This window comes from Arachis hypogaea, chromosome 19, assembly GCF_003086295.3.
Source record: "Arachis hypogaea cultivar Tifrunner chromosome 19, arahy.Tifrunner.gnm2.J5K5, whole genome shotgun sequence".
NCBI lineage: Eukaryota > Viridiplantae > Streptophyta > Magnoliopsida > Fabales > Fabaceae > Arachis > Arachis hypogaea.
The window spans coordinates 61,296,341-61,368,429 of NC_092054.1; the positions used below are offsets into that span (position 1 = coordinate 61,296,341).

The window sequence follows — 72,089 nt, forward strand, 5'->3', positions numbered from 1 at the left end:
AACAACCCCCTTAAGCAGGCTCTCCAACCACTTCTGTAGGAAATAAACCTGCAGCAACTAAGGTTGAAGAATACAAAGCCAAGATGCCTTATCCTCAGAAACTCTGCCAAGCGGAATAGGATAAATAATTTGCCCGCTTTGCAGACTATCTCAGAACTCTTGAAATAAAGATCTCGTTTGCAGAGGCACTTGAGCAAATACCCTCTTATGCTAAGTTCATGAAAGAAATCTTAAGTCATAAGAAGGATTAGAGAGAAACTGAAAAAGTTTTCCTCACTGAAGAATGCAGTGCAGTTATTCTGAAAAGCTTACCAGAGAGGCTTAAAGATCCCGGAAGCTTTATGATACCATGCACATTAGAAGATGCTTGTACTAAGACAGCTCTATGTGATCTTGGGACAAGTATCAACCTAATACCTGCATACACTGTCAAAAAGCTTGATTTGACCGATGAGATTAAACCAACCTGGATATGTCTCCAACTTGCTGATGGCTCCATTAAAATCCCATCAGGCATAATTGAGGACATGATTGTCAAGGTTGGACCATTTGCCTTTCCTACTGACTTTGTAGTGCTGGAAATGGAGGAGCACAAGAGTGCAACTCTCATTCTATGAAGACCTTTCCTATCAACTAGACGAACCCTCATTGACGTACAAAGAGGGGAGATAACCCTGAGAGTCAATGAGGATGAGTTTAAGTTGAATGCTGTCAAAGCTATGCAGCATCCAGACACACCAAAAGACTGCCTGAGCGCTAACATCATTGACTCTCTGGTAGAAGAGGTCAATATGACTGAGAGTCTCGAATTAGAGCTAGAGAACATTTTTAAAGATGTTCAACCTGATTTGGAGGAACCAGAGAAAACAGAAGAACCTCTGAAAGCTCCTCAGGAAGAGGAGAACCCTCATAAACCCGAGCTCAAACCACTACCACCATCCCTGAAATATGAATTTCTCTGGGAAGATGACATTTTTCCTGTGATCATAAGCTCTGCTTTAGAGCCAAGGGAAGAGGAAGTACTACTTCAGGTGCTAAGGACACACAAGACAGCTCTTGGGTGGTCCACAAGTGATCTTAAGGGCATTAGTCCAGCCAAATGCATGCACAAGATCCTATTGAAAGATGATGCTAAGCCAGTGGTTCAACCACATAGGTGGCTAAATCCAGCCATGAAGGAGGTGGTAGAGAAAGAGGTCACTAAGTTACTAGAGGCTGGGATTATTTATCCTATTTCTGATAGCCCTTGGGTGAGCCTTGTCCAAGTTGTCCCCAAGAAGGGAGGCATGACAGTAGTTCATAATGAAAAAAATGAACTGGTTCCTACAAGAACAGTTACAGGGTGGCGTATGTGTATTGACTATAGAAGACTCAATACAGCCGCCAGAAAGGACCATTTTCCTTTACCATTCATAGACCAAATGCTAGAGAGACTAGCAGGTCATGAATACTACTGCTTTTTTTATGGCTATTCAGGTTACAACCAAATTGTAGTAGATCCCTAGGACCAAGAGAAAATAGCATTCACATGTCCTTCTGGAGTATTTGCCTACAGAAGGATGCCATTTGGTCTGTGCAATGCACTTGCAATCTTTCAGAGGTACATGCTCTCTATTTTCTCTGATATGGTGGAGAAATTTATGGAAGTCTTCATGGATGACTTCTCAGTATTTAGAGACTCATTCAGCTCCTGTCTTGATCATCTAGCACTTGTTCTGAAAAGGTGCCAAGAGACTAACCTGGTTTTAAACTGGGAAAAATGTCACTTTATGGTGACTGAAGGAATTGTCCTTGGGCACAAAATTTCAAACAAGGGAATAAAGGTAATTGAAAAATTACCACCACCTACCAATGTTAAGGTAATCAAAAGCTTTCTGGGGCATGCAAGATTATATAGGAGGTTTATAAAGGATTTTTCAAAAATTGCAAAACCTCTGAGCAATCTGCTAGCTACTAACATGCCATTAGTCTTTGACACTGAGTGTCTGCAGGCATTTGAAGCTCTGAAAGCTAAGTTGGTCACAGCACCAGTCATTTCTACACCAGACTGGACATTACCATTCGAACTAATGTGTGATGCCAGTGACCATGCCATTGGTGCAGTGTTGGGACAGAGGCATAACAAGCTTCTACATGTCAATTACTATACTAGCCGTGTTTTGAATGACGCACAGAAGAATTAGACAACCACAAAAAAAGAGTTGCTTGCAGTGGTTTATGCCATTGACAAGTTCAGATCTTATTTAGTAGGATCAAAAGTGATTGTGTACACTGACCACGCTGCTCTAAAATATCTCCTCACAAAGCAGGATTCAAAACCCAGACTCATAAGATGGGTGTTGCTTCTGCAAGAGTTTGATATAGAAATAAGAGACAGAAAAGGGACAGAGAACCAGGTAGCAGATCACCTGTCCCAGATAGAACCAGTGGCAGGGGCGTCTGATGAGCGGATAATTTATACACTTTTTAGCACTGTTTTTAGGTAGCTTTTAGTATATTTTAGTTAGTTTTTATTATATTTTTATTAGTTTTTAAATAAAAATCACATTTCTGGACTTTACTATGAGTTTGTGTGTTTTTCTGTAATTTCAGGTATTTTCTGGCTGAAATTGAGGGACCTGAGCAAAAATCTTATTCAGAGGCTGAAAAAGGACTGCAGATGCTGTTGGATTCTGACCTCCCTGCACTCAAGTGGATTTTCTGGAGCTACAGAAGCCCAATTGGCGCGCTCTTAATTACGTTGGAAAGTAGACATTCTGGACTTTCCAGCAATATATAATAGTCTATACTTTTCCCGAGATTTGATGGCCCAAACCGGCATTCCAAGTCAGCATAAAATTCTGGCGTCAAAACACCAGAACTGGCATAAAAGCTGAAGTTAAACGCCCAAACTAGCACAAAAGCTGGCGTTTAACTCCAAGAAAAGTCTCTACGTGTGAAAGCTTCAATGCTCAGTCCAAGTACACACCAAGTTGGCCCGGAAGAAGATTTCTGTATTAATTACTTATTTCTGTAACCCTAGGCTACTAGTTCTCTATAAATAGGACCTTTTACTATTGTATTTTATATCTTTCAATCTATCTTTAATCATGTTTTGATGATTGAACCCTCTTTGGGAGGCTGACCATTCGGCCATGCCTAGACCTTTTGTTCTTATGTATTTTCCACGGTGGAGTTTCTACACACCATAGATTAAGGTGGGAAGCTCTGCTGTTCCTCATGAATTAATGCAAAGTACTATTGTTTTTCTATTCAACTAAAGCCTATTTCTTCTCTCAGATATACACTCATTCTTCAACCTGACGAATGTGATGATCCGTGACACTCATCATCATTCTCACCTATGAACGCGTGCCTGACAACCACTTTCGTTCTACTTGCAATAGCTTGAGTGCATATCTCTTAGCCTCCTAGTTCATGACACATGGTTGCCTCGCCTGACAACCGAGCCTTCCATTTCGTGAGATCAGAGTCTTCGTGGTATAGGCTAGAATTATTGGCAGCATTCCTGAGATCCGAAAAGTCTAAACCTTGTCTGTGGTATTCTGAGTAGGATCTAGGAAGGGATGACTATGACGAGCTTCAAACTCACGAGTGTTAGGCGTAGTGACAGACGCAAAAGGATCAATGGATCCTATTCCAACATGATCGAGAACCGACAGATGATTAGCTGTGCGGTGATAGCGCATTTGGACCATTTTCTATGAGAGGATGGGAGGTAGCCATTGACAACGGTGAAACCCAACATAAGCTTGCCATGGAAAGGAGTATATATGATTGGAAGAAGGCAATAGGAAAACAGAGGTTCAGAAGGAACAAAGCATCTTCATACGCTTATCTGAAATTCTCACCAATGAATTACATAAGTATCTCTATCTTATTTTATGTTTTATTCATATTTCAATTATCTTAAACTCCATAACCATTTGAATCCGCCTGACTGAGATTTACAAGATGACCATAGCTTACTTCAAGCCGACAATCACCGTGGGATCGACCCTTACTCACGTAAGGTTTATTACTTGGACGACCCAGTGCACTTGCTGGTTAGTTGTGCGGAGTTATGACAAAGAGTTGAGAAAACAATTGTGCATACCAAGCTGTTGACGCCATTGATGATCACAATTTCGTGCACCAAGTTTTTGGCGCCGTTGTCGGGGATTGTTCGAGTTTGGACAACTGACGGTTCATCTTGTTGCTCAGATTAGGTAATTTTATTTTATGTTTAAGCTTTTACTTTTTATTTTTGAAAAAGTTCAAAAAAATACAAAAAAAATTTATTATTTTGTTCTTCAGAACTTTTAAGAATGAATTCTAGAGTTTCATGATGATTTGATGAAGTCTGGTTGGCTGTGAAGCCATGTCTAATCTTTTGGACCGAGGTTTCAACTTATCATCACAAGGGCTTGTTGATTTCTATCAATCTTTCTGTTGAACGTAATAATCTGCTAAAGCTTGGCTGGCCATTGGCCGTGTCTAGTGTTTTGGACCGAAGCTTTCACTAAAACCTTGGCTGGCTAGTAAGCCATGTCTAATTCCTGGACCGGAGTTTTAGACTAACATTGCATGATTCCTGGAATTCCCATTAAAAATTTTGAATCTCTTTATTTTCTTTTCCATGTAATTTTCAAAAAATCACAAAAAAAATTATAAAATCGTAAAATCAAAAATATTTTATGTTTCTTGTTTGAGTCTAGGGTCTAATTTTAAGTTTGGTGTCAATTGCATGTCTTTATTCTTCTAATTTTCGAAAATTACATGCATTATGTTCTTCATTGATCTTCAAGTTATTCTTGATGATTTTCTTGCTCTGATCTTTAAATTCTCTTGTTTTGTGTCTTTTGTTGTTTCTCATATGTATTTTCAAATTGTTATAGTTGTTAGTATACAAACTTCTAAGTTTGGTGTCTTGCATGCATTGTTGATTTAATCTTAGTTTTCCATGATTAGTTGCATTTTGATTATTTCTCATCATTAAAAAAATTTAAAAAAATTTTCAAAATTATGTCTTTTCAAGTCAATAATACAGAGAATTGAAGATTCAGAACAGACAATAGAGGAATTACACAAAAAAAGCTGGGAGTTCAAAACGCCCAATGAGAAAGGAAAACTGGCATTTAAACGCCAGTGAGGGTACCTGGCTGGGCGTTAAACGCCCAAAAGGGTAGTATTTTGGGCGTTAAACGCCATAATGGATACCAATTGGCAGCATTCCTGGGATCCGGAAAGTCTAAACCTTGTCTGTGATATTCCGAGTTGGATCCGGGAAGGGATGACTATGACAAGCATCAAACCTGCGAATGTTGGGCGCAGTGACAGTGTGCAAAAGGACAAGGGTCCTATTTCGATGCTAGTGGGAACCGACAGATGATTAGCCGTGCGGTAGCTGTACATGGTATTTTACAGCCGAGATGAGAAATCTGACAGTTGATTAGCCGTGCAGAGATCGTACTTGGTATTTTTCATCCGAGAGGATCATACAGCTTGCCATTGAAGGAAGCCATGCATGTTTGGAGAAGAAGACAGTAGAAAAGCAGAGATTCAGATAACAGAGCATCTCTGGAACCTCAGCCTGTTTCTCATTGCTGAATCTCAAGTACTATTTATTACATGTTATTTATTTTTCATAAATACAATCACTTTTATCATTAATCTCTTGACTAAGATTTACAAAATAACCATAGCTTGCTTCAAGCCGACAATCTCCGTGGGATCGACCCTTACTCACGTAAGGTATTACTTGGACGACCCAGTGCACTTGCTGGTTAGTTGTGCGGAGTTGTAAAAAGTGTGAATCACAATTTTGTGCACCAGCAACATGTGTTATTATACAACTCTAGGCTCAAGATTTTTCCTGGAAAACTCAATTCTAAATGGACTGTTCCTTATCTGATAACTAAGGTTTTCCAACATGGAAGCCTTGAACTTCTGAATGAAGCCACAAAAGACATATACACCGCAATTGGTGACATAGCTAAGCATTATCTGGGAAGATCTTGGAACAAAGATGAGAGTGTTCATGAGCTGGGATGAACAAAGAAGGAGGATGTCAAGCTAATGACGATAAACAAGCGCTTGTTGGGAGGCAACCCAACCAGAGGTAGTTTTCTTTTCCTAGCTATTTCAATAAAAGAGTAAAGTAGAATTCTCTACATTGCAAGGAGCTAAGTTTGGTGTTGCACACCAAAACAATTTAAAGGGTGAATGTATGGTTTTATGTTTGGTGTTCCACCACAGATTTCATCAATAACACATTACAACCCTCTGCAGAATTTATCAGTAACTCCAAACAACCAGAGAAACTACTTAGCACTTGTCTAGTTTCTAGTTCATAATCTGTTTTCTTTAATAAAAGCACAAGGTTTCATGTATGTGATTAATCTGCTGCATAAGAAACATTGGCAAGGAACTAAGTTTGGTGTTCACACACCAAAGTAAGTTCAAAAGCCTACAAACATTCATGCATGTTAACCATTTTTCAAGTGCTTGGAGGACAAGCAACTTCTACTATCATTGTAGAAAATCATTCAACTTTTTGCAAGGATCATACATCAGCAGCAAAAAAAGTACAAAAGCTAAGGAGGATGATGAAGGACTAAGCAAGAAGATGCCAAAAGGTTTTATTGTTACTCAACTGTTTATGTCTTGAAGTGCTTTAGTTGGAAGTCTAATTGTACCCACTTTCTGATTAGTTTACCTTTGTCTACATTCTGTTTGTTTACAGTCATTTTATTCTTCAATTAAGTGATCTAGCCAGAATGTCTGCTTCATCTACATCTATTTGAATTCATGTCTTGTTCCCTTCTGCATAAATAAAAGAAAATATTAAAACAGAAGTAAAATTTCCAATTTGATAGGGATGATAATAAAGTTCAGTGGTGGTATATATGTTTGATTGTTTAAGTAAGCTCACTAATAAAGGATAAGGGTTAGAATGCTCTTTTATAGTAAAAACTAGGCTGCTGTTTGTGAACTCTTAATGAATAAAGATCCTTGGAAAAAGAAAGAGTAAGAAGGACAGGAAGAAAAGCCAAGAATTGGCAACAAAAATAAAAGGAACAAATAATAAGGCTAGACACCAATAGCTTGGAACCTTAGGACATATGCCTGTGGTGCTTTTTGTGCAAGGATCTACTTGGACAATTAGGTTCTAAGGAGTATTTTAAAACTTGGTAACTTGGGTTAATTAGTCCGGGATTATCAACCGAAAGTCCATTATTAAGAGCAACCTAGTTACAAGGCATTTAGTAACCCAAAGTGGTACTGGGCACTAATGTCTTAAGATGAATTGTGAGCTAAGTGTCTGGGGTGAAGATGTGTTGACTGAAAAACAAAGCTAAAAAGCTGCTGCAACACATAACACTTAGCTGTGAATAAAAGTGTAAGCTTCTCAGCAGAAAAAAAAAAAAAGAAAATCAAACATCAAGGATCAATGAATAAAGGTTTCACAGCAGCACCTTGGTTAGCACTTGAAGGACATCTCAAACCTGAAAACTAATAAAAGTAGAGCTTCAATTACAGTATGCATGAAACCCCAAGAACTTAAGCTGAATGCTTTCAAATAAGGATGAATATACTCTTCTATTTTCTTTCATTTTTCTCATGTTTTACTGCTTGCATGGGGACAAGCAAGATTTAAGTTTGGTGTTGTGATGACAAGTCATCTTAGGCTAGTTTTGCTAGCCATTTTTACTTGTTTTCATTAGGTTTCATGCACTTTCTTGCACAATAAGTAAGTGATTGGAGTGAAAATTCATGTTTACCTTGATTCAATCAAACATTATTAATTTTATACAAAATCACGAGATTTATGCAACAATTAGGTGATCATTATGAATGATGCAAAACATTATGATTTTGGTGAGACTTTGATTGCAAGTTTGATTAATTGCAGGTGAAAAGATGAAGAGAAAGAGAGGCAGTGCAGAATAATGCTACATTCAATTGAAGAACGCTAGACTCTCTATCGACACGCACGCGTAAAGGACGCTTACATGTAGGGGAAGAATTTTGGAGGACCCACGCGTACACGTGCATGACGCGTATGCGTGGGTATGATTAGCGCTCGTTTCCAAAAGAGTGCTACGTTCACTTGAGGGAGCGCCTGCGATGATTTCAAATTTTTTGATTGAAGATTTGCGACCGACGCGCACGCATCAAAGGAGCATCTGGAAAGAAGCACGCGAACGCATGGATGGAGCGGAAGCTGGGAATTGCCATTTTGACACCCACGCGCATGCGTAAGGGACGCGCATGCATGGGGAGCGCTCATGGCGCGAACGTAGCGCTCGTTTAAAGAACGCTACTAGGGACACACACACATGATTGGTACGCACAAGAATGATAGAGGCTGAAGATGGCAGTGATGTGCATGCGTATATGACGCGTACGCGTCGATGTGTAAAATGCAAAAGGGACGCATGGCCATGAAGCACGCGTACGCGTGAGGAGTACTCAGTGAGCAAGGACGCGCACGCGCAGGAGACGCATACGCATCGATGAATGAACGCTGCGCTCAATTTGAAAATGCTACGTTCTCCTGAAGCTGCATCCAAGTACCAATCCTGACCTACTTCATCAAAGGCCAAAAAGTCCACTCCAAGTACTTGATGAATGAATTGGAAAGTGTATAAATAGAGGAAAATTTGATTTCATTAGGGGACCTCACATTTTTAGTCTTCTTTTTAGATCTTTTCTTTAGAATTTTAGATCTGATTTTAATTTCCTTTCTGTTCTTCATCTTCTACAAGTTTTCTTTTCTATTTTGGTCCTAGAGCAATGATGAACTAACCCCAATTTCATTAGGGGGAGGAGCTCTATTATAATTCCAATGAATCAATGAAATTATTCTTTTTCTCTATTCTTTTATGTAGCAATTGGGTATCTTCTGTTTTGATTTTGGATTTTTCACTCCGGAAGGGGGTTTAATTCAGTGAATGCTTGTGTGAGCCTCGGAAGGGGAATCACTTTCATTAGAATTGGAGCTCTATCCTTCACTACTCTCTTGATCAACATCATTCGGGAGGAATTGAGATCCTGAGAGATATTGTGGCTTATGGATGAGAGATATGCACTTAACCTCTTCTCATGACAATTAGATCAAGGAATTGACAAGATTGATTGTGATTAGAGAGATTGGATTACCAAGGAATTGGGATCCAATCAATTTCAATCCCCATAGATCTACTCATATGATTGAGAAAATAGTTGAGATCTAATTGGTTCATGAAGGATTGCAATATCTCCAATCCCTGATGAATCACTTTCCTTGAATTTTTTCATTTAGAACTCTCTGATTTACTGCAATCTACATTTCCTTTTCTATTTTGATTTCCCAGCACCCAATTCCCTTTATTATTCATGCAATTTAAGTTTTCTTGCAATTTAGATTCTGCAATTTAAATTTCTTGTACTTTAAGATTCAGTTATTTACCCTTCTTGCAATTTAAGTTTCAGCTCTTTTTAATTTCTTGCACTTTAAGTTTCAATCAATCAATCCTCTTGCCATTTACTTTTCCATCAATTTACTTTCTGCACTCTAGCCTTCCTGCAATTTACTTTCTGTCACTCAATTTCCACCCAAATCATCAAATATTAGCTTAACTAAATTCATCACCATACTAAAGTTGCTTAATTCATCAATTCCTCTGGGATCGACCTCACTTTTGTGAGTTTTACTACTTGATGTGACCCAGCACATGCCGGTTAGTTTATGTGGAATTGTTTTTCCCTCATCATTGGGCAGGAGAAAAGAGTTATAGGCTCTTATATCAACCCAAACCCTGGGAACTGTGGGAGAAGCATCCTAAAACCAGCCATTCATGCTAATAACTTTGAGTTAAAGCTACAACTCATTACCCTTGTTCAAAACAATTGCTTATTTGGAGGAAGTGCCCAAGAAGATCCCAATTAATATCTAACCACATTTTTGAGAATATGTGATACTGTAAATTCCAATGGTGTTCATCCTGACACCTACAGATTGCTTTTGTTGCTCTTTTCTCTCAGTGATAAAGCATCAAAGTTGCTAGAATCCTTTTCAAAGGAGAGTTTGACAACTTGGGAAGATGTGGTAAATAAGTTCTTGGCAAGATTTTACCCTCCCAAAGAGTTAACAGATTGAGGGTTGAGGTACAAACATTTAGACAACAAGATGGTGAAACTCTCTATGAAGGAAGTGCCCTCCAGACATGTTCAATGAATGGGTACAGCTGCACAATTTCTATGAAGGATTGTCACAAGAATCAAAGAAGGCCTTAGATCACTCTTCAGGAGGATCTCTCAACAAGAAAAAGACAATTGAAGAGGCCATCGATGTCATAGAAACTATAGCCAATAATGAATACTTCTATGCCTCTGATAGAAGCACCAATAGAGGGGTGATAGAGCTTAATCACATGGATGCATTACTAGCTTAAAACAAGCTAATCACTAAGCAATTGGAAGACCTCACCAAGCAGATGGAGAGAAATCAAGTTGCAGTAGTCAATACTCAACCAACAGCTCAAGAAGAGTTCAATGCAGAGGAAGGAGGTGATTGGGAGCAAGTTAATTATGTTGGAAACTCATCAAGACAAGCCTATGATCTACACTCCAAAACCTATAACCCTGGTTGGAAGAACCACCCAAATTTTGGGTTGGGAAACCAGCAAACCCAGAATCAAGATCATAGACCTTACAACTCCACATACCAAAAAACTAACTGATATAGAGAATTTTATGTTGGTTCAGAATCGATCAAAAAAGGAATCAATCCATTGGTAGCATAGTCCAAACCAACAATGAATTCTCAAAATCAAATATTAAATCCAATTCAAAATAACCAAGAGTAATTAAACCTCGGGTCGTCTTCCCTAGGAGTTGCAATGAAACATTCAATTATTGGCTATGAGAGAGCATTGGGAATTGGGAATGATTGCAAGAGAGCAAGAGATGTAAATAGAAAGGAATTAAATGAACATGCAAGAAATTAAAGTCAAAACAATAAAGGTCAAAGCAATAAAATGCAAGGAAATAAAACTTCAAATGCAAGAAAATCTCTTGGCAAGTGATTGAGAGCTAAGGTTACCTATCCTAGCCATTGACCACAAACACATGATGATTATGAAGAGTTAATCCTACTTAGTCAACCTTACATCGAAGATAAGTCAAATAGGCATAGTTAATTTCAATCCTTAAGTCCTATGTTAACACTGAGGGTCACATAGAGTCAAGAGAGACCAAATCAACTAACTACTCTAATATATCAAACAAGAATGGACATCAATGCCTCAAGGATCACCAAAGTCATCAATTCCAAGCCAAGAGTGGAGAAAAACTAAGTGAAAACTAAGCCAAGCATTTTATTAAACACTTGGTGTGCATGAAAATAAAATAATATTAAATTACAATAAAATCAATTCTAAAGCTACCAAACCAAGAAAATAACAATAACAACTCACGAAAGCAATAAATGAGCATAAAACATAAGTTACATTGATTAAAATTAAAATTGACAAAGAGTGTTCATCACATGAAAATGACAAAATAAAGGAAACAATAAGAGAAATGAAGAAGAACAAGATAAAAGAACATGAAAGCATAAAGGAAACTACACTAGAACAAGAATTAAAAGCTGAAATTAAAAGGAAATTGACTAAGAAAACCCTAATTCTAGAGAGAGGGGGGAGCTTTTCTCTCTAGAAACTAAGAGAAAACATCATAAAATCTAAACCTAATTGCCCCTCTTCATTCAGCTTTCCTTTGGCCTGATATAGCTTCAGAAATGAGTTGGACTGCCCAAAAATCGCCCCCAGCGATTTGCATTAATGAGCTCACGTGATTCGGGTCACGCATACGCATCGACTAGCAAAAATGCATCCACACGTACGCGTGGGTCACGCGTACGCGTTGCTCGCAAATCCCTCTTGTGTGTACGCACGCATACTTGTGCGTATGCACGGGTGCTGGAACTTCCAAACTCCATTTCTTCATGGTTTCTTCCCTTTTGCATGCCCTTTTCCTCACTTCTTCAATCCATACTTGCCTTGGAAACCTAAAATCACTTAACAAATACATCAAGGCACCAAATGGGATTAAAGTGAATAAAATTGACTAGAATTAAGCACAAAAGAGCATGTTTTCACTTTAAGCACAATTTAGGAAGAAATCTCAAAAGCATGCTACTTAGATGAATAAATGTGGATTTATGTGATGAAATCCACTCAAATGAAACCAAAATATATCGTAAAATATGGAATCATCAATTCCTCCATACTTAGACAATACATTGTCCTCATGCTAAACACAACCAAAGGGGATGAATGAAAGGGTAAATGATTTATTCAATGCAACTACACTAATTGCTATCTATCTATATCTATACTATGATTTCTATTGAGTTTGGCAAAAACAAACAAAAGAATCTCAATCTATCCAACAATTAATCATTAGGGCTAAGACAAGAAAATATAGCAATATAATCAATGTCCAAAGAATCGATTTGAAATTTCCAAAATTCATTTCAACAACTTGCAAGAAGATACAAGATAAACAATGGGAACATAGAATTGAGCAATTGAAACCCTCACCGGGTGTGTTTACACTCAAATCGCTTAGTGTGTAGGGTTTAATCACTCAATCCTCCATCAATCATGAGGACTTTTGAGGGTTGTAATGGGGCTTAGGTAAGGGTAGGATTAATATGGTTAAGTGGGCTATTAGATTGGATCTTTGATTAGCTCAAGTATCCCACCTAATCCTATATATCATCTTATATTCATAACAAAACAATCCTAACTACCCATTTATCCCTTTCTCACATTCACTCATGCATTTTCTTTTCAATTCAACTACATATGCATCTCTTATTTACATTCTTATTATCAATTTTTTTTCATAAACAAAGTATGTACATCAAAATTTTTCTTTTATCATATAAGAGAGATGCATATATTTTAAGTTATAGATGCATGGGTGTTTACCCATTTTTCCAAATATTCTCAATGAACACCGTAGTAACTACCAATGTTTCCCACAAATCCCCCCACACTTGATTAACACACACACTCAAACCCAAGCTAATCAAAGATACAAATCATGGACATAATGGTTTTTCACTTAGGATAGCAAATGGAGTGGGTGGCCTAGGCTATAAATATGAGGCTAAGTTCTCCATTTATTTTTGCACCAGTCAGAAACACTTTAAGCTTGTATCTGATTTTTCTTTTCCTCTGTACTCTTTATTAGAGAGTGTTGTGAGGTGTAGTTAGATATTTGCTTTGAGAGAGTGTGGGTGTACTGGGGTGCCGGTGAGAGAAAGAAGTCTATGTGTTGTAACAATTTTCACATAGTGATATTCTCTGGTTGTCATTTGACAACGGCCGTGGTTTTTTCTCCGGTAATTGGAGTTTCCACGTTAAATTCTTGTGTTGTGATTGTGTCTATTTTATTTCTCTGTCAAAGGTGTTTTCTCAAGGGGGAATGGTGTATTATTCCCAACAATTGCAACTCCCCAGCAACGGCGCTAAATTTGATATAGAGAATTTTATGTCGGTTCAGAATCGATCAAAACAGGCATCAATCCATTGGTAGCATAGTCCAAACCAACAATAAATTCTCAAGATCAAATATTAAATCCAATACAAAATAACCGAGAGTAATTAAACCTCGGGTCATCTTCCCTAGGAGTTGCAATGAAATGTTCAATTATTGGCTATGAGAGAGCATGGGGAATTGGGAATGATTGCAAGAGAGCAAGAGATGTAAATAGCAAGGAATTAAATGAACATGCAAGAAATTAAAGTCAAAACAATAAAGGCCAAAGCAATAAAATGCAAGGAAAGGAAACTTCAAATGCAAGAAAACCTCTTGGCAAGTGATTGAGAGCTAAGGTTACCTATCCTAGCCATTGACCATAAACACATGATGATTATGAAGAGTTAATCCTACTTAGTCACCTTACATCGAAGATAAGTCAAATAGGCATAGTTAATTTCAATCCATAAGTCCTATGTCAACACTAAGGGTCACATAGAGTCAAGGGAGACCAAATCAACTAACTACTCTAATATATCAAATAAGAATGGACATCAATGCCTCAATGATCACCAAAGTCATCAATTCCAAGCCAAGAGTGGAGAAAAACTAAGTGAAAACTAAGCCAAGTATTTTATCAAATACTTGGTGTGCATGAAAATATATCCTGCATAAAATCCCATGAACCAAGATCTATTGCTTCCCAATAAGGACTTATATTCCTCTCTGTTTTCACTCATTCATCTTATGTTTTACTGCTTGCTTGGGGACAAGCAAGATTTAAGTTTGGTGTTGTGATGCCAAGGCATCTTAGGCTAATTTCACAAGCCTTTTTCATCTGTTTTCATTAAGTTTCATGCACTTTCTTGAGCAATAAGTAAGTAATTGGATGAGAATTTCATGCATGTCTTGATTCAATCAAACATGGTTAAATTGATGCATTTTCATGAGATTTATGATAGATTTGCTTGATGATATGAATGATGCAAAAATCTTGTGATTATAGCAAGACTTTGAAGCATTTGTTTGGTTGATGATAGGTGGAAAGAAGAAGAGGAATGGCAAGGAAGAGGCAAGGGAAGCAACATTGGTGGCCAAAGTTGGCTCACCAACGTTGCCTCAAACGTTGGGGAAGAGGGCCATGCAACATTGGTGGCCAAAGTTGGCTCACCAACGTTGCTAGGCAACATTCTAAATGGGCTTAAAGTGCAACGTTGGTGGCCAAAGTTGGCTCACCAATGTTGTTGGCAACATTCTTACCAAAAGGGGTGCAACATTGGAGGGAACGTTGGCTCACCAACGTTACCTCCAACGTCTTCGATGAGACTCAAAGTTGGTGCTGAGAAAATTTCTTTGTGTGCGTATGCACAAGAAGAAAAAGTTCAAGTGTGCGCACACACAAGGCAGTGTGCGTACGCACAAGTCATTAGAGGTAACGTTAGTGAACCAACGTTAGGTCCAACGCCCACGATAAAAATTTCAAATCTGGAGTTGGAAAATCTGCTGTGACGTGTACGCGTGAACATGAATTTTAACCAATCTCGCGAACGCATGAGCAACGCATACGCGCAAAATGCTGTTTTGACGCGTACGCGTGGGCGACACGCACGCGTGGATGAACGAACGTTGGTGCACCAACGTTGAGTCAAACGTTAGTGGCAATGCTCAATCCTTTTTCAAAAGAATGTTTGACTCAACGTTTTCCTGTAAATGTTGATCACCAACGTTGATGCCAGCTCTATTACAATTGGGCACCCATGCAGAGTATGAACGTTAGTCTGCCAACGTCCCTTCTCAACATCATTGAGAGCCACTTTAACTGCTTCAACAAAGGCCAAAGCCCAGTCCAAAGACTTGAAGAATGAAGGAAGAAAATGTATAAATAGCAAAGAGTTTGAGTTAGAAAGGAGATCGAGAACCTGGGGATCCAGGATTGTAAACACTCTCTGTAAATTCAGTTTACTTTTGCAATGCACTTTTCAATTTCAATTTTCATTCCCAGAGCTATGAACAACTAAACCCCTTTTCATTGGGTTAGGGATCTCTGTTGTAATTCAATGGATCAATAATAGTTTTCATTTTTCTTCCTCTTTCTTTTCTCTTTATTTTGCTTGAAAGCTTTTGATCTCCATCCAATTGAAAAATTGTCTCGAAAGAGAAATTGTTCATACTTGGATTTTCTCAGAACCTTTAAAGAGGAATGAGGAAATCATGCTAGAAATTCTTTCTCATGTTGGACTGGGTAGGGGGTTGGATAGATATAGTGACATGTAATCCTACCAATACTTTGATCTAGAAAAACATGTGGTATAATTAGTGATCATACTTCATCTCTTCCCATGAGTAATTAGATCAAGACATTGGGCAATTGTTCAAGCTTAGAGATATTTGATTGCCAAGAGATTGGGATCCAATCACCTAAGATTGCCAAGAAGATCAATGAATGCATTGATTGAGGAAGAGATGATAATGAACTTGATCTGGAGAATACAATATCTCCTAAGCCCAATGAACCTCCCCATTCTGATCTATCCCATTCTTTAATTTATGTTGTTTACATTTATGCTCAATCATCCCCATTCCCATTTAAGTTTCTGCAATTTAATTTATGCTCGTTACATTCTGTAATTTATTTTCAGTTATTTACATTCCTTGCTATTTACATTTCCCGCCATTTAAATTTCTGCAATTCTCAATTCAATTTCGCTTAGTTCAACTAGAACACTCCTCTAATTAAAGTTGCTCAACCAATCCATCCCTGTGGGATTCGACCTCACTCTATTGTGAGTTTTTCTTGACGACTGATGAATCCACATTTCATGGTATTTATTTGCTCTATTTGGGTGGATTTCATCAACTTTTCTTGCATTTATCCATTGAAATAGCATAGTTTCATAATTTCTCCCTAAATTGTTCTTGAAAGTGAAAATATGCTTTTTAAGCTTTATAATTGCTAAATTTTATTCACTTTAATTTCATTTGATGCCTTGATGTGTTTGTTGAGTAATTTCAGGCTTACAAGGCATGTATGGATTGAAGAAGTGGAAGGAAAGCATGCAAAATGGGAGAATTCAAGAAATGAAGGGTTTGTAAAGTTGCCAATCCTTACCTCTCGGTACTAAAGTGATCATAACTTGAGCTAAAGAGGTCCAAATGAGGCAGTTCCAGCGGTATTGGAAAGCTAACGTTCGAGGCTTCAAAATGATATACAATTTGTTATGTTGGATATAAGTCTAAGTGTGCATACGCACACAATTTGTGCGTACGCACAAGTCAGAAAATAGCAAGTGTACGTACGCACACACCTGTGCGTACGCACACGTCCTGGCACGTGAGCTCATTAATTGCAAACCGCTGGGGGAGATTTCTGGGCTCCCAAAACCCAATCCAACTCATTTCTGAAGCTATTTCAAGCCAAATTGAAGAGGGATGAAGGGGGGGCAATTAGGTTTAGCTTTTATGATGTTTTCTCTTAGTTTCTAGAGAGAGAAGCTCACCCTCTCTCTAGAATTAGGGTTTTTAGCTTAGTTTCCTTTAATTTCAGCACTTTAATTCTTGTTTTAGTGTAGTTTCATTTATGTTTCTATGCTTTCTTGTCATTACCTTCTTCATCTCTTTTGTTATTTTCTCTTTTATAGTAATTTTCATGTTATGAACACCTTAGTTATTTTAATTCCAATTAATGCAAATTTATGTTTTCATGTCATTTATTGCTTTCTTTAGTTGTTATTGTCATTTTCTTGCTTTTGTTGTTTTAGATTTTATTTTTAATATAATTTAATATTATTTTATTTTCATGCACACCAAGTATTTGATAAAATGTTTGGCTTAGTTTTCACTTAGTTTTTCTTCACTCTTGGCTTGGAATTGTTGACTATGGTGATCATTGAGTCATTAATGTCCATTCTTGTTTGATATATTAGAGTAGTTAGTTGATTTGGTCTCCCTTGACTCTATGTGACCCTTAGTGTTGACATAGGACTTAGGGATTGAAATTAACTATGCCTATTTGACTTGTCTTCGATGTAAGGTTGACTAAGTAGGATTAACTCTTCATAATCATCATATGTTTGTGGTCAATGGCTAGGATAGGTAGCTTTAGCTCTCAATTACTTGCCAAGAGGTTTCTTGCATTTGAAGTTAATTGCTTTGACTTTTATTACTTTGATGTTTAATTTCTTGCATGTTTAGTTTTCACACTCTTGGTTGAGAAATTGGATGTTTGGGTGGAATTGAGTTATGGATGTCCATTCCGCATTGTGTGAGAATAGTTAATTGGTTTGGTTTCCATTGACGCTAGTCTTTCACTAAGTAATTAGTGAGTTGACTAGGACTTATGGATTGAGATCAATTATGCTTTTGACTAATTCTCAAGGAGGATTGACTAGTTTGGATTGATTCCACACAATTGCCATGTTTGTGGTCCACAACTAGGATAGGAAACCTAGATTACGCACTTCTTGCCAAGAGTCCTTTTTAGCTTTCAATTTCCATTTTTCGTTGCCTTTACTTGCCTCCATTTACATTCCTTGCATGATCATTTAATTTCTTGTTATTTATATCTCTTGCTCTCTTGCTTTCATTCTCAATTCCCCATGCTTTCCTCTCATAGCCAATAATTATACACTTCATTGCAACTCCTAGGGAAGAACGACCCGGGAGTCTAAATACTCTCGGTTTATATTTGGTTTGTATTGTGATAATATTTGATTGATGGTTAATTTGTTGGGTTAGGACTATACTTACAACGCCAATTCCATTTTGATAATCAAATTCCTAATCCATGCTTTTGGCCGTTGTCAAATTTTGGCGCCGTTGTCGGGGATTGCAATGGTGTTACATTGTTGGCTATTGTTTATATGTGAATATGTGAATAGTTTGTTTTTGATTGGTTGCTTGTTTTTGTTTGTAAATTTCTCTTGATTGTTAGCTGGCTTTAATAGATTTTTGTTTTAAAATGTATATGTAATATAGCTAGTAATTTTGTTTTAAATTACCTTTTTGACTTGAGTTGCATGTTTAATTTTTTTAATTACTCTCTAGATAGTTAAATTTAGATAGATTTTTGTTTGTACATATTAAAAGTGCTTTGAATAGTTCATAATTTTGATTTGAAAGATAAAATTTTGGATTAATTTTAAAGTTGAATGTAAATAGTTGCATATTTTTATTAATTTCTTATTTATATGCGTATTAAAATGTTGAGTTAATTTCTGTTTGAAAAATAAAAAAATCGTTGTTTGTGCTGTGCACACGCACACTTGCTATGCGAGCACACACTTCCATACTACCCTTCTATCCGTGGCGTTTGTACAGCAGCATATGCATACGCACTATTGTCCATTTTTCTTTTCGTGCGTTGATGCGTACGCGCTCCCAATTCACCCTCCTCTGTTGGGAGCACCGGCACTGTTGGTGCGTCTGCATTCCCCCCTTAGATGAGAACCGTGTGACTCCTCAGTACCCCTCTCCTCCTTCCCCAACATTCATCCCTATCCTCTCCTTCTCCATTTCAACGCCCACCACCCACCAACGAACCAACCGCCGCCGCTCACTATCACCGGCGACCACCCAGCCGCAACCCTTTCTCTTCCCCTTTCATCTTCTCTGAGCCATCCAACACCCACCATCTTCCTTATCACCACCGCGAAGTTCTCTACTTCTGTTTCAAATCTCCATCATTGTCCATCCGCTCTGCAACCGCGGCTTTCTCCTTCCCTCTTTCTTCTTCTTCTCCTCACCTTCCTTCCGCAAGTCCACAACACCGCCGCGCCCCTTTCTTTTCTTCTTCCCCTCTTCTCACCTTCTCCGCGGGGTCACCACAAAAACCAGACCATCACTCCTTCTTCATCACCCTCTTCGGCCTTCCCTGACCGCCAACCATCACCGTCGACCACGACCCTCTTCCTTCTTCTTCCCTTCGCAGCGCCGCCGTCGCAACCTCCTTGGCTCAGCGCCGAACCAGTCTCCAGCCCACCAACCTCTGCTCATCTCTCCACGAACCCTGATCCACATCCATGTCCGAACCTTAGAGCCGCCTAGGGCGACTGAACCTTCGGCGACACCACCCAGCACGCCTCAACACCTTCACTGTTTCGAGGCCTCACCTCCGCGATTCCACCATCGCCGCACTCTTCTCGCCGAACCAGTTGCTGAGCACCACCGCACCCCAGGAGCTCACCCCTGCGTCTCAGCCTCTGTTCCGTCACTGCCGCTTCTGCCTACACCCCTGTTGAAGCCGCCACCTCTGGGCCGGCATCCCTCCACCTCTGCTACTGCACAACCCCTGCTTCCCCTGTTTTTGCATTTTTCTTTTCTGTTCTTCAAACAGGTTTTAGTTTTACTTCTCTTTATTTTCTTATCTGATTTACTTAGTTAGATTCGGATTTCTGTTTAGTGGATTCTAGGTTGTTAGGATAGGTTAGTTTAGTTTATTGGATTTTGATTTTAGCTGTAAGTGTTGAAAAATTCTGTTTGTTGATGAATATTGTTGTTCAGGTTGCTGTTTATGATGTGGAATCATAGATTCTGATTTGATTTTTCTGATTGAATTGATGGTTAAATTGCTGTTGAGTTCATTTGGTTAGTTGTTTGACCGAATTTCTATTGAACTTCTGAGATATTGCTGTTGGTGTTTGGGAATGGAAAACTTTCTTTGTTTGAAATTGGTTTCTTGAAGCTGCATAGTGTTTTTGTTGCTTTATCCTTGCTGAGGGCTGCTATGAATTTCGATTGTGATTGTTGCTATACTCTTGCTGATGGCTGTTGTTTGGAATGCACAATTTCTGGATTTTGTTTGTAGTGATGACAATTTTACTTAATGCATGAATTGAACTTGTATTGCTGCTATTTTGTGCCAATTTGAACCTAATCACTTGATTCAGGATGCTTATTTGTTTAAGTTCATGTTGAATACTTGTGATTGGGTATGGACTTCAAAGAAAAGAATGCTGATTGAGTCCATTATTTTTCTGTATTGTTGCTATTTTGGTGCTGTATCTTGAGCCATTATTTTCTCATTGTTGCTGGTTGGATTGATTTTAATTGTTTGCTCATGTTTTCTTGCTGGAATTGGCTTATTTACTTACTTCCTATGAATTCATTATGATTTTTTGTGCTTTTAACTGTCAAAGAATTCATATGGAATCTGAATTGATTGTTTGAGTTTGGGGAAATAGGCCAATTTACTGCTGAAATGCTGCCAGAATTTATCTTAATATGTTTTCAATATTCGTCTTTGATTCAATTAATTGATTGAGTTGGTATTTCATTGCTTTTGGTTTCCAACTGTTGTTAACTCTATTGAGTGACTATCCGGCTGATTGCTTCTTTGTTTTGGTTGTTGGATGTTGAGGTTTTTGCATTCACTACTCCGCTGCTATTCTATTTGATTGCCAAATTAAGCTGCGTTGTGTTGTTTGAGCAAAAAAGTTTTATTTGACGAATTTCTGTGTCAAAATAGACCCTTGTTTGCTACATGATCTCTGATTGCCTCAAGAACTTCTTTGCAAGTTTTGTTCATGCTTCTAACTTTCTTTGCTTACTTGTGATGCTAATTTACTTCTATGCATTGAATAGTTCAAGTGAATTTTTAAATTGACCATAAACTTGAAATTCTTTGGAAAATTTGAGCCTCTTTTGCATAAACTCACAAGATTGAAGGTTTTAAATCTAAGTGGTTGAATTGATTCATTTTATTTTTGCCTAACTCTCATTAAGTCACTTAGATCATGAGGTTTTCAATTCTTGTTTCAACTTGTGACTTTTATGCTTCCTTGGAATTTGGTGTTTGAATGTTCCTTGAGTAACCTATTCTCAATAGTTTTAACTTTCCAACACCAAATTGTTTTAATTCATGCCAACTACTTGTGATTGATATTTACTTGATTATGTGCTCTACACATACATGTGCATCACTTATTTTGGCATTTTGAATTGTTTAGAAGTGAATACAAACTTGCTTGTTTTGAAATTTTTGAAACTTTTTGGAATCAAGGAACTTGTGACTATGCACCTAACTTTTGATTTTTCTTCCATTTCTTTTACTAACTTTTCCCTTCTTTTTACATAACATTTAACTTTTGTTTTTTTTTTTCAACTAATTTTTTCTTTTCCTTCACCTAACTTTAAATTTTATTTTCTCTTTCAATTAACCATTTTCCCTTTTACTAACATAACTTAACTTTTAACTTTCTTTTTACTTTTCAACTAACATTAACTTTTAACTTTTAACCATTTTCTTTCTCTTTGTGCATAGTAACAATGCTCCTTCCTTCTTTTATTCTTTGAGAACAAGCAAGTTAGCTTTCCTCACGCTCTGAATTTGATTGGAAGATGTTTATGTTTGATTTAATTTGATTCTCATGTATGCTTCCATTCAAATTTTTATTATCTGTTCACTTCATATGCTGTTTTGTGACTTAGCTCTTTCCTTTTCAGCATCACCATCACTCTTGCAGCCACTCTATCGCCTAACCCACCAGCTGAAGGTGGAGGTGACACAGTGATGACTCCTTCCACTCCGCATGATCATGAGCACCGAGGACCGTGCTACATCTTAAGTGTGGGGTGGTTGTGTATCTTCAGCAAGCGCATTTTAGGTGACAAGCTTCATTTCTGAACACTTTTAGTGTAGTTTCTTTTTATGTTTTTTTGGTACTTTGTATATAATTTATCCTTTTGAGGAACTTTTTACTTAGCTTATTGCACTTTTTAATTTTGTTTGTACATAACTTAGTATTATATAGTAGTGATGCATATTTTGATATTTTGCTCTTAATTTTGGCTTGTGCATATGCTCTGTTGTGGATAATGTGATGATTGCACCGAGTTTGATTTCTTATATACTTGTTGTTCTGCGCTGGGATTCTTCCTCCGAGCTATAACTCGAGCAAGTGCTCCTTTGGCTTGTTGCTTCGTGCTCAGAGAGAATTCCTCGGGACTCTGTTAACGTCGACGTGGGACCTGCAAAAAGGACTCCGACGCCCAAGTTAGTAGGTTTCTTAAAAATGCGGAATGCTTTGTGAAAATAAGATTGGTATGTGATTTCTTAGTGTAGCTCAGTATTGAAGGATGTGACTTAGCTACACTTGGGGTTGTAGCTTATATTTATAGACTTTCGGGGACTGAGCTTTGTAACGGTGTGATGGGCGAATAGCCTGGGATTCTTGGGTTTGTTTTCCATATATTTGTTATCGTCCGGTTATAGTGCGGAGATCTTCGCGTATGGATATGAAGAGATATTTTCAGTTGTGCTTAATGCTTGGTCAATGATTCTGTAGCCGAAGTTGTTGGTATGGTATACAGCCCTCAAGCTTATCCTGTAAAAAATAGGTTGAGCTTTATTTCGGCTTTAGAATCATTGTGCGTGAAAATATAGTGTATACGGGCCCCCAAGATCAACTTGTTTTTTTTTGGTGGGCTGCATTTGGGCTTTGGTGCGCCATTTCCTCTGGTTATTGGAGAACGTGCGGGTGTTGGAAAAGATGTCTTGGTAACTTCCACTTGTTTGTTCTATGTTGTCCGCTTGTCTTCTGTTCTAGTAGAAACGATGAGTAAGAAAGGTTAGTCTTCTGACTTTTCACTTTTACTGTCTTGCTGTCTTTTTGCTTTCTCTGTGTTTTTTCTGTGTTGTCGTGGTATAGGTAAAAAGGAGAAAATTGTGATGGATAGTAATGACCCGTATGGTTGGGTAGATATTGATGTGAGAAATCGTGTGTCTATTTTTAGTTCCGCTGAGCTAATTTCCCAATTAAACGAATGTAGGTAGGTTAGAAATGGGGATCAGTTAGGGGTTAGGATTCTGCCTTGTGGTGAAGATGATAGAGTTTGTGAACGGCGTTTGGACAGGTCTTACTTCTATATATACACTTACATGTTGACCGAATTGGGGGTAAGGTTTCCCTTTTGTGATTTTTGAGTTTGGTGTATTATCACAACTTAACTGTGCTCCCACACAGTTGCATCCAAACTCCTAGGCTTTTGTCCGGGCTTTTGAGTGTCTGATGGGGTATCTTGAGTGCTATCCGTCGCTTGGTTTATTCTTTTCTTTGTTCCAAGCTAAAGGGGTGTGGAGGGGGGGGGGGTTGGGTTAACTTGAGCAGTCACCTTGGCCGAAGTATATTCAGTTTGTATAAACAGTCTTTCAAGGATTTCAAAGAAATGTTCGTTAAGGTGCAGATTGAGGAAGAGTTTTAGCCTTTCTTTTTGGACTCGTTAATGATTGAGAGATTTCCTGTTTATTGGTCTCCTGAGCCTAAACAAATTTTGGATTGTGAGGATAGAGTAAAGAGTGAAGAGTATGTGTTGGATTTTTTAATTTCTGCGATGTCCTCATCTGAGTCGCTATCGATATCAAGTATTTTGAAGCTGGAGGGAGATAGAGAGGCTATTGAGGAATATCTGGGTAATTTGTTGTGGTATTTGGTGTTTTGTGTTAATTTTGTAATGGTTGGTTATGTATGTTTCTGTGTTTGTAGGTGAGAAGGCTTCTACTCTTACTACCGCTAATTTAAAGGCATTTGTTTCAAAGACTAAGAAGAAAGAAAAGGAAGGCTTGTCAACAAATGTGAGGGAAAGCGATATTGTTTTTGATTGTTCAACTGCTGATGGTAGTCTGAAAAGAAAAAGGGGTGATGGGTCGTTGAGAGCTCTTGATCTTACTGGTGTTAAGGAAGATGCTAGGGCATTCACTGCGGAGGAGATTTGTTCGGCTCATGAGAGCCAGGTGATGCTTCACGGCTATAGAGATGGTCCTGAACGATCGCTGTGGTCTACTGGTTATCCCTTCATGGTCGTTTCGGACGAATTTGCCCAGGTTGATTCTGACGTAAAGATCATTCATGAGGCTGGAAAAACTGGCGTGGCCCGGTATTTGCAGGTAAGCGTATATACTTTCTTAATGCTTTGTTTGTTTTTCTTATATGATGTTACAAAGTTTGTGTATGCTCTTGTTAGGTCATTGGGGCTCGGTTGATGTCCATTGGGAGGACCTCCGAGTTAGATTCTATTTTGGAAGGTGATAATGTTGCTGCCATAAAAAAGCTGAAGGCTTCTTTGCAGGAAAAAGATGAGAAGGTATTAAAACTAAGGAATGAGTTGAAGGCTACGAGAGAAATTAAAAGAGGCAGGTACTGAGCTTACCAAGTTAAAGGAGGATTCAGCTACTGAGATTGGGAAATTAAACTCTAGGATTCCTGAGTTTGAGGAATAAGTGCTGTCTGCTTTTACTTTAGGTTTCGATCGAGCAGTTAGCCAGATTGGTGTTGTGGTGCCTGAGGTTGACGTCAGCATGTTGGATGTTACAAAGATTATCCAAGATGGGCAGTTGATAGAAGATGGGACATTGGGTGAGAAGCAGGATGAGAGTGAGTCAGTGGGGAAGGCTGATTAGTGCTTCCTTTGTATTTTGATGTTTTTCTGTATTAGTTTGTTTGTTTGAAAATTTGGATTTGGCTTGTTTGTTTCGCGAAACTGAAGTTTGGATTCCTTATTGGAATATTTTGGAATGTTTATCCCTATGTAGGGTTTGTTTGTTTGTAATGAGAGTAGTTGATAGATAGTATGGTCATTTATTATTAATTTGACATTCGTCATACATGGGGTGATGAGGGGTGAGGGACCTCATTAAACCCTCTCTGTGAAAAAAAAAAAAAAACACAATGTGGGAAAAACCACAGCAGTAAGAAAAAGAGTGTCTCCTCTTGTCCTCATCACAATTACATAAAGTAGTTTCTTAAAAATGAGATATTACAGATTCCAGGGACTTCGTCCCCCTCTAGTCTTTGTAATGAGTAGGCGCCTTTGCTAAGGACATGCTGAATTCGGTATGGACCTTCGCATATCACGGTGAGCCTTCCATGTGTGGGTGGTTTCCTGGCCTCCTCTGTTCGTCTGAGCACTAGGTCATGCTCAGCGAATGTTCTGGGTTGCACTCGCCTGTTGTATTTTTGTTTGATTATTTCTTGCATTGCTTTTTGTTGTAGCTGCGCTGTCTCAAACTTCTTCTATTACATCTAGCTCTGCTCGCCTTATTTTGTTGTTGTCGGATGGGATATTCTCGGCCCTTGGTGAGTTTAAAGCGATCTCAACTGGTATCATGGCGTCAGTGCCATAAACCAATCTGAAGGGGGATTCTTGTGTAGTTGTCTGTCTTGTGGTGTTGTACCCCATAGGATCTCTGGTGTTAGCGCGACCCATTCTCCTTTGGCCTAGCCAATCTTTTTTTTGATCACTTGGAGGATGACCTTGTTTGTAGCCTCGGCAAGCTTGTTCGTTTGTGGGTGTTCCACTGAGGAGAAATGGTGTTTGATTTTGAAACCCTGCAAAAATATGGCTAAGCTCTGGTCGGTGTATTGCCAACCATTGTCAGTGATAATTTCATGTGGTATTCCAAATCGGCAGATAATGTGTTTCCATATGAAAGAATGTACTTTATTAGCCCCGATCTTTGCTAAAGGCAAGGCTTCAATCCATTTTAAAAAATAATCAATTGCTATGAGTAAATATTTTACCTGGCCGGGGGTTTTTGGGAATGGACCGAGGATGTCAAGCCCCCATTTGTGGAAAGGCCAGCTTACCTCTGATGTGTGTAGTAGCTCGGCTGGATTTTGTATAATCGATGAGTGCTTTTAACAGCTGTCGCATTTTTGGACTTTGTTGATGCAATCTTGTTTTATTGTTGGCCAGTAGTACCCGGCCCTGGTTATTTTGGATGCTAAGCTCATCCCTCCTATGTGGTTGCCGCATACTCCTTCATGAACCTCGTTCATGATGATGTCGGCGTCTTCTTTGTTTACGCAACGTAACAGGGGTTGGGAGGACCCTCTCTTGTATAGATTGTGTCTGATTAGGGTGTAGGAGGCTGCTCTCCTCTTGAATGTCTTCACGTCTTTCAATCCTTCCGGAATGTCCCCAGTTTGTAGGTATTGTATGTATGGTGTTCGCTAGTCGTTTTCCTGTGATATTGAGAAGATCGAGTTGTTGCTGAAGCTCGGCTCAGCTATTGTTAGTTGAGATATGATAGATTCTTGTTGAGTTTTTCTAGTTGTTGCCAATTTTGATAGTGCATCTGCTCGGGTGTTTTGTTCCTGAGTTACGTGTGTGATTTTTATCGAATGAAATTGAGACATAAGTTCTTTAGCTATTGAATGGTATTTTTCCAATAACTAGTCTTTTACCTGGAACTGCTCAGTTACTTGTTGCACGATTAGTTGTGAGTCGCAATATACTTGAAGGTGGGTAACGTTGAGGGATTGCGCTAGTCTGAGCCCGACGAGCAATGCTTCATACTCGGCTTGATTATTGCTTGCCTTGAATGTGAAACGAATTGATTGATTGGTTTGGAGGTCTTGTTTGTTCGTGAGCAGTACACCTGCTTCGGATCCCTCTGAGTTTGAAATGCCATCCACGTATAGTTCCCACACATGATTTTCCTCTGTTTGTTTGGCTAGTACAACCACAAAGTCGGCCAAAAACTGTGCTTTCATAGCCGTCCTTGGTTTGTAGGAGATGTCAAATTCTGATAGTTCAATTGACCATTTTGTCAATCGTCCAGATGCCTCGGGTCTTAGCAGAACTTGTCGTATTGGTTGGCTAGTCCTGATCACGACTGGGTTGCTTTGGAAATAGTGCCACAATCGTCGTGCTGTCACTATCAGTGCGTATACTAGCTTTTCCATTGGTGTGTATCGTAGCTCGGTGTTTTGCAATGTTTTGCTGATGAAGTAGAACGGGTGTTGTTGTCCTCCTGTTTCTGTGACTAGGACCGAGCTTATTGCATTAGGACCGAGCTTATTGCATTAGTAGCAAGGGTTTACCTGGTTCTGGTTTTTGGAGAATCGGTGGAGATAAGAGTATTAATTTGAGCTTTTAGAAAGCTGCTTCACACTCGGCGTCCCATTTGAATCTTTGTTCTTTCTTTAATATGTTGAAGAAGTGTTGGGAATGTGTAGAAATTGCTGGGAGGAATCTGGACAGAGCGGCGAGCCTGCCGTTGAGTCGTTGCACCTCCTTGACTGTTTGAGGGTTCTTCATCTTTATTATTGCGTCACATTTTTCTTAGTTGGCTTCTATTCCTCTGGATGTCAACATAAAACCGAGGAATTTTCCTCCCTTTACCCCGAATGCGCTTTTTTCGGGATTTAGTCACATATTATGCTTCCTTAGTTGTGTAAAGATTTCTTCGATATCTTCTCCGTGATCTTTAGGTTATTTTGTTTTGATGACCATGTTGTCGACGTATACCTCGAGATTCTGCCCTATTTGTTTGTTGAAGACTTTGTCCATAAGTCACTAGTAGGTGGCACCTGCGTTCTTTAGTCTAAAAGACATTACTTTATAACAATAGTTCCCCATTTCAGTGATAAATTCTGTTTTATCCTGATCTTTGGGTGTATCAGAATTTGATTGTATCCTGAATATGCATCTAAAAAACTCAACACAGTGTAGCCTGATGCATTATCTACTAGTTTGTTAATGCAGGGGAGAGGGTATGCATCTTTGGGGCATGCTTTATTTAGATTTGTGAAGTCGACGCACATGCGCCATTTACCTGATACCTTTCTTACCATTATCACATTTGATAGCCAGGTTGTGAAGCGTAGCTCTTTGATGAAGCCGACATCTAAGAGCTTCCGGGTTTCTTGTAGGCAGGTCGACCTTTTTTCGTTTCCCATGTTTAGTTTCTTCTGTGCTATAGGTCGGACCTTGGGGTCGATCTATAGCTTGTGACAGATAAAGTCTGGGTCGATCCCTAGCATGTCGGTAGGGGTTTCTTGTTGTTTCATTTTCTCTGTGTTTCTTGCTGTTTTGATTTTTAAGCTCTCATTATAACATTGTCGAGCTTGAATTTGATCTGAGTAGACAGTTGCTGTTTTATCGTCATTTGCCTGAAATTTGACACAGAGATGGACAGTGGACACAATGGCACAAAAAGAGTTTAATGATGGTCTACCGAGGATTATGTTATAAGGGCTCAGGCAGTCAATGACCAGAAACAGGTCGTCTTTTGTTCTACAAAGGGGGTGGTCTCCTATTGTCGTTTGCAACCAAAAGCTCCCTAGGATGGAAACTCGTTCCCCAGAGAAACCGACCAACTCGCCTGAAGAGGATTGTATTGTGTTTATGCTGAGCTTCATTTTTTGGAAGGTGGAGTAGAAAAGGACATCTGCACTGCTCCCTGGACTTTTCGGACTAGGAGGTCTCCTGCTTGTATTAATATCACTACAGGGTCGTCAAGGTTGGTGGTCTTGGGTTTATGATCATTCTGGTCTTGGGTTGAATTTTGATTTTTGAATTTTAAATTTTGAATTTTGAATTTTGAATTTTGAAAACGTCAACAATATAAGATAAAGATTTGAAAAATATTTAAATTTTGAAAATGTTTGATTTTTAAAATTTTAAATTTAAATTTTGAAATTTGAATTTTAAATTTTGGAATTTAATTGAAATTTGAAATTTGAATTCGAAATAAGATAAGATTTTGAAAAAAATATTATTTTTGAAAAAGATTTGAATTTTGAAATTTAACACTAAGATAAGATAAGATAAAAATTTTAAAAAAATTTGAATTTTTTTATGCAAATTTCGAAAATTCAATTAAAATAGAGAGAAAAGATATTTTTGAGTTAAATGAGGAAAGAGAAAAACAATAAAATGACACCAAACTTAAAATTTTTAGATCAAAACGAAGAAAACAGCTAAGAACAACTTGAAGGTCAAGATGAACACGAAGAACAACTTGAAGATCAAGATGAACACTAAGAACAAATTTTTGAAAAATTTTTAATAACTAAATAAAAATCAATAACCTCTTAATTTACGAAAAAGCAAAAATAAAAACAAATAAACAAGCAAAAAAGCAAATATTTACAATAACCAATAATAAGGCACGCGTTTGCAATTTTCCGGCAACGGCGCCATTTTGACGAACTGATTTCCTATCGGTAAAGAAATTCACAAATATAATCGCGTTGTAAGTATAGCTCCTAAAGCAACAGAAAATCTTTTCGTACAAATGTTTGGTTGTCATAAGTAACAAACCCAATAAAATTTGTAAACCGAAGTATTCAAACCTTTGTCTTCTCAAGGAATTGCAGGGAAGTATGATTTATTATTGGTTATGAAAAACAGTGTTTTTGGGTTTCAAAAGGTTTGAACAAGGAAAATAAATTGCAGGAATTGATAAATTAATATCTAATAAAACTCTTGGTAAGGTATGAAAATTTGGAAGTCCTATCCTAGTTATCCTTATCGATGGTGATGAGAATTGAGTTTTAACCCCACTTAGTTAATCTTTACTAAAACAAAGGAAAGTCAAGTGAACTAATTAGTTTGATCCTCAAGTCCTAGTCAATTCCTAAGAAAGGACTAGAGTTATTGGAATTCAATTCAATTAGCAAAAATAACAATTATCAATCACGATGAGTTTGATAACTCAAGAGTTTCCAATTAATCAATTAAAGCCAAGAATATAAAAAGCTAAATCAGAATCATAAATCTGAAATACCTCAGTTGCATTAATAAAAGAAAATCAATCTAAACATAAAGGGCTCATAAGCCAAATTGGTAACATAAGTCAGATACGAATAAAAGCATTAGAATAAATAAAAATATAAAAGGAATGTTGAACCTGAGAAGAAGTTGAAATCCTAAATCCTTTAAGAGGAATCCTAATCCTAACACCTAAGAGAGAGGAGAGAACCTCTCTCTCTAAAAACTACATCTAAATTATGAAAAGTGAATAATGGAAGACATGTTAATGAATGGATGCATTTCCCTACTTTATAGCCTCAAATTTGTGTTTTCTGGGCTGAAAACTGGGTCAAAAATAGGCCAAAAATCGCCCCCAACGATTTCTGGTATGTACAGGTCTCAGGAAAGTGACGCGAAAACGTCGTCCACGCGTTCGCGCAGATTGGGTTTTTGCCAGGACGCGTCCGCGTGATCCACGCCATCGTGTCACCTGGCTTCGGAGCAGCTATGACAAATTATATATCGTTGCAAAGCCTCGGATGTTAGCTTTCCAACGCAACTGGAACCGCATCATTTGGACCTCTGTAGCTCAAGTTATGGTCATTTTAGTGCGAGAGAGTCAGGCTGACAGCTTTGCAGTTCATTCAACTTCTTGTATTCCTTCCACTTTTTTATGCTTCCTTTCCATCCTCTAAGCCATTTCTGCCCTGTAATCTCTAAAAACACTTAACACACATATCAAGGCATCAAATGGTAATAAGAAAAGATTAAACATATCAAAATTAAGACCAAAGAAGCATGTTTTCAATCATAGCACAAAATCAGGAAGAAAAACATAAACTCATGCAAATCATATGAATAAGTGTATGAAAGATTGATAAAATTCACTCATTTGAGCACAAGATAAACCATAAAATAGTGGTTTATCAACCTCCCCACACTTAAACATTAGCATGTCCTTATGCTAAGCTCAAGAGAAGCTATAAAGGAGTGAAGAGGAATGGTAAAATGTATGAAATGCAATCCTATCTATATGAATGCAACTAAATGTGAAATGATTCTACCTACTTGGTTAAAAATAAATAAGTTCTCCATGACAAACATAAATCAAATTCCACTAATTCGAATCATACAGTGAAAACAAGTAAACTTGTAAGAAGATAGTTCATGAAAGCAGGGAACATAGAATCAAGCATTGAACCCTTACTGGTAGTGTATATCACTCTAACTCTCAAGTGTCTAGGGTCAATCACTCTACTCTTCCCTAGTCATGCTTTCTCAACCTTGTTCTTCATCTAACCAATCAACAAATATTTAGTATACCAATGCAAACATCAAGAGGTCTTTTCAGTGTTGTAATGGGGTTGAGGTAAAGGTAAGGATATATATATATATATATAAGGCTAAGTGAGCTAACAAAGTGAATCCTTGATTAGTCTAAGATCTCACCTAACATATACATGCTTTATATAATTTAAAATGCTTTATCTAGCTACCCAAATTTTTCCTACTTTTGTATTACATGCTCATGTATCAAACTTATTTTTGAATTTTGTCCCATGTGCATTGATTCTTTTTATTTTGCATTTGGGGTAATATTATTTTTCTTCTTTTTTTTTGTATCCCCTTATTTAATTACTTAATATTTTTTTTCAATGCACATGGTAATTTAATTATTTTGATTTCACATGAGCATGCTTCCCAAATTTTCAAATAACTTATTCAATTTAATTCCCCTTTTTTGTTTTTTTTTCTATCATCCCATGTTCCCATAAAATTTTCCATACTTAAATTATACACAATATTTATCTTAAGCTAATCAAGGATTCAACTTGGAATTTTTATTTTGTTTTTTTTGCTTAAGGCTAGTAATGTGGTTATGGAATAAAGGGGGTTAAAAAGCTCAAAGTGGCTAACAAGGGTGACATAAAAGGGTAGGCTTATTTGGGATAAGTGAGTGAAAACAAGTAATGGCCTCAACCATATGCAAGCATGTAAATACACTAAATAATGGACATATAGAGAAGAAAACACACAAGAATAAAATATTTATGGTTAACTAATGTAACCTTGTAATTAATCTCAAAATCTCACAGGTTGTGTGTTCTTTGACTCAAAAATCATGTTCCAAATACAACTTCAAACAAATTTAACACATAGAAAATTTTAATTTTTTTATTTAAATTAGTGAAATTTTTTTTTTCAAAAATAGGGTCCTAGAAAGAAACTTATTATTTTTCAACCAAGCAGTATTTAAATGCAAACAATCAACTACACATGCAATCTATTATGCAATGCAACAATGAACAAACAAAGAAAATAGAATATTGGTGTTGAGAATAGAATAACTAACCCGTGGAGATCGGTATCGACCTCCCCACACTTAAAGATTGCACTGTCCTCGGTGCATGCTAAGATGTACAAGTGGACGGACTGCTCCAACTGATGCCTTTCTCTATAGATTGTGCAGATTGACTTGCCTATCTCCCCATATAGAAGTTCTTCCTTTTCCCTTCCTCGGTGGCCATCCTAAAAGAAGAGAAAAAGGGAGAAAAGTAACCCAGAAATAAAGATAAGAAAAATAAATAAAATATGGGTTGGTAATGCCAAATAATAAAGGTCTCAATTACATGGTAGCTACAACATGCAGTGAGAAAACAGTAGAAGCATACGGCACATCAATAGTGCAAGAATTGCAACAATGGGGAAGAGGGTGTGGGTAATGCAAAATAGTGTAAGTGCATATCAATGCAAAAGGAATATCAGTATTATAAAAATTAGCATTGACGTATAAATAATAATACCCAATTAGAATAAAACAAATCATGAAGCACCAGAATAATTCAAAAATATGTAACAGTTGAATGAGAAAATTTTAACACCAATGAAAAAAATAATAATTTTAGAAAATAAAATAAAAATATACCCAAAATTAAAATGCAATGAATGAAAGTATGCAAATTAAGTAAAATAGAATGAAGGTGAAAAAGAATGAGAAGTGAAAGAGATAAAGTAAGAAAGAAAGAAGAAAGAAGGAAGGATAGAAGAAATTAGGATTAGAAAAGAAAAGATAAGATAATTGGCGCTGATTTGGATAAGTTGTGCGGCGCAGGTGACGCAGACGCGTGAGTGACGCGGTCGCGTGGTGTGCGATAAGGTCAGGTGACGCGGACGCGTAGGTCACGCGATAGCGTGGCCTGATTTGTGCGATTGGCGCAAGTGCAGCCTCGCGTTCGCGCAACTCTCTATTCGAAACTCTTTTCACCAGATTTTTGGGTGACGCGGTCGCGTGGTTGACGTTCGCGTGGATGGCCATATTTTGAAAATGACGCAGACGCATGGGGCACGCGGTCACGTGATAGGGCTTGTGCTTCTAGCACGAGTCCAGCCACGTTCCAGCCCAACATTCTGCCATACACCCATTTACGTCGATTTTACAGAGCCACGCGTTCGCGTGGGTGACGCGGACGCGTGGGGAAGCTATTTTTCAAATGACGTGACAGCGTCGGCGACGCGGTCGCGTGGGCATATTTATGCCTAAGGCACGCCTCCAGCCACGCTCTCGCGTGACTCTCTGTTCACTTTTCTTTTCTTCCTAATGCACTTGTGTTTATAAACCGAAGTAAAATTTATAAACCGAAGTATTCAAACCTCGGGTCGTCTTCTCAAGGAATTGCAGGGAAGTATGATTTATTATTTGTTATGAAAAACAGTGTTTTTGGGTTTCAAAAGGTTTGAACAAGGAAAATAAATTGCAGGAGTTACTAAATTAATATATAATAAAACTCTTGGCAAGGTATAAAAATTTGGAAGTCCTATCCTAGTTATCCTTATCGATGGTGATGAGAATTGAGTTTTAATCCCACTTAGTTAACCTTTACTAAAGCAAAGGAAAGTCAAGTAAACTAATTAGTTTGATCCTCAAGTCCTAGTCAATTCCTAAGAAAGGACTAGAGTTATTGGAATTCAATTCAATTAGCAAAAATAACAATTATCAATCACAATGAGTTTGATAACTCAAGAGTCTCCAATTAATCAATTAAAGCTAAGAATATAAAAAGCTAAATAAGAATCATAAATCTGAAATACCTCAGTTGCATTAATAAAAGAAAATCAATCTAAACATAAAGAGCTCATAAGCCAAATTGGTAACATAAGTCAGATACGAATAAAAGCATTAGAATAAATAAAAATATAAAAGGAATATTGAACCTGAGAAGAAGTTGAAATCCTAAATCCTTTAAGAGGAATCCTAATCCTAAAACCTAAGAGAGAGGAGAGAACCTCTCTCTCTAAAAACTACATCTAAAATATGAAAAATGAATAATGGAAGACATGTTAATGAATGGATGCATTCCCCTACTTTATAGCCTCTAATATGTGTTTTCTGGGCCGAAAACTGGGTAAAAAAATAGGCCCCCAGCGATTTCTGGTACGTACAAATCGCGGGAAAGTGACGCGGAAGTGTCGTCCATGTGTTCGCGCGGATTGGGTTTTCGCCAGGTCACGCGTCCGCGTGATCCACGCGTTCGTGTCGCCTGGCTTCGGAGCAGCTATAGCAAATTATATATCATTGCGAAGCCCCGGACATTAGCTTTCCAATGCAACTAGAACCGCATCATTTTTTGGACCTTTATAGCTCAAGTTATGGTCGTTTTAGTGCGAGAGGGTCAGGCTGACAGCTTTGCAGTTCCTTCAACTTCTTGTATTCCTTCCACTTTTGCATGCTTCCTTTCCACCCTCTAAGCCATTTCTGCCATGTAATCTCTGAAAACACTTAACACACATATCAAGACATCGAATGGTAATAAGAGAAGATTAAACATATCAAAATTAAGACCAAAGAAGCATGTTTTCAATCATAGCACAAAATCAGGAAGGAAAACGTAAACTCATGCAAATCATATGAATAAGTGTATGAAAGATTGATAAAATGCACTCAATTGAGCACAAGATAAACCATAAAATAGTGGTTTATCAGTCTTTCGAGGAGATCTTTGGTGATTACACACTCGTCGGTCGTGTGGCTGAATTTCTGATGGAAGGCACAGGGTTTCGTTTTATCGACGTATCTTTGGTCCTGATAAGATCCCGCTCTACTGGGTGCTTTGATGATCTTGGCATTCATAATATCCTTAATGATGTCTTCTCTTTTTGTGTTGAATTAGGTGTAGGCATCATATTTCGGGGTTAGCTTGAAAGGCTTCTTGGTATCCTTCTGATTCGGCGTCTTGAGGTATTTCTCGTCTTCTAGCCGGGGTAGGGATCTTTCCGCCCGCCGAGCTTCTCTGAGTTCCTCAATCTCCATTTGTCCTGCTGCTCTTTCGTGGAACTCCTCCAAGGTCCTTGGCTTCGTTACCGCTACTGTTTCCTGGAATTTTCCTGGCCTTAGGCCGCTTTTCAACGCGTGGAGGTATACCTTGGGGTCAAGGTCGGGTATCTCCACAGTTGCTTTGGCGAATCTAGTCATGTAATCCTTTAAGCTTTTGTGTTGCCCTTGTTTGATGGTGCTGAGGTAGTCCAACCCATGGACGTATATTCTTGAGGTTGCGAAATAGTCTATGAAAGATCTTGCCAGATCTTCGAAGCTGGAGATAGAACCTGCAGGAATTTTTGAAAACCAGAGTAAAGCAGCACCATCTAAAAAAAGGTTGTTGGTATGTTACATTGCTTTGCTCTGATCATACTATTTATTATTATGCCGAATTCCTTTTTTTTCTTCTTATGTTGTTGACTATAAAAATTTTAAGCGACTTACCATGGTAATGACACTTTTTTTTATTGATTTTTAGCAAAACAGCAAAATACATAACTACTTATTCCTATTGACACCTTAATAAGCTACACTTTTTCTTATTCTTTCTCAATTGTTTTCATGTATTATTGAAAACTTTTCTATTTGTTGTTTATATTATCATTATTAGCAATTACTGCTTGTTCTTCAACTAATTACTCAACGTTCATGCTGTCTTATTAATTTTTTTTCTAATTATTCGGAATGATGGAGCTTAATTTTAACTTTAGCCAATGATTTCACAATATGTATTTAACAAAATTTCTTCTTAATGTATTGGCGATTGGAACAGGACATGTTTAATGTGTCTTCAATTTTTCAACTTCAACTGATGAGAATGGACCTCGATCATACGTGAGCAAATTTCACCTTCTCCACCAACTCATATCGAGTTATAACTTATGAACCTTACCTATAAGTCGCCGTTGATATTTCTACTTCGGTAAAATTATGTATATGTATAATCTAATTTGCTCATATAAATCTTTTATATCCACTTCCAATACATCATAGATTTCTACGAGGTATCTACTACACTATATATTCAAATTGCTTCACATTATATATGTATCTTATCATTTCATATATCAAAATCAATCAATCAATCCATCGGAAAACAAAATTGGCTATTAATCAATCCGAAAAAAAATGACTTTTTACCAATCAAAAAACAAACTCAATTAGCAATTATCTCAATTTATTTCTCTATTTTACAATAATTTATGCATGTTTACTTTCAATCCATTTTATTTATGTTACAAACCTTTATTATTCACTCAATATTCAATAATTAATTGTTTAGGCAAGAAATTCGTCAATAAGTTGCTGTGAGTTGGAAAAATTCTCAAGACAATTGATCATTGCATCCTCAGATCATACAATCGATTTGGTCAACAAATACATATTTTTAAACTTTTCAGTTCGCATAAATCAAATACTATATGCCATCCATGAAAAATTGTTCTTAATCAGAAAAGAATCCCCACACATAATTATATTGATCGAACAACTCTTACCATTCAATTGGTTTTGAATAAATATCGACTAACTGAGTAAGTTTGGGGGCTACTGATAAACCCCAATTTTATGGTTTATATTGTGTAGAATTTGGGGGTTTTTGTCAATATTTCTCACACTTATCCACAAGAAATGCATGGTTTTGTGTTCTCTTCCTAATTTTGCTTCATGATGAAAAACATGCTTATTTTGCTCTAGAATTGCTATATTTTGATCCTCTTTTATTGCCATTCGATGCTGTGATGTATTTGTTGAGTGATTTCAGAAATTATAGGACAAGAATGGCCTAGAAGAGAGAAAGAAAGCATGCACAAGAGGAAGGAACATGAAAAATTGAATTTTTGGGAACTTCAGCATCGAATGAAAGTAAGCGGATAGCTGGAAGTGGCGCACAAGGATGGACGCATCCGCGCGGATCAGAGAAAGTCCACCAACGCGTACGCGCACATGGCGCGCGCGTGGATCACAAAAGCAATCGGCGTGCACGCACGCATGGCGCGCACGCGCGGAAGGCTACACGTGAGCTCATTAAAGGAAATCGTGCCTGGCAATTTTTGAGGCTCATCAGGCCCAAATTCAAGCTGTTTCTGCATGGAAAAAGACCCAAGGATGCTAGGGGGAAAATGGAGGGGGGGGATCAATCATTTTACACATGGACATAATTTTTAGCTAGTTTTTAGTTCTTTGTTCTTCTAGAGAGATAAATCCTTGTTCCTCTCTAGATCTAACTTTAATTTGATCTTCTCTTGTTGAATTATGAATTAGATCTTGCTAACTACTAGTTTTAATTGTTTAATTTGAATTCTTTAGTATAATTTTGCTTAGATCTTGTGTTAGTTTCATGATATCTTGTCAATTGTCATTTTATACCCATTTCATAAATGTTGTGAATCTTGAATTGCTAATGTTACATTGATGATTTCCATGATTAGTTGTGTTGTTTGAGTGATTGTATGTTGATAATTGTTAGTGGGTATTTGTTAGTTTCAATTTAATTGCAATTTGAATATGTCTTTCATTAATGCTTACCATGTGTTTGATGAAATGATTCCTTTGATTATGGAGTAGTTTTCTTTACTCTTGGCATAAGCTAGGGGAATTGAGTGACCTTGAGTCATTGGGTCTCATTGAATTGGTGATTTGAGAACCCTAGGTGATCAATTTGATACTCATTGACACTAACCCACTACTAATCTAATTAGTAGATAGGTTGGAACTTATGGGTTGATGTGATCAAACCTATTTAACGTACTTCAAGCCTAGGAGTAGACAATACGTACTTATGGCTTTTGAGAAGTAGGCTTAGTAGGTTGGTACCTCATAATTGTCAATAATTGCTATGGATAAAAGGATAGCAATATCAATTCCCATGCTTAGCCAAGAGTTGTTTTTATCATTCATATTTGGAAACCCAAAAATCTTGATTAATTTGTCTTAGTCATAGCTACTTGTTTAGTTTAGAATAGAATTACATTGGATGATATTTTATGAGTTTGGAATCATTTACAATTTGCTCTAGTTGTTTGAATTAGTTTCTTGCATTCCAAGACTACTTGTTTGTTAAGATTCCTAGTTTAATTTCTTGCTTATGACTTACAACCCCGGATTTCTAACCAATGTTGAAGCACAAGTTTTCCCATTCCTTGTGAGATGACTGATAAACCGCTATTTTATGGTTTATCTTGTGCTCAATTGAGTGGTTTTTATCAAGTCTTTACCCACTTATTCATACTAATTGCATGGTTTTACATTTTTCTTCCTGATTCTGTGCTATGATTGAAAACATGCTTCTTTGGCTTTTATTTTCCTATGTTTAAATCCTCTCTTATTACCATTTGATGTCTTGATATGTGTGTTAAGTGATTTCAGGGTTTATAGGACAGGAATGACTTAGAGGATGGAAAGGAAGCATGCAAAAAGGGAAGGAATACAAAAAATTGAAGAAATTGCTAAGTTGTCCAGCCTGACCCTCTCGCACTAAAACGGTTATAACTTGAGCTACAGAGATCCAAATGATGCAGTTCTAGTTGCGTTGGAAAGCTAACATCTGGGGCTTCGATTTGATATATAATTTACTATAGTATCCGTACAGCTAGGCAACACAAACGCATGCTCCACGCGGACGTGTCGCAATGACAAAAATCAGTGTGGCGAATTTCGCCCCCAGTGATTTCTGGGCTGTTTCTGGCCCAATTTTTGGCCCAGAAAACACATATTAGAGGCTATAAAGTGGGGAAATTCATTCATTAATCAATCAAGCTTTAATATATACAATTTTAGATTTTAGATGTAGTTTTTAGAGAGAGATGTTCTCTCCTCTCTCTTAGATTTTTAGAATTAGGATTCTTTTCAGTTTATGATTATTTCTTCAATCACAGGTTCAATGTTCCTTTAAATTACTTTCTAGCTTTATTTATTCTATTACTTTAATTGTTATTTATCTTTTCAATTTGGCTTATGAACCTTTCCATGTTAGGACTTGAATTTATGTTTAAATGCAATTTGAGGTATTTCAGATTTAAGATTTCTTTCTTTTATTTATGTTACTGCTGCTTCCCATCTGAAGGCATTTTTATTCAATTTAGATTTATTTTCCCCTTTTGGCTTTGGTTAAGTAATTTATATCACTTGAGTTGTCAAACTCAGCTGTTGATTGATATTGGAGTTCTTTGCTGATTAAGTTGTACTCCAATAACTCTAGTCTTTCCATAGGAATTGACTAGGACCTGAGGATCAAATTAATTTGAGCACTTGACTTTTCTTTGTTTAGCAAGGGTTAATTAAAAGTGGGAGCAGAATCTAATTCTCTTCACACCTGATAAGGATAACTAGGATAGGACCTAAATTTCTCACACCTTGCCAAGAGATTTTATTAATTATTAATTTATTTTTCTTGTTATTTAAATTACTTGTTCCCTATTTCAATAATCCAAAAACATATCTTTTTACATAACCAATAATAAATCATACCTCCCTGCGATTTCTTGAGAAGAGGACCCGAGGTTTAAATACTTCGGTTATAAATTTTATTGGGTTTTGTTACTTGTGACAACCAAACTTTTGTAAGAAAGGAATTCTTGTCGGTCTAGAAGCTATACTTGCAACGCGAATTTATTTGTGAAAATTCTAGATCGCGCGAGAGTTTCGTTCTTCAAAATGGCGCCGTTGCCGGAGAATGCAAATGTGTGCCTTATTATTGGTTATTGTAAATATTTACTTTTAAATTGATTTTTTTCGAAAAAAAATTTCAGATTTTTTTCAAATTTTTCTCTTATCTTATCTTAGTTTTTAATTTCAAAATTCAAATCTTTTTCAAAAATCATATCTTTTTCAAAATCTTATCTTATCTTATTTCAAATTCAAATTTCAAATTTCAATTAACTTCCAAAAATCAAAAATTCAAATTTCAAAATTTAATTTTAAAATTTTAAAAATAAAACCTTTTCAAAATTTAAATCTTTTTCAAATCTTTATCTTATATTGTTGACTTTTTCAAAAATTCAAATTTCAACATTTAAAATTCAAATTTCAAATTTCTAATCTCAAATTTCAAAATTCAATTTTCAAAATTTAAAATTCAAATTTTAAATTTCAAATTTCAAAAATTTAAATTTCAAAACCTTTTAATTTAAAAACTTATCTTCTCTTAAAGTCTTACCTAACTTATCTTATCTTTTCTAATCTTAAAATTAAATCTTTTTCAAACCTTTTCTCTTATTTTATTTTATTTTATTTTATTTTCGTTTGCTTGTTTATTTGTTTTTGTTTTTAATTTTTATTAGTTTCTATGAGTTCTCACCCCGTCCCTTTGAGTTTGGTTCTAATGTTGTTGAAAGGAATGGAAGCTATAATAGGAACATGCATCAAGGTCGAAACAATCAAAGATGGACGGAGCCACGAGGATCTAATCAACCCTTTCAGCAACAACACCTTCCAAGATACCATGGACAACGACCATCCTACAATGCATGCCGAAACAATAGTTATGGTGGACCCCTTCATGATAACCAACATCCACCAAATTACTATGGTTAAGAGCCATTCCGAGGTGCATACCAAGATGACAGATATGATGGAACCCCTTGTAGTTACCAACAAGCTCCATCATATGCCAATGAACCACCTCCTCAACATAGCTTTGAACCACCATAGTCACAAGCCCCTTTACACCATTCACCTCCATATGACCCCAACCCTTATCCACTCCAATTCCAACCCAATTACTCCCAAGAACCACCACCTCCCTATGCACCATGTCCATATCCATCACCCCAAGAATCAAGGGAGCAACTCAAGGAAACATTTGAAAAATTTCATGCCACACGTCACCAATTGAATCAAGCGATAAATCGATTACCTTCTCGACGTTCGGATACTCAAGGAACCCCTATGGCTTCATGTGGGCAATCTAATGAAGAATGTAGCATGAAAGAGATACTAGAAACCCCACTGGATAGTAAGGAGCATGACTTTGTACTGGAACAAGTGGAGGAAGCTGTAATTATCGAAGAAGAAGAATTGGTTGAAGACTTAGGAGATGCTGAACCTCTATGGGAAAGTCAAGTTATAGAACCTCCTTTAAAGACGTTTGAAATTGATGTTGAGGAGGGTATACAACCTCCGAGGCATATCATGGTTGAAGAGTTTGAAGGGGATGATCAAGAGATGGATTCAATCATTGATGAATTCTTATCTACAATTGAATCCTCTCCCATTGGACTTGACATGGAAATTAAAGAAGAAGAAGCACAACCTCCCATGCCCTTGGTGAACAATGAAGAAGAGATTGAATTGGAAGAAAGCTACCAAGAGGAAGAGGTTGATATTGAAGAAGCTTACAAAGAGGTGAAAATTGTCAAAGAAGAGCACAAGGGAATTGAGCTGGAAATCACCTTGCCAAAGTTATTGGAGACCTCTCCCCCAAAGCCATCACCATCCACCCCTTCATTCAAGTGGGTAAATCTCTCATCTCTAAACTTAATTAGCTCACTTGAATATGCTTTGCTTGAGACAGATGGTCAGCTTAGAGCTCTTTGTGGCTATAAGAGCAAGCGGAAGATGGTTAGTGATAAGAGTTGTCTTGCAAGGTTCAATATGGTTGCATGTTCTAAATTGAAGTACAAGGGTTGGCATAATTCTCAATTAATTGGGTCTAGGAGGATGTTTGGGTGCCTAAATGAGAATTCTAAGGCTGAACCACCCGGATGGAATCATCATGATCCACTTGAAGACGGGTGCAGAAACAAGATTTGGGATCCAGGCATACATGAGGATCAAATTTGGGAGCTCAAAGCTTGTGAAAAACTCCATCAAAGCTTGAGAAATTTACTTGGCATTGATAGAGCTTATTGGAAGTCCAAGCATTGGTGAAAATTTCAAGATGAATTTAAGCACAAGCCACCATGACAAGGAGTTCACCAAATGTCCAACTTAAGGACTTTAACTAAAAGTGCTAGGTGGTAGACAACCCACCATGGTATATTCTTTCCTTTTTGTTCTTAGTTTTATTTTATTTTATTTTTATTTGTGTTCATTCATAATTTCTGCATAATCATCTGCATTCTGCATTTTGCATTCAGCATACTGCATTAAAAAAAAAAAATTTCGCACGCGACGCGCAGCGTCACAGGTGCGTTGGGAAGAAAATAAAATTGAACAGAAAGTCACGCGAAAGCATCGCTGGAGGCGTGCCTTAGGCACAATCATGCCCACGCGACGGTGTTAATGATGCGTTCGCGTCATTTGCGAAATAGCCTCCCCACGCGTCTGCGTCACCCACGCGAACGCGTGAGCCTAAAAAATCGACGTAAAGAGGTGTATGGCAGAGAGTTATGATGGAGTGGGACTAGTACTGTGCTAGAGGCACAAAATCACCCCACGTGTACGCGTCCCTGACGCGTGCGCGTCATTTCGCTTTCAGACCACCCACGCGTATGCGTGGGCGACACATGATGAAAACATATCTCACACGCACGCGTGCCTTGCGCGCGTGCGTCACGTCCCGATTTTACACTCTCTTCTCCTTTCTTTCTTCATTCTCTTTATTGCATTTAATTACTTTTCTTTCCTCAACAATTTTTCTCTTTCATACTTAGTTATTTATAGTTTCTTTCTTTTCTTTTTCTCCATGCATTATTTTATATTGGTGTTGGAGATTTATTTGGGTCATATATTATTATACTTGAGCTTTTGGATACCATCAAGAGTGCTTTGACAATTAATATTAATTTTTAGGTTGCATGCATGTTTAGATTTAATATTTTCCCTAACATGTTTTACATGCATACCAAGTGTTTGTGAAAAAAGCCCGTATAGGATTGTGCATTTTTTTAATTACCCTATTCATTTACTCCACTGCCTATTTTTTACAAAACCCTTGCAAACTCTTTTTATTCATTGAAATTAATTGTCAATACAAACGTGATTAGTTTGTTACGAGTGATAATACATTTTTATTGATGCTTGATCTGTGCTACTCATGTCCTTGCTAGCATGCTAATCAACATCTTGCATCTACTTACCATAATATGCCCTTGCTATATTTCCATTGATGAATTGATCACATGTAGTCGCGACCATGTGTTCACGACATCCTTCTTTACCTTGGCATTAATTATCACTTATACTGTCCTCCTCATTGCTTTAACCCTTGATTTTACATGTTACCTTCCTTTTTCCTCTTCATGATGGCCACCAAGAAAGGTAAAGAGAAAGCTACTCCCAAACCACCAGGCAAGGAAAGGAACAAAAAGAGCACTAGCTGCGAAGCAACCCTTCCACTTGCACATCTTAGCATGCACCGAGGACGGTACAATCTTTAAGTGTGGGGAGGTCGATACCGATCTCCATGGGTTAGTTATTTTCTTTTCAACACCAATGTCTTATTTTCTTTATTAGTTCATTGTTGCATTTACATGTTTGATTGCATATTTGTTTGATTTTGTGCATATTTTACCACTTTGGTTGAAGTAATATTTTCTTTTTCAAGAAATTTTTATAGTATTTCACTAATTTAAATTAAAAACTTTTGTGTTAAACTTGTTGGAAGTTGTATTTGGAACATAGTTTAAAGCTAAAAACATACAACCTGTAAGACTTGAGCTTAATTACATGGTTACATTATTTAACCATAAATTTTTATTCTTGTGTGTTTTCTTCTCTATGATTGCAATCTTTGCTTTGTTCCATTCTATATGTCCACTATTTAGTGTATTTACATGCTTGCATATGATTGAGGCCATTACTTGTTTTAGCTCACTTTTCCCAAATAAGCCTACCCTTTTATGTCACCCTTGTTAGCCACTTTGAGCCTTTTAATCCCATTTATTCTATATTTTACCACATTACTAGCTTTAAGCGGAAAACAATTAAATATCCCAATTGAATCTTTGGTTAGCTTAAGATAGGGATTGTGTAACAATTAAGTGTGGGGAAACTGTGGGAACATGGGTTAATAAGGGAATGTGTTATGTTTTTACTTTGATAAAATATTGAGAATTTGGGTACCTACTCATGTGAGACTAAAAAAATTAAAAATCCATGTGCATTGATAAGTTATGTTTATTTTTCTATTAAAAAAAATAAAAATAAAAAAATAAAAAAATAAAAAAAAAGAAAAAAAATCCAAAAAAATATTCAATAAATAAGTAAATAAATAAGGGGACAAAATTACCCCAATGTTAAGTTAACGAAAAATCAATGCATATGTGATAAAATTAAAGAAAAGTTGATGCATGAGTATGTAATGCAAAAGTGGGAATTTTGAGTAGCTAGGCATGAATTTAAAAGTATATAGAGTGTGTGTATAGGTGAGAGCTTAGGTTAGTCAAAGATTCATATTATAGCTCATTTGGCCATACATATATCCTCACCCTTACCTTGGCCCCATTACAACCTTGAAAAGACCTCATGATGTTTGCATTGGTATACTAAATATTTGTTGGTTGGTTAGATGAAGAGCAATGTTTAGAAAGCATGACTAGAGAAGAGTAGAGAGATTAACCCTAGACACTTGAGAGTTAGAGTGATAAACACCATCAGTGAGGGTTCAATACTTGATTCTATGTTCCCTGCTTTCATGAGCTGTCTTCTTACAAGTTTACTTGTCTTTTATTGTATGATTTGAATTAGTGAAATTTGAATTATTTTTGTCTTGGGGAACTTATTTACTTTTAACCAAGTAGGTAGAAACATTTTGCATGTAGTTGCATTCATATAGATAGGTTGCATTTCATACATTCTACCATTCCTCTTCACTCTCTTATAGCTTCTCTTGAGCTTAGCATGAGAACATGCTAATGTTTAAGTGTGGGGAGGTTGATAAACCACTATTTTATGGTTTATCTTGTGCTCAATTGAGTGGTTTTTATCAAGTCTTTACCCACTTATTCATACTAATTGCATGGTTTTACATTTTCCTTCCTGATTCTGTGCTATGATTGAAAACATGCTTCTTTGGCTTTTATTTTTCCTATGTTTAAATCCTCTCTTATTACCATTCGATGCCTTGATATGTGTGTTAAGTGATTTCAGGGTTTATAGGGCAGGAATGGCTTAGAGGATGGAAAGGAAGCATGCAAAAATGGAAGGAATACAAGAAGTTGAAGAAATTGCTAAGCTGTCCAGCCTGACCCTCTCGCACTAAAACGGTCATAACTTGAGCTATAGAGGTTCAAATGACGCAGTTCTAGTTGCGTTGGAAAGCTAACATCTGGGGCTTCGATTTGATATATAATTTACTATAGTGGCCATACAGCTAGGAAACGCGAACGCGTGCTCCACGTGGACGCGTCGTAATGACGAAAATCAGTGTGGCAAATTTTGCCCCCAGTGATTTCTGGGCTGTTTCTGGCCCAATTTTTGGCCCAAAAAACACAGATTAGAGGCTATAAAGTGGGAGAATCCATTCATTAATCAATCAAGCTTTAATATATACAATTTTAGATTTTAGATATAGTTTTTAGAGAGAGATGTTCTCTCCTCTCTCTTAGATTTTTAGAATTAGGATTCTTTTCAGTTTATGATTATTTCTTCAATCACAGGTTCAATGTTCCTTTAAATTACTTTCTAGCTTTATTTATTCTATTACTTTAATTGTTATTTATATTTTCAATTTGGCTTATGAACCTTTCCATGTTAGGACTTGAATTTATGTTTAAATGCAATTTGAGGTATTTCAGATTTAAGATTTCTTTCTTTTATTCATGTTACTACTGCTTCCCATCTGAAGGAATTTTTATTCAATTTAGATTTATTTTCCCCTTTTGGCTTTGGTTAAGTAATTTATAACACTTGATTTGTCAAACTCAGCTGTTGATTGAAATTGGAGTTCTTTACTGATTAATTTGTACTCCAATAACTGTAGTCTTTCCATAGGAGTTGACTAGGACCTGAGGATCAAATTAATTTGACAACTTGACTTTCCTTTGTTTAGCAAGGGTTAATTAAAAGTGGGAGCAGAATCTAATTCTCTTCACACCTGATAAGGATAACTAGGATAGGACCTAAATTTCTCATACCTTGCCAAGAGATTTTATTAATTATTAATTTATTTTTCTTGTTATTTAAATTACTTGTTCCCTATTTCAAAAACCCAAAAACATATCTTTTTACATAACCAATAATAAATCATACCTCCCTGCAATTCCTTGAGAAGACGACCCGAGGTTTAAATACTTCGGTTATAAATTTTATTGGGTTTTGTTACTTGTGACAACCAAACTTTTGTAAGAAAGGAATTCTTGTCGGTCTAGAAACTATACTTGCAATGCAAATTTATTTGTGAAAATTCTAGATCGTGCGAGAATTTCGTTCTTCAATGACCCGAGGTTTGAATACTTCGGTTACTTTTATTGGGGTTAAACTTTTGACAACCAAATTCCCTTCTAAATTTGATACTCGAGGATTATTGTTGGGAAGAGCTATACTTACAACGGGATTTTATTGAGAAATTCTATACCAACATAGTCCACGGGGTCCCATCAAATTTTTGGCGCTGTTGCTGGGGAATGGTTGCAACATATGCCTTGATATTGGTTATGTGAATATGTGAATATTGTAGATAGTTTACTTTCTTTTAATACTTAGCATAGTTTAGATTTTTTTTTGTATGTGTGCTATGACTCCCAAGTTTGATGACTCAGTCTCAACCGAATTCTAGTTTAGCCGAGTTTGATCCTGAGATTGAAAGAACTTTGTTACACACTCGGCAAGCTAGACGGCAGTTGGATTATACGGCTAGTACTTCGGCCTCTTCTGAGGAACATACCGAATCACTAGACGGAACCGAGAGTGACTTGGAGTCCACTACTTCCTATTTTTTTGTTGGCACTACTAATACATCTTTGCATCCTACAGGTGAGCCATACATGGTGGAGCCACGACGGATCACTTTGCATGAGCAAGGAGCTCCGGATATCATACTTCAACCTTTGTAAGCAAGGTATCCTAACCATGATCCGAACTTTCAGTTGAAGAGTAGCTTGATAAATCTACTTCCTAAGTATCATGGGTTGCCGGGTCAAGACCCCATCCGACATCTAAGAGACTTTCAAGTTGCTTGTTCTACGGCTCGAAGGCATGGAGCCGATGAGTTGGCTATTATGGTTTTTGCCTTCCCTTTCTCTCTTGAAGGGCAAGCAAAAATGTGGTTTTATTCACAACCGGATGAGATTGTGACCAATTGGGATTTCTTGAGAAGAGAGTTTCTAGATAAATTCTTCCCACTGGAGTAGACCGACTACATCCGGAAGGAGATTTCAGGTATAATGCAAAAGGACCAAGAGAGTTTGTATGAGTATTGGAATCGGTTCAAGAGGCTATTGGAATCTTGTCCACACCATGGATTGAACACTCACTTGCTCATTAGTTACTTCACCAGAGGTCTTTGTGCGGAAGATAGAAGATTGCTCACCGCTTCTAGTGGCGGTTCCCTTTCAAAGAACAAGACGGAAGGAGAAGCTTGGAAATTGATAAATGATGTTGCTGAGGCTACACAACATGTAAGGGTGAGAAGTAATCCTCTCAAGGGTGTGGTAGAACCATCTCCTTCCGATGCAAGCTTAATCAAGGCGCTTGGGGACATGACCACTATCCTCACTCAAATATAAAAAGATCAAAAGGAATACTACTCCATCCAAGCCATCCAAGCTCCACCTCAAGTTGCTCAACTTGAAGGCCCTCCTAGAATTTGTGGTTTGTGCTCTAGAACCACACATTACACCGATCAATGCCATCAAATTCAAGAGGAGCATGCTCTTGTTGTGGACAATATGAATTACAACAATCGTCCGCCCTATCCTTCTCAAGGCCAAAATAACTACTCTCATGGTAGTAATCAAAATCATGGGTGGAGGGATACTGCACAAGGGAGCAATCAAAACCAAAGATGGAACAACTCTTCTTCTCATTACAACAACAACCAATCTTCACCTCAATACCACCACAACAACAACAACCACCAAGCCAACCAAAATTACCATAACCAAAACCAAAATAACTACACCAAATACCAAACACCACACCGTAAACAACAATCCAACCAATCCTCTTCATCTTCCACTAATCAAGTTGATGAGCTTAGAGCCACTGTGGATAAACCGGATTAGGGCTATAAAGCTCAATTTGAGGCCATGAGTGCTCAATTGGCCAATATCACTGACATGATTTCGAAGATGTCCATGTCCTCCTCTAACAACACCAACCAACCCTCAAGCTCTTCTAGCCTTCCTTCCCAACCCCAACTAAACCCAAAGGGCGGTCTCAATGCCATCACTCTACGGTCAGGGACTACATTGGAGGAGATACCTCCTAGGGTCATGGAAGATATTCATGAGGGAGAAGTGGTTGTTGAACCTCCACATGAAGAAGAGGAGTTAGGCAAAAAGCAAGATGAAGAAGGTGTAAGCCTTAAGGAGCCCAAGATCAAGGAAATCTATAGTGGATGAGTCTATTCCTATCCCATTCCCTTCCTTGGTGAAGAAAGCAAAGAAGACGCCGGAATTCGATTTAAACATGCTTCAAGTGTTCAAGAAAGTTTAGGTAACCATACCACTTCTTGATGCTATCCAACAAATTCCGAAGTATGCAAAATTTCTGAAGGACTTGTGTACTCATAAGGATAGGATAGGAGAGTTGGAGATATTATCCTTGGGTAGTTCAATTTCTTCCTTGATGGAACCTATTTCAAAGAAATGTGGTGACCCTGGACCTTGTTTGGTGTCTTGTTATATTGGTGGATGCACTTTTCATGACTGTAAGTATGATCTAGGAGCTTGCGTAAGCATCATGTCACTTTCTATCTTTGTGCGGTTGAATTTAGCTCTATTAAAGAAGTCGGCGGTGAAGTTTGCCTTAGCCGATAAGAGTGTGATCACTGTGATGGGAATAGCAGAAGATGTACTTGTGGCAATCAAGGACTTGGTCTTTTCGGTTGACTTTTACATCCTTGAAATGCCCCCAATAGAAAATAAAAGCTCATCCTCCGTTCTACTTGGTAGACCCTTCCTTAAGACCTCTAAATTCAAGTTAGATGCCTTCATCGGCACATATTCCTTTGAGGTTGGTGACAAGAATATCAAGTTCAATTTGGAAGAAGCCATGAAGCATCCTCCCGAAGAGCATTCCGTGCTCCGATGTGATGTAATTGATGAAGTGATAGCGGAAGTGCAAGAAGAAGACCACAACAAGTTATGCTACCATATTATTGAAGAGACAGATGATCAAGAGGATGAACATGAGAAAGTTGTTGAGAATGAACTTCGTGAGCTTGATGAAAAGGAACCTTAACTCGAGGCAAAGAGTGAACTGAAGCCTCTTCCATCTCATTTGAAGTATGCTTTCTTAGAGGACAACCAAAAGTTTCCGGTCATTATTGCTAGTGAGCTTTCGAGTGAAGAAGAAGAAAAGCTCCTAGATGTTCTAAGAAGGTACAAGAAGGCAATTGGTTGGAGCCTAGCTGATATTGTGGGAATTGACCCTCGCAAGTGCATGCATCATATATTTCTCCAAGAGGGAGCTAGGCCAGTTAGGCAACCGCAATGGAGGCTCAACCCGACCATCCTTGATGTGGTAAAGAAGGAGGTCACTAGGCTACTTGATGTGGGTATCATATACCCGATTTCTGACAGTGAATGGGTGAGTCTGGTCCAGGTTGATCCCAAGAAATCGGACATCACTACGGTCAAGAAGGATGATGGTGAAGTGATCACCAAAAGAGTACAAAATGCGTGGCGAGTGTGCATTGATTATAGAAGACTGAATGCCACCACAAGGAAGGACCACTACCCTTTTCCCTTTATCGATCAGATGTTGGACCGTTTGGCAGGTAAATCCCATTATTGCTTTCTTGATGGATTCACTGGTTACTTCCAGATTCACATTGCTCCTGAAGATCAGGAAAAGAACACATTCACTTGCTCTTTTGGCACCTTTGCCTACAAAAGGATGCCATTTGGACTATGTAATGCACCTGCTACTTTTCAGCGGTGTATGACCAGTGTCTTTTCCAATCTAATAGAGAATTGTCTGGAAGTCTTTATGGATGACTTCAATGTTTATGGAACTTCATTTGATTGTTGCTTAGAAAACTTGGCCAAGGTCCTAGCTAGATGTGTTGAAACTAACCTTGTCTTAAACTTTGAAAAATGTCACTTTATGGTAAGACAAGGTATAGTGTTAGGACATGTGGTATCTAGTGAAAGCATTTCTGTAGACTCGGCCAAGGTCGATGTTATTACCACTTTACCTCACCCCTCATCTGTGAGGGAGGTCCGCTTGTTTTTGGGACATGCAGGATTCTATAGGCGCTTTATCAAAGATTTCAGCAAGATTGCTTTGCCATTGTCACGCCTACTCCAAAAAGATATGGACTTTGAGTTTGACAGTGCATGTGTGAAAGCGTTTGAAGAGCTAAGGATAGTTCTTACCACAGCACCGGTTGTGGGAGGTCCCAATTGGACGTTGCCATTCGAGATAATGTGCGATGCGTCAAACCATGCTGTAGGTGCCGTGCTTGCACAACGCGATGGTACACTCCCTTATGTCATTGCTTACTCTTCTAAAACACTGGATGCAGCACAATCCAACTATACCACTATGGAAAAGGAACTCTTAGCTATTGTTCATGCTTTAGATAAATTCCGTTCTTATCTGTTAGGGTCCAAGATAGTGGTATACACGGATCATGCAGCTTTAAAGTACTTATTGACAAAGAATATGTCAAAGCCTAGACTCATACGTTGGATCCTACTTTTGCAAGAATTCGACATTGAGATTAGGGACTGGAGTGGGTCTCAAAACTTGGTTGCGGATCATTTAAGCCGCCTTGAGAATTTAAAATTTGACCCATTCCCAATGAATGACTCGTTCCCATTGGATAGTTTTCCTTGGTTTGCCCCAATGGCAAACTACTTGGTTGTGAAAATCTTCCCTCCCAACTTTTCTAAAAACCAAAGGGACAAGTTGAGGAGTGATTCCAAATACTACATTTGAGATAAACCTCACTTGTGGAAGAGGAGCGTGGACCAAGTAATTCGAAGATGTGTCCCAGAATCTGAAATTCAACCTATTCTTGAAGCTTGCCATTCGTCCGAATGTGGTGGCCACTTTGGCCTACAAAGGACGGCTAAAAGGTGTTGGATTGTGGATTCTGGTGGCCAACCTTGTTCAAGGATGCTAACCATTTCTGTGTGTCTTGCCATCAGTGTCAGAAGTCGGGAAACACGTCCCAAAGGGATGAGATGCCTCAGCAACCTATGTTGTTCTGTGAGATATTTGATGTATGAGTGATGAGAGAACTTTTGCGTGGTCTAGAAATTTGTGGATAAATCCTCGTTGCAAGTATAGTTTCTAAACCTTCAAAAGTCCTTTCAAACAAACGTTTTGGTTGTCACAAGTAACAAACCCCTTTTTAAATTGATAACCGAAGTATTCAAACCTCGGATCGTCTTCTCAAGGAATTGCAGGGAGGTGTTCTTATTATTGGTTATGAGTCTTGTAAATTGGGGGTTTTGGAAAGAAGGAGCAAGTAATGTAAGATAACAAGTCGTTAAAATAATAAATAACAAAGCTCTTGGCAAGGTATAAGAACTGGAAGTCCTATCCTAGTTATCCTTATCAATTGTGATGAGAATTGGATTTTTCTCCCACTTTGTTAACCTCTAACTATGAAGGTAAGTTAAGTGGATGAATTAATTTTTATTCCTCAGATCCTAGTCTTTCCTTGAGATAAGTTAGAGTTCTTGGAACTCGAATTAATTCTTGAAGAATTCTAAGTTTCAATCAACAATGAGTTTGATAACTCAAGTGTCTCCAATGACTCAACCAAAGCCAAGAGGAAAAATTCTAAATTAAATTAAAAGCATCAATATAAATAAAGCAAAGCAATTTTAAATCTGAAATACCTCAAATAATATTAATTAAGAAAATCATAACATGAATGTAGCATAAGCCAAATAGGCAACATAACTAATATAAGCATTAAAGTATCTGAAAGTAAGAGATAAATATAAAGTAAAAGAACATTGAACCTGGGATTGAGAATCACTCCTAAAACTAAGAGAAATCCTAAATCCTAATCCTAAGAGAAAGGAGAGAACCTCTCTCTCTAAAAACTACATCTAAATCATATGAAAAGTGAATTATGAACTTATGCATTTTCCCACTTTATAGCCTCTAATATGTGTTTTCTGGGCCGCAAACTGGGTCGAAAATAGCCCAGAAATTGCTGGAGAAGAAATCTGCCACACTGATTTTTGCCACTGCGAGGCGTCCGCATGGAGCACGCGTTTGTGTCATCTAGCGTCAGGGTAACTATGGCATATTATATATCAAATCGAAGCCCCGGACGTTAGCTTTCTAACAAAACTCGAACTGCGTCATTTGGACCTCTGTAGCAAAAGTTATAGCTTTTTGAGTGCGAAGAGGTCAGGCTAGACAACTTAGCAATTTCTCCAACTTCTTGTATTCCTTCCACTTTTGCATGCTTCCTTTCCATCCTCTGAGCCATTCCTGTCTTGTAATCTCTGAAATCACTTAACACACATATCAAGGCATCTAATGGTAATAAGAGAGGATTTAATCATAGGGAACTTAAGGCTAAAGAAGCATGTTTTCAATCAAAGCACATAATTAGGAAGGCAAATGTAAAACCATGCAAATAGTATGAATAAGTGGGTAAAGAGTTGATAAAAACCACTCAATTGAGCATAAGATAAACCATGAAATAGTGGTTTATCAACCTCTCCACACTTAAACAATAGCATGTCCTCATGCTAAGCTCAAGAGAAGCTATAAAGAATGAAGAGGAATGATAGAATATATGAAATGCAACCTATCTATATGAATGCAACTACATGCAAAATGATTCTACCTACTTGGTTAAAAGTAAACAAGTTCTTCAAGACAAACATAAATCAGACTTCACTAATTCAAATCATACGATGAAAGGCAAGTAAACTTGTAAGAAGATAGCTCATGAAAGCAGGGAACATAGAATTAAGCATTGAACCCTTACTGGTAGTGTATATCACTCTAATCTCTCAAGTGTCTAGGGTTAATCACTCTACTCTTCCCTAATCCTGCTTTCTAAACCTTGTTCTTTATCTAACCAATCAACAAATATTTAGCATACTAATGCAAACATCATGAGGTCTTTTCAAGGTTGTAATGGGGCTAAGGTAAGGGTGAGGATATATGTATGGCCAAGTGAGCTATAATATGAATCTTTAATTAGCCTAAGCTCTCACCTAATATACATATACTCTATATACTTTTAAATTCATGCCTAGCTACCCATAATTCCCACTTTTATATGATTCCCATACTCATGTACCAAAATTTTGATATTTCTTTACTTTTAACACATGTGCATCGATCTTTTTATTAACTTAGCATTGTGGTAATTTTGTCCCCTTATTTATTTACTTATTTATTGAATATTTTTTTTTCTTTTTCTCTTTTTCTCTCTTTTTTTTTGAATCATAAAAGCAAACATAACTTATCAATGCACATGGATTCTCCATTATTTTTCTATTTTGATTTTTCATGAGTAGGTTCCCAAATTCCCAATATTCAAATAAATTAGAAACATGATACATTCCCTTATTAACCCAAGTTCCCACAATTTCTCCACACTTAATTGTTGCACAATCTCTATCTTAAGCTAACCAAAAGATTCAATTGGGATATTTGATTATTTTTCTGCTTAAGGCTAGTGATGTGGTAAAATACAGAACAAATGGGGATTGAAAGGCTCAAAGTGGCTGACAAGGGTGATTTAAAGGGTAGGCTTATTTGGGATAAGTGAGCTAAAATTAAATAATGGCCTCAATCATATGCAAGCATGTAAATACACTAAATAATGGACATATAGATTGGAACAAAATATAGATTACAATCATAGAGAAGGAAACACACAGGAATAAAATATTTATGGTTAAATAATGTAACCATATAAATAAGCTCAAATCTCATAGGTTGTGTGTTCTTTAGCTCAAAAACCATGTTCCAAATACAACTTCAAACAAATTTAACAAAAAAATTTTCAATTTAAATTAGTGAAATACTATAAAAATTTCTTGAAAAAGAAAATATTACTTCATCCAAGTAGTAACTAAATGCACAAATCAAATAAACATGCAATTAACCATGCAAATGCAACAATGAACAAACAAAGAAAATAAAACAATGGTGTTGAAAAGAAGAGAATAGCTAACCCATGGAGATCGGTTTATCAACCTCCCCACACTTAAAGATTGCACCGTCCTCGGTGCATGCTAAGATGTGTAAGTGGATGGGGTTGTGGTTCCTCAACTGGGGGTCTTTTTGTTCCTTTCCTGCCGGTGGTTTGGGAGTAGCTTTCTCTTTATCCTTCTTGGTGGCCATCCTGAAGAGGGAAGAAGAAAGTAACTTAAATTCAAAGGGATAGAGCAAGGAAGAGAATAGGAGAGGTGGTAATTAATGAACATTAAAAGATAAATGATGTTGACACATGGTTATGACTACATGTGAAAAATCATAAACGGGAATATAGCAGTGCATATGGAGACAATTAAATGCAAGGTGTTTATTGGCATGCAGGCAGAGGCATGAGTAGCATAGATCAAGCATTTAATGTCCAATTTAAATTACCAAGTCTTTCATACTAACAACCTATTTGTAAGAACAATTATATTAAATTAATAAAATATAAAAAGGGAATTTGTAAAAAACAGGCATCAGAATAGTAGAATGGAATGATCTAGAAAAATGCATAATGCCATATGAGCTTTTTCACAAACACATAGCATGCATGGTAAATAAGCTATTGAAAGTATTAAATTGAACATGCAAGCAACCCTTTAAAAAGTAATATATAATTGTCAAACAAATTTTGAATAATCCACAAAAATATAAAAAAATAATGACCCAAATAAATATCTAACACCAATGAAAATAATGCAATGAATGAAAGTGTGCAAATAAATTAAATGAAATAGAATGGAAGTGAAGAGGGATGAAGAAGAAGAAAGTAAGAAAAGGACGAAGAAAAAATAAGAAAAGATAGAAAAATTAGGATTAGAGAGGAAAAAATAAGAAAATTGGCACTAATCTGGATAGGTTGTGCGGCGCTGGTGACGCGGTCGCGTGGTGCGCAATAAGGTTAGGCGACGCGGACGCGTGGGTCACGCGATCGCGTGGACTGATTTGTGCGATTTACGCGAGTGCAGCCTCGCGGTCGCACAATTCTCTGTTCGAAACTCTTTTGCCAAATTTTGGGTGACGCGGTCGCGTGGTTGGCGCGAACGCGTCAATGGCCATTTTCTTAAAATGACGCGGCCGCGTGGGGCACGCGGTCGCGTGGGGCACGTGGTCGCGTGGTAGGGCTTGGGCTTCCAGCACGAGTCCAGCCCAATTCCAGCTCAACTTTCGGCCATACACCTTTTTACGTTGATTTACAGGGCCACGCGGTCGCGTGGGGACGCGGACGCGTGGGAGGCTCTTTTGACACGGTCGCGTCAGCGACGCGGTCGCGTGGGGTCAAATTATGCTAAAGGCGCACCTCCAGCCACGCTCTCGCGTGACTTTCTGTTTGTTTTCTTTTCTTCCCATTGCACTGGTGACGCGGACGCGTCAGCGATGCTGCCGCGTCGCGTGCGTGCTTTTTTTTTTTTAATCTGAAAAAAATACAGAATGCAGTGTTAATATGAATGTGATGCAAAAACTCCAGGTTCAATATAATAAAATAAAATAAAACTCAAAAACAAATAAAACTAAATAAAAATGAAAAAAAAGAACGATCATACCATGGTGGGTTGTCTCCCACCTAGCACTTTTACTTAGAGTCCTTAAGTTGGACATTTAGTGAGCTCCCTGTTATGGTGGCTTATGCTTGTATTCATCCAGGAATCTCCACCAGTGTTTGCACTTCCAGTAACCTCCGGGGTCCCAAACTAGGCATGTAAAGCCCTTAAGAAGCTTCAATCAGATTTTTAGGCTCCCGGGGTGACAAATGTCAGAGCAGATTCCAGGATCCCAAATCTTGCTTTTACACCCATTTTTGTCGGGATCTGTATTTTCCCAACCGGGTGATAAGTAATTTGAATTCTCACTGCAGCTACCAAACAGCTTCCTAGACCCATTCAATTGAGCTCTACACCAACCCTTGCGTTTAAACTTAAAGCTTCTAACCATAATAAACCTTGCAGGACAATTCTTACCACTGGCCATCTTCCTCTTACTCTTTATGCCACAAAGAGCTCTAAGTTGACCATCCGTCTCCAGTAGCCCATATTCAAGTGGAATTAGAAAGCTAAGGGATATGAATTTTACCCACTTGAATGTTGTGAAGGATGATGGCAACTTAGGGGGAGGTATTTTTAACGAAATTGCAAGCTCCACTCCCTTGTGCTCTTCTCTGACAACTTCCACCTCTTTGCAAACTTCTTTAATTTCAACCTCTTCATCTTGGTAGATTTCTTCCAATTCAGTCTCTTCTGCACTACTTACCAAAGGCATAGGAGGTTGTGCTTCTTCTTCTTCTTGAATCTCCATCTCTTGATTAACCTCTTCCAAGTCTTCAACTATGATATGCTTTTGAGGTTGTACACCCTCCTCAACATCAATATCAACATCAAACACCATGGGAGGAGGTTCTGTGACTGGACTTTCCAATGGAGGTACAACATCCCTTAAGTTTGCAACCACTTCTTCCTTTTTAATAATTGCTGCTTTGTCCAGTTGTTTAAGAATAAAATCATACTCATCCTCGATGATTTCTTTCCATGACAACTCCTTTCAACTACTCCTTCATCTTCAAGGGTCTCTCCTACCTTTACCCGTAGGGCCTCCTCTAGCTCTTTATGAAGTATAGATTCGCGAAGATGATTCCTTCTTTCCTGTTCCATATCAATAGCATAATTGGGATCATCTTGCTCTTGGATTGATGGATATGGGTGCTCTTCCATGGAGGGTGGTGATGGGATGAAAAGATCATTATGTGGTTGAAAAGAAAGTGCACTAGAGCTTGAGGGTTGAATATTGGAGGTAGAGGGTTGGTTCATGCGGGATATAAGATTTTGGAGTGTAGAGGTGAGACCAATTATGTTAGAGATGAGTGTATTGTTATCCAATAGAGGTTGGGGTAGATCTATGGATGGCTCAGTCGGTTCATAGGGTGGTTGGTATGGTGAATGTGGGTTAGGGTCATATGGAGGTATTTGGTGGTAAGGGGCTTGTGAGTATGGTGGTCCAGAGTAATTTTGAGGAGAGGGTTCATAGGAAATGGTGGTGGTTGTTGATAGTCCATTGGAGGTGGTTGTTGATAGTCCATTGGAGGTGGTTGTTGCCATGAGGGTTGATCAAATCCTTGTGACTCCTCCAATCTTTGATTGTTCCAACCTTGACGCCTGTTCTCCTTGTAATCTCCTCTTCCTGCAACATAATTGTAACCAGACTCATAGCGATGGGGGTGAGAACTCATGATAGCAAATAAAAATTTAAAAACGAAAATAAAAACAAATTGAAATTAAAAGGTTATTGAAATTTAAATTTTTAAATTTGAAAATTAAATTTTGAAAATTGAAAATTAAATTTTGAGATCTGAAATTTGAAATTTTGAAATTTGAAATTTGAAATTAAAATATTGAAATGATTTTTGAAATAAGATAAGATAATATTTTGAAAAAGATATGATTTTTTTGAAAAAGATTTAAATTTTTAAATTTGAATTTTGAAAATTGAAATTTGAAATTTTGAAATTTGAATTTAATTTTTTTTAAATTTGAATTTTGAAAATTGAAATTTGTAATTTGAAATTTGAGTTTTAAATTTTGAATTTTTGAATTTAATGAGGAAAGAGAAAAATAATGAAATGACACCAAACTGAAAATTTTTAGATCAAAACGAAGAAAACAACTAAGAATAACTTGAAGGTCAAGATGAACACGAAGAACAACTTGAAGATCAAGATGAACACCAAGAATTTTTTTTTTGAAAAGTTTTTAATACCTAAATAAAAACCAATAACCTCTTAATTTATGAAAAAGCAAAAATAAAAGCAAAAATAAAAACAAATAAACAAGAAAAAAGTAAATATTTACAATGACCAATAATAAGGCACACGTTTGCAATTCCCCGGCAACGGCGCCATTTTGATGATAGAACTTTTGCGTGGTCTAGAAATTTGCAGATAAATCCTCGTTGCAAGTATAGTTTCTAAACCTTCAAAAGTTCTTTCATACAAACGTTTTGGTTGTCACAAGTAACAAACCCCTTTTTAAATTGATAACCGAAGTATTCAAACCTCGGGTCTTCTTCTCAAGGAATTGCAGGGAGGTGTTCTTATTATTGGTTATGAGTCTTGTAAATTGGGAGTTTTAGAAAGAAGGAGCAAGTAATGTAAGATAACAAGTCGTTAAAATAATAAATAACAAAGCTCTTGGCAAGGTATAAGAACTGGAAGTCCTATCCTGGTTATCCTTATCAATTGTGATGAGAATTGGATTTTTCTCCCACTTTGTTAACCTCTAACTATGAAGGTAAGTTAAGTGGATGAATTAATTTTTATTCCTCAGATCCTAGTCTTTCCTTGAGAAAAGTTAGAGTTATTGGAACTCGAATTAATTCTTGAAGAATTCCAATTTCCAATCAACAATGAGTTTGATAACTCAAGTGTCTCCAATGACTCAACCAAAGCCAAGAGGGAAAATTCTAAATTAAATTAAAAGCATCAATATAAATAAAGCAAAGCAATCTTAAATCTGAAATACCTCAAATAATATTAATTAAGAAAATCATAACATGAAGGTAGCATAAGCCAAATAGGCAACATAACTAATATAAGCATTAAAGTATTTGAAAGTAAGAGATAAATATAAAGTAAAAGAACATTGAACCTGGGATTGAGAGTCACTCCTAAAACTAAGAGAAATCCTAAATCCTAATCCTAAGAGAGAGGAGAGAACTTCTCTCTCTAAAAACTACATCTAAATCCTATGAAAAGTGAATTATGAACTGATTCATTCTCCCACTTTATAGCCTCTAATATGTGTTTTCTGGGCCGCAAACTGGGTCGAAAACAGCCCAGAAATCGTTGGAGAAGAAATCTGCCACGCTGATTTTTGCCACTGCGACGTGTCCGCATGGAGCACGCGTTCGCGTCGCCTAGCGTCAGGGCAACTATGATATATTATATATTAAATCGAAGCCCCAGACGTTAGCTTTCCAACGCAACTGAAACCGCGTCATTTGGACCTCTGTAGCAAAAGTTATAGCTATTTGAGTGCGAAGAGGTCAGGCTAGACAGCTTAGCAATTTCTCCAACTTCTTGTATTCCTTCCACTTTTGCATGCTTCCTTTCCATCTTCTGAGCCATTCCTGCCCTGTAATCTCTGAAATCACTTAACACACATATCAAGGCATCTAATGGTAATAAGAGAGGATTTAAACATAGGGAACTTAAGGCTAAAGAAGCATGTTTTCAATCAAAGCACATAATCAGGAAGGCAAATGTAAAACCATGCAAATAGTATGAATAAGTGGGTAAAGAGTTGATAAAAACCACTCAATTGAGTACAAAGATAAACCATGAAATAGTGGTTTATCAGTGGGGAATTGAATTTATGGGACCGTTTCCCAACTCAAGTGGGTATCTATATATTCTGTTAGCGGTTGATTACGTGTCAAAGCGGGTAGAAGCAATACCTACCCGTCTTGACGATGCCAATACCGTTGTTTCTTTTATTAGAAAACACATTGTTTGCCGTTATGGGTCGCCACGAGCAATCGTGAGCGACCAAGGATCCCACTTTTGTAACAGGAAAGTAGAGGCATTGCTCAAGCGTTATGGGGTATTGCACATGGTTGCCACTGCTTATCATCCGCAAACCAATGGACAAGCGGAAGTGTCCAACCGGAAAATCAAGAGAATCTTGGAGAAAGTGATCAATCCACAAAGGAAAGATGGAAGCTTCTGGCTAGGAGATGCACTGTGGGCGTATAAGACGGCCTACAAGACTCCGTTAGGGATGAGTCCCTTCCGGATCGTCTATGGTAAGGCATGCCACCTTCTGGTGGAATTTGAGCATAGAGCCTATTGGGCGGTAAAGCAATGTAACATGGATTTCACCAAGGAGGGTGTAGCCAGGAAACTGCAACTAGAGGAGCTCGAGTGCTTGAGAATGGAGGCATATGAAAATGCCCGGATATATAAGGAGAAAACTAAAGCCTTTCATGATCACCACATCCGAAGGAAGGACTTTCAAGAAGGTGATGAGGTTCTCCTCTACAACTCGAGGCTGCGATTCATGCCTGGCAAGCTCTGTTCTAGATGGGAAGAACCTTTCAAGGTGAAGGAGATAAAGCCCTATGGAGTGGTAGAATTGTTTGACCCTCAAAGTGACACAACTTTCAAGGTGAATGGACATAGAGTGAAGAAGTACCATGGCCACAAGTCACCAAGAGAAGTGGAAGTGCTCCTACTTGAGGTTGCACCAAAGGGAGAGGAAGCTTAAGCAAAGGAACGTCTAACTTAAGGACGTTAAAGAAAAGTGCTTGGTGGGAGGCACCCCACCGTGGTAAGATCTTCCTTATGTATACCATCTTGTTTTTAGCCTTAAATTTTTGTGAATTTTGTGATTTCTTGATGTTGTTGATTGCATAGGATTGTTAGTTTTATTGTTCTTGTTGGATAGATAGGATGTTCATATAGTTTTCATCATTTTGGTATGGATGAATTATTGACGTAAAGAAAATGCTTTGCCTTGAATGGTGCATGAATTATAAGTGTTTTCTTGCCTACTAGCTTGAACACATACCAAAAATGTGTTAGAATAGCTTTCCCTATGTTGTAAAAAAAAAAAAAAGCAAGGAAAACGGGCATCCGTGCACTGTGCGCGCACGCGCGGGAGGTGCATTTCATACCCCTGGGCCAAAAACCCAAGACTCATGCCCACTTTGTGCCCATTTCATGCTAGGCACCCATGCGTCCACGTACGTGCCTCGCGCGCGCCCTTGCATATTTGGCCATCGACGCGCAAGCGCACTATGCGCGCGCGCGCCGATGGTGCTACCCAAACTCCCTGGTACAAAAACCAGAGAGTTATGCCACACTTGTGCCTAACCTGTGCCCACACCGACGCGTCCGCGTACTGCGCACGTCCGCGCCAGTCGCCAATCCACTCAGGCATGCACCAGCGCACTGTGCGCGTCCGCGCGCCTGTACTGAATGCTAACTCTAGTACATATTACCCGAGACTTGGGCCAACTTTGTGCCAATCTTGTGCCAGGGGCACAGCTACACTCACGCATCAGCACCATTAACGCGTGCGCGTCCGTTGTCCGACCCTCACTGACCCGCCAGCGCACTGTGCGCGCGCGCGCCGGTCGCGCGAATTAGTTTTAAAGCTACGTGCCCTGATTCTATCCCACTTTCCTTCTTATTTCTTTCTTCTTCTTCCTACTCCATCACCTTTCTTTTCTTCTTCTTTCCCAATCCACCATCACCATCTCTGGTTACTTACCGGCGACCACGACCGCTTCCGGTGGCCCTACACTTCTTCTTTCCTTCTCATTCTCACAAGAAGAGAACTTCACTTTTTTCTTTTATCCTTTTCAAGGTTCTACTTCTTCCATATCTCATTTATTACTTTCTTTGCATAATCTCTTCTTCTAGTTAGATTTTTCTTATTTGTTTACTTGTTTTCTATTTTAGTTACATGATTACATTACTTGCTTTTTATTTGCTTACTTTTCCTTTTTCTTGTTCTTCCATGGATATTGAATTTGAGTTTTAATTTGCTTTAATAGATCTTGTTGTTCTTCATTATCTTTGCCAATTAGTGATGTTATGTGATGATTGTTCTTTCATTTTGGGATTCATATTGGTTGAGTTCTCATAATTGCTCATTGCTTGATAATTGCACACCAAATATTCGAGGAAATGCACGAATGCCCTTTTGGTTTATTTTAATCATGTATCTTCACTTTGGTTCTTCCTTCTCATTCACTTGCTGTCTTCTAAATGCATTGAGTCCACTTTGCTTGTTACTTACCAATTAGATACTCATTGAACATGACTTGCTCTTTGTTATGGATGCTTGAGATTATACTTCTCATGCCATTTTGCATGCTTCATTCCCTCTTGCATCCCATGCCAAATGTTGTGACCCATGTTTCTATGATTACTTTGTTGCATTTTTTTCTTATGGGTAATATCTTTCACTTGTATATTTTTGTTGAGATGATTCTTTGGGTTTAATGCTTTCCTTTTTCCCTTCCTTTTTCAGGATGGCCACCAAAAAAGGCAAGGAGAAAGCTTCAAGGAAACCGGCTACAAAGAGGGCACCCCAAAGGTCAAACTCTAAGGCGCACTCTTCACTAGGAGCTAAACAGCTTGATGCGAGCGGAAATTGGCGAGTTAAGAATGATTATAAAAAATGCGTTGCAAGTATAGTTCTCAACCAACCAGAAATCTGCTTATCAATTTAGAAAGGTGTCACAGAAATTAAAATCAAAATACTGGGAGTATGAATCCCAGGTCGTCTCCCAACGAGTTGCAGAAAAGTGTGCTATTTTATTAATCGAATGTTTTCAAAAAAGTTTGAGTTGAATGGCAGAAAATCAAATTAGAGAATTTATATAAATTTAAATAAAAGTCTTGACTGGGAGTTGATTAGCTGGAAGCCCTATTCGTGTTGGAGTACTCTCAAGATTAATTGACAATTGAGGGTTATTGTGTTTAGTTGTCCCTTACTAAGTAAGGGTAAGTCAAACGAGTTGGAATGTTGTTCTATCCACAAGTACCAATCCACTCTTTGGAGGATTGGTATTAGTGAATAGAGAGCAATCCAACAACAAACCCAATTACAATATCTCTCTTGAGCATCCTGACTCAAGGGTTCCTTTCAATCAACTCCCCATCAAGTTAGGGAACTACTTGCTCATTGTAAATGCAAAATCCATAACATAAAAGAGGGAATTAAAGAAAGACATGATAAATAATGATCAAACGATTAATTAAAAATAAAAGTAGTTCTTGTATTGATAAATGCTAAAATAATCCAATAGTAAAATTAAGTAAATTAAGGAACATGGAAGAGTAAGAGACAAGTAAAGAAAACGAACTAGAATGTCGAAGTCTTGATGAGGCAATAACTCTTCTCAATATCCCAATGCAAAAAGAATGAACATAACAAATCCTAAAAACTATGAATGTGTAGAGAAAAAACCTAGAGGAGAGGAAAACTAGATCTAAAAACTAAAACTATGCAGAATGAATGTTGTTGTTGGTTTCTGCATGTTCTCTGGCTCTAGTATGCTTTTCTGGGCCAAGAACTGGGTCAAAATAAGGCCCGAAATCGCCCCCAGCGATTCTGCAGATTATGCAGATCGCGCATGTCACGCGGTCGCGTCATCCATGCGGCCGCGTCATTCGATTTTCTGCTTTGCCACGCGGTCGTGTCATCCATGCGGCCACGTCACTGCGATTTCCTTTCTTTCGTGCGGTCGCGTCATCCATGCGGCCGCGTCACTTCTCGCTGGTCATCTCCTCAATTCCTTGTGTTCCTTCCATTTTTGCAAGCTTCCTCTCTAATCTCCAACTCATTCATGCCTTATAAAGCCTGAAACACTTAACACAGATCACGGCATCGAATGGAATAAAGGAAAAATAAAATACATAATTAAAAGTCTCTAAGAAGCAAGTTTTCAATCATGCAATAACTTTAGGAAGGAATTATAAATGCATGCTTATTTAATGAATAAGTGGGTAAAGATCATGATAAAACCACATAAATAAACGCAATATAAACCATAAAATAGTGGTTTATCAACCTCCCCACACTTAAACATTAGCATGTCCTCATGCTTAGTTGAAGGAGATAAAATGAATGAGTAAGAACATGTAAAACCTATGAAATGCAATGCAACCTATATATATGAATGCAACTATATGATTTTTGTCCACTTGATCTAAAGTAAATAAGCTCTTCAAAACAATTACAAATCAAATTCCACTAACTCAATTCTTATACAGTAAGAACAGATAAAAATGCAAGAAGATGGCTCATAAAAGCAGGGAACATAGAAATTCAAGCATGGAACCCTCACTGATGATGTATGTACACTCTAGTCTCTCTAGTGTATAGGGTCATCACTCTATCCTTCTCTAATCATGCTCTCTAATTTTTGTTCTTCTCCTAATCAATCAACAACATTTAATATACCAATGCAAACATCATGAGGTCTTTTCAAGGTTGTAATGGGGCCAAGGTGAGGGTAAGGATACATATATGGCTAAGTAAGCTTATAAATTGAATCTTTAATTAACCCAAGCTTTAACATAACCTATATTTATTCTATATAACTTTTAAAATTCATACCTAGCTACCTAGAAATCTCTTTCACATCCATACTCATGTATCAACCTTTTATTTTGATTTTATCATACACGCATTGATCTTTGAATGCTTGACTTAGCATTGGGGTAATTTTGTCCCCTTATTTATTTATTGAATATTTTGGATTTTTTTTTCTTTTTTTTTCATAAACATAGAAACATAAAAATAACATAGTTTATCAATGCACATAGATTTTTAATTCTTATAGTTTCACATGAGTAGGTGTCCAAATTCCCATAATATTATCACGACACATTCCCTTATTATCCTTTGTTCCCATAATTTCCCATACTTCAATAACACACACAATTCTATCTTAAGCTAACCAAAGATTCAATTTGGGGTATATAATTGTTTTTCCTCTTAAGGCTAGTAATGTGGTAAAATATAGAACAAATGGGATTTAAAAGCTCGAAGTGGCTAACAAAGGTAATTAAAAGGGTAGGCTTTATTTGGATAAGTGAGCTAAACAAATAATAGCCTCAATCATATGCAAACATATAAATATAATAAACATTGGACATATAGGATGAAACAAAATATAGATTACAATCATAGAGAGGTAAACACACAAGAATAAAATAATTATGGTTAAATAATATAACCATTCATAAAGGCTCAATTCTCACAGGTTGTGTATTCTTTAGCTCAAAAATCATGTTCCAAATACAACTTCAAACAAATTTAACATAAAAGAAGTAATTAAAATTAATGAAATTTTGTTTCAAAGATGGGGTCTTAGAAGAAACCTATTGTCTTTTCATTCAAGCAGAACATGCATGCAACTAACCTATTACTATGCAATTTATCCTATTCTACAAAAGAAAAATCTAACTAAATATCCTAATTTATTGGTGCTAGGGAAGAGAAATTACCTCTGGAAGTCAGGTACTGACCGACCTCCCCACACTTAAGGCTTTGCACCGTCCTCGGTGCCATCTGTCAAGAACAAAGGTGGGCTGGTAGCAGTATCTCCACAGTCGGGACCATCATGGCTCCCTGTGCTGGTAAAAGAAGTAGAGTCCGGGGTATCTGAGTCCTTGAATTTTCCCATGATCAGCTCCTTGAGGTATGTGAATCGGCGCTTCTTACGGCGCTCTCTCATCTTAGCTTTGTGTTCCTGCCGATCCAACTTTTCAAGTATCTGCTGGAGCAGTTGGGCTGTTGTAGGTGCTTGTGGTGTTGAAGAAGGAATATCTTCAACTGGTTCAGTAGGCTGGCTGACAGTGGCTGCTGGAAGTCTAAGGTATTTCCCGTTGGGGACATATTGATCATCCCTTGGAAGCATGGCTTTGGTGTCCCCAGCTTTGTAGGAGACTCCGGCTGCTGAGATAAGATCTGAGACCAGGGCGGGAAAAGGTAAGTTGCCCGCGATTTGTACGTGTCCCATGGCATTCCGGATATGTCTTGGTAGATTCAGAGGTTGGTCTGTAAGGATGCACCATAGTAGAACGGCCATGTCCGCAGTGAAGGAGGACTCGTAAGTGCTCGAAAAGACGTAATGGGACATAATCTGTGCCCATACGCGAGCCTCCAAGGTAAGTGCTGAAGCCAAAATTCCCTTAGGGCGGGTACGATGGTATCCGTAGATCCATCGGCTGCCAGGTAGTGCGATAACTCTGAGAACGGTGTCCCAGTCAAATTGGTACATCTGGCGCTTGAGTGCGGCTTCTTGAAAGGCGTCCAATCCTTCTGGAATAGGGGGAAGACTTAGAACTTTTTGAATGGCCTCTTCTGTAATGGGGACTTGCTTTTGACGGACGTAGACAGACTGCAGGGTTGGTAGGTGGTAATTGGAGTAGAACTCAACTACCCAAGAAAGATTGATCTGCCTTGGCTGTCTCTGTAGGAAATCCCATTGTCTTCGGGAAATCTGCGGCTCAACAAATGTAGCAATGTTGGGCGAGAGGAGAAGAAGGTATTCGTTGTTGTAACTCCTTTCAGCCAGGATGGGAAACATCTGCCCACAGTAGCGATTGGGAAACCGCGCAGTGTCCTTTGCTGGGAAGGCTCTTTCTTTATCATCAACCTTTATGATCCTCTTAATTTTATTTGTTGAGGGTTTAACCGCAGTTGAAGAAGGTTCTGCCACTAATGCTCTCTTTGTACCTCTTCTTGCTGGTTGTTTGGGAGTAGCTTTCTCTTTTTCTTTCTTGGTGGCCATCCTGAAAAAGGGAAGAGAAAGTAGATTAAATTGAAAGGGATAGAGCAAGGAAGAGAATGGAAAGGATGGTTATAAATGCACATAAAAAGGTAAATGATATTAACACACGCTCATGAGTACATGTGAAAACTCATTAATGGAAGATAACTAGTGCATATGATGACAAGTGAATGCAAGGTGTTTGTTGGTATGCCGGCAAAGGGCATGAATAGCATAGATCAAGCATCACTCGTAACAAACCATCATGTTTGTATTGACAATTAAATTCAATGAATAAAATGGTAAAGGGAATTTGTGAAAAGCAAGCATTGAATATTAGAGTAGAAAAATGTAGAGAAGTTCATAATACCATATGGGCTTTTTCACAAACACATAGCATGCATGTAGAAGAAGCTTTTGAAAATAAGAATTTGAACATGCAAGTAATCCCTTAAAAAGCAATATATAATTGTCAAACAAATTTACAACAATCCACAAGCATATAATAATAAATAGTGACTCAAATAGATTGATAACACCAAGTAAAAAGGAAAAAGAAGGAAAAAGAAAATATGAATAATGAAGGGAAAAAGAAAAGAAAAGAAGATGACATATAAAAATAAGAAGAATAATAGAAAAGTAAGGAGGGAAGGAGAAAGAAAAACCTTGTTAATGGGGGTGAGAGAGAGTTAAAAGTGAGAAATAAGGAAGAAGGGAGGAAGGGAGGGAGAAGAAATAAGGAGGGAAAAGAGAAAATAGGATTTGGGGAGAAAAAGATATGATAATTGGCAAATTAGGGAAAACTGTGCGGCGCAAGCGACGCGGTCGCGTGGGGCACACGGTCGCGCGACTTGCGCTTAAACTCAATGATGCGGTCGCGTCGGTCACGCGGTCGCATGACCTGTTTTAGGCTAATGGCGCGAGGGTAGCCTCGCACTCGCACAACTCTCTGTTCAAAATCATATTAATGCCAAATTTTGGGTGACACAATCGCATGGGGCATGCGATCGCGTGAGTGGTCAATTATTGGGATACGACGCGGTCGCGTGGGGCACGCGATCGCGTGGGGTACACGATCGCGTGAGAGGGACTGTGCGCCCAGCGCCAATCCAGCACCACTCTAGCACAACTTTCGGCTGTGCACCCTTGTTACGTCGAATTCCAGGTCACGCGGCCGCGTGGGACACGCGGTCGCGTGGGAGGCCATTATTCCCATATGGCGCGGTCGCGTGGGACGAATTGTGCCATTGGCACGCCTCCAGCCCTGCTCCTGCGTAACTCTCTGTTCATATTATTATTGTCTCCCAGCTCCCTGCGACGCGGACGCGTCAATGAGGCGGTCGCGTCGCGTGATTTTTTTTTTATTAAAGGTATGTAAATGCAGATGCACGAAATGTACTAATGAAGAGAAGTGTTATTGAACAAGCAAATTAAAAATAAGGAAAAGAATGATCATACCATGGTGGGTTGTCTCCCACCTAGCACTTTGCTTTAACGCCCGTAAGTTGGACGCTCCACTAGCTCAGTCTTCGGCTATGTGGGGATCTTCCAAGAGGAAGATCTCGAGCTCCTTGTTCTTCTTCAGCTTCTCGCCATGGTACAGCTTTAAACGATGTCCATTAACTTTGATAGGTTCAGAGCTTGAAGGATGGCTTAGGTGATAAACTCCGTACGGTTCGGCATTCTCTACTCTGTATGGACCTTCCCATCTTGATCTCAACTTGCCTGGCATGAGCCTTAGTCGAGATTTATAAAGGAGGACTAAGTCTCCAGGTTGGAACTCTTTCCTCTTGATGTGTTGATCATGTACATCTTTCATCTTCTCCTTGTATAGTCTTGAGTTCTCATAAGCTTCTAGGCAAAGGCTCTCCAGTTCTTGCGGTTGCAACTTCCTTTCAGCTCCGGCTTTTCCAATTCCCATGTTGCATTCCTTTACTGCCTAAAAGGCTTTATGCTCTATTTCAACAGGGAGATGACAAGCTTTTTCATAAACTAAGCGGAAAGGACTCATCCCGATGGGTGTTTTGTATGTTGTTCTATATGCCCAGAGTGCATCTTGTAGCCTGGTGCTCCAGTCTCTTCTATGAGGTTTGACTATCTTCTGCAAGATACGCTTTATCTCTCTATTTGACACCTCGGCTTGCCCATTAGTCTGAGGATGGTAGGCTGTTGCAACTTTATGAATTATCCCATGCTTCTTCATTAGTCCTGTTAGTCTCCTGTTACAAAAATGGGTGCCTTGATCACTCACAATTGCTCGTGGTGATCCAAAGCGACAAATAATATGGTTTCTCACAAAAGAAACAACAGTGTTAGCATCATCATTGCGGGTAGGAATTGCTTTCACCCATTTGGAAACGTAATCCACAGCTAACAAAATATAAAAATAACCATTAGAATTTGGAAATGGACCCATGAAGTCAATGCCCCAAACATAAAAAATTTCACAAAAAAGCATAATTTGTTGAGGCATCTCATCCCTCCTGGATATATTACCAAATTTCTGGCATGGGAAACAAGATCTACAAAATTCAGCGGCGTCCCTAAAAAGAGTAGGCCACCAGAATCCACAGTCTAAGATTTTTCTAGCATTTCTTTGAGGGCCAAAATGTCCTCCACTCTCAGATGAGTGACAGGCCTCTAAGATGGACTGGAATTCTGATTGAGGCACACACCATCTAATTATCTGGTCAGCGCCACATCTCCATAAATATGGGTCATCCTATATATAATATTTAGACTCACTTTTCAGCTTGTCTCTTTGATGTTTATAAAAGTTCGGAGGGAAGGTGCGGCTAACTAGATAATTAGCTACAGGTGCATACCAAGGGACTATCTCAGATACTGCTTGCAGGTTATCAAATGGGAAATTATTGGCTATAGGAGTGGAATCATCTGTAATGTGTTCAAGGCGACTCAAGTGGTCTGCCACTAAATTTTGGATACCACTTCTGTCCTTAATTTTCAAATCAAATTCTTGTAATAGCAGTATCCAACGTATAAGCCTTGGTTTGGACTCCTTTTTAGATAATAAATACTTTAGAGCTGCGTGGTCTGAATACACTACTACTTTAGTACCAAGTAAATAGTCTCGGAATTTATCCAGAGCAAAAACAATAGCAAGAAGCTCTTTCTCAGTAGTAGTGTAATTCGACTGGGCGGCATCTAAAGTTTTAGACGCGTAAGCAATAACAAAAGGATCCTTACCTTTACGCTGAGCCAGTGCTGCTACTACTGCATTGTTGGAAGCATCGCACATTATTTCAAATGGTTGGCTCCAGTCTGGTCCTCTTACAATTGGAGCTTGAGTCAGTACGATCTTCAGCTTATCAAACGCTTGTTTGCAATTTTCACTGAACTCGAACTTAATATCTTTCTGCAGTAATCTGGATAAGGGAAGTGCTACCTTACTGAAGTCCTTAATGAATCTCCTGTAAAAACCTGCATGACCAAGGAAAGAACAGACCTCCCTCACAAAAGAGGGGTAAGGTAAACTAGAAATAACATCCACCTTTGCTGGATCTACAGAGATGCCAGTATTAGACACAACATGTCCTAGTACAATCCCATGTTTAACCATAAAGTGGCATTTTTCAAAATTTAATACCAGGTTTGTACTGATACATCTATCTAATACTCTAGATAATCCATCTAAGCAAAGGCTAAAGGAATCACCATAAACACTAAAATCATCCATAAAAACTTCCATACAGTCCTCAATAAGATCAGAGAAAAGACTCATCATGCACCTTTGGAAAGTAGCTGGTGCATTGCACAAGCCAAAGGGAATTCTCTTGTAAGCATAAGTCCCAAAAGGACATGTAAAAGTGGTCTTTTCCTGATCCTCAGGAGCTATATGAATCTGGAAATAACCTGTGTAACCATCTAAAAAACAATAATGTGATTTACCTGACAGGCGATCCAGCATTTGATCAATGAATGGGAGAGAATAGTGATCCTTACGGGTTGCTTGGTTGAGGCGTCTGTAATCAATGTAGACCCTCCAGGTGTTCTGAACTCTGGTTGTCAGGAGCTCTCCATGCTCATTCTTCACTGCAGTGACTCCAGACTTCTTTGGCACCACTTGTACTGGGCTTACCCATTCATTATCTGAGATGGGATAGATGATATCTGCCTCTAGTAGTCTGGTCACTTCCTTTTTGACAACCTCTAGGATAGTGGGGTTCAGTCTTCTCTGGGGTTGACGGACAGGTCTTGCTCCCTCTTCTAAAAATATTCTATGCTCACAGACTTGGGGATTGATGCCTACTATGTCTGCCAAACTCCAACCAATTGCCTTCTTGTGCCTCCTCAGCACACCAAGTAGCTGCTCTTCCTGTTGAGAAGTGAGTTCCCTTGCAATGATAACCGAAAACTTCTGCCCGTCTTCAAGGTAAGCATATTTGAGGTGTGGAGGAAGGGGTTTTAATTCTAACTTCTTATCATGTTCAGGCTCTGGGTTGTCTGGAGCTGGTAACAGCGGTAAGGCACTGTCATTGTCCTCTGAGAATGTCCCCACACTTGGACCTTGTCTTGTGTGCTTCTCTTCAAATTCCTCCTGGTGAACTTCAGCCACGGTTTCATCTATAATGTCACACTTGAGGATAGAGTGATCCTCTGGAGGATGCTTCATAACTCCATTCAGATTGAAGATCACTACTCGGCCATCTATTTCAAAAGAGTATGTTCCTGAAAAAGCATCTAATTTAAACTTTGAGGTCTTCAGGAATGGTCTTTTGAGTAGGATTGATGATGGCTTGTCTGAGTCATTTTGGGGTATTTCCAAGATATAAAAATCAGTGGGGAACGTGAGTCCCTTAATGCCTACTAGTACATCTTCAACAACTCCAACCACTGTAATAATGCTTTTATCTGCTAACACTAAACGAGCTGCCGACATTTTTAAGGGAGGGAGCCTCAAAACATCATATATAGACAAAGGCATTATACTTACACATGCTCCTAAATCACACATGCATTCAGAAATTATCACACCACCGATAGTACAATTAACTATACAAGGACCTGGGTCACTACACTTTTCAGGTAAACTTCCCATTAAAGCAGATATGAAACTTCCTAAAGGAATAGTTTCTAATTCATTAATTTTGTCTTTATGTATACATAAATCTTTTAGAAACTTAGCATACTTAGGTACCTGTTGAATAACATCAAATAGAGGAACAGTTACCTCAACCTTTTTGAATATCTCTACCATTTTTTGATCAGGTTCCAGCTGCTTCCTGGGCTTCCTTGCAAGTTGTGGAAATAG

The 72,089-nt window shown here is 38.0% G+C and overlaps 1 protein-coding gene across 2 annotated transcripts; it reads left to right on the forward strand.

The window, feature by feature from the left end:
• Positions 1-18,724: 18,724 nt before the first annotated feature.
• Positions 18,725-25,056, forward strand: LOC112775548 (uncharacterized). 2 transcript variants are annotated; one of them, XM_025819247.3, is made up of 4 exons: positions 18,725-19,846; positions 21,955-23,078; positions 23,994-24,394; positions 24,472-25,056. In XM_025819247.3, the coding sequence occupies exons 2-4, from the start codon at positions 23,066-23,068 to the stop codon at positions 24,649-24,651; spliced, it is 594 nt and encodes a 197-aa protein (XP_025675032.1). In that variant the 5' UTR covers positions 18,725-19,846; positions 21,955-23,065; the 3' UTR covers positions 24,652-25,056. The 2 variants fall into 2 exon arrangements, with proteins under 2 accessions (XP_025675032.1, XP_025675030.1); XM_025819245.3 differs by having other exon boundaries at positions 18,748-19,846; positions 21,955-22,115.
• The last annotated feature ends 47,033 nt before the right edge of the window (positions 25,057-72,089 follow it).

Coding starts and splice junctions, on each gene's coding strand:
- LOC112775548 (XM_025819245.3), top strand. CDS start 22,022: ATGACTCCTTCCACTCCGCATGATCATGAGCACCGAGGACCGTGCTAC. Junction 22,116..23,993: donor CTTCAGCAAGCGCATTTTAG/GTGACAAGCTTC, acceptor CTGTGTTTGTAG/GTGAGAAGGCTTCTACTCTT. Junction 24,395..24,471: donor GCGTGGCCCGGTATTTGCAG/GTAAGCGTATAT, acceptor TGCTCTTGTTAG/GTCATTGGGGCTCGGTTGAT.